Source organism: Motacilla alba, chromosome 4A (genome assembly GCF_015832195.1).
Source record: "Motacilla alba alba isolate MOTALB_02 chromosome 4A, Motacilla_alba_V1.0_pri, whole genome shotgun sequence".
In the NCBI taxonomy this organism is placed as follows: domain Eukaryota; kingdom Metazoa; phylum Chordata; class Aves; order Passeriformes; family Motacillidae; genus Motacilla; species Motacilla alba.
In genome coordinates, this window is record NC_052045.1 from 363,277 (window position 1) to 434,266 (window position 70,990).

General features: G+C 46.5%; 1 long non-coding RNA gene across 1 annotated transcript; it reads left to right on the forward strand.

The window, feature by feature from the left end:
* The first annotated feature begins 21,315 nt into the window (after positions 1 to 21,315).
* LOC119695105 lies at positions 21,316 to 48,218 on the forward strand. The gene is made up of 7 exons (XR_005255056.1): positions 21,316 to 22,070; positions 23,049 to 23,215; positions 24,472 to 24,558; positions 29,753 to 29,901; positions 42,710 to 42,856; positions 45,978 to 46,036; positions 47,341 to 48,218. It is a non-coding gene; the product is annotated as an uncharacterized LOC119695105 (long non-coding RNA).
* Positions 48,219 to 70,990: the final 22,772 nt, after the last annotated feature.

A 70,990-nucleotide genomic window follows, 5' to 3' on the forward strand; every position in this document is an offset into this window, starting at 1 on the left:
TGTTTTACCTGGACTGGTCCCATCCTAGCCGTGGGAGCCCCTGGTGCAGAAGTGCTGCAGTGCCTGAAATGCAGCTGGCCTTGGTGGATTTCCCAGTGCTCGAGCAGATGTGCCACCGTGTGCATCTGTGCTAAGGGCTCTCTCGGAGGAAAACGTCCCCTTGTTGAAGAGATGTTCAACATTAGAATTGAAAATATGTTACTTTTTGTGGTGAAAATGTTTTTCAATGACAGGAAAGCTTTTATTTATTATTAAAGCATTCCTGGTTTTGGTGAGATTTTTGCTGTCTCTCTGGAGTATAGGCTGCAGGCTGAAGCAGGGAAATACAGCAAGACTCCAGTCCTTTAAAGAGTTTTTCATATGTTCATGTTGTGAATTCTGACTTTCAGCCATAAAAAAAAGAACTTTTGTAAAACTATGACTTTAAAAACAAATTAATATTCAAACAAACCAAATAAAAAGCAAAGAGAATACATTTCTTTTTTAAAAAAGGCACCTCTCCTTTTTTTGTTGAGCCCATTATATCTGGAATTATTATGCTGAACACTTCATAGTTCATTTTGCAAAAATAACAGATTAGAAATGTCTTAACAAGGCCTCTCTTCTGGAAATAATCTCCTGAGAGTTAGATTTCTTTTTTCTTTTTTTTTCATTTTTTAATTTTTTTTTTCCTATCAGGACGCTAATAACTGTTTTTGCACCACTTTGTTGTTCTCATCTTGCCTGCAGTTAGACTTAAGGAATTAACTTTAGTTTTTGCAGGTGCAGATACTTCAGCATCTGAACATCTGGCCTTTACCAAAAGATGCTGGCAAAATCTGTCTTGCTTGTGGATTTTCTGCATGTATATTTCCACTTTCAAACTGTAAGACAGTGTGGAGTGGTTCAACAAAGTTCTTAAATTTAATAAGTTCCTAATCTGTTTAAAATAGGCTGGAATAAGACTTAGTTTAAACAAAACTGGTGTTAGTTTAGCATTTAGCTTTTTGTAGACTGAACCAATCAAGATGGCACATTGTGTTAAGCCAGAAAAACGTGTATAAACAAGATCTCTACACAGGGCATTGCATCAGTTTTTAGGTGATCAGGCTTTTTTCTCAGAGATCTACTTTTTTGCTCCAAGTATTTGCACCCAGATATTGCAGCTTTGTAGTAATCAAGGCTTCGGCTCCCTGGCAGGTTTGATGTGTGTTTCCTGTAGCTGCAGCAGGACAAGCAGAAAGACAGGTAAATGCCTTCGTGTGTGATGCGCCTTGAGGAGGCCTGAGCCCTTGGAGGACCACGATGGAGTGGCTGGTGGAGGAGCCTGGGTTGTGGCTGGTGGAGGAGCCTGGGTTGTGGCTGGTGGAGGAGCCTGGGTTTTGGCTGGTGGAGGAGCCTGGGTTTCCACGTCGGTCCCCGCAGCAGAGCGGTCTCCCTGCCCTCTCTGGGGCATGGCATGCTTCCCGGGGTCCGTGCAGGTTTTCCCGTGCCGTGCCCCCTCCCTGCCCGGGGTGCCAGCAGGGAGCCCTGTCCCTGTGCTCGGTGCCCCAGCCCTGGCAGGTCCCAGGGCTGCTCGGGCTCTGGCCCAGCCAGGGTGTCCCGAGGCAGGGCATGGAACGAGATCCTCTTCCAACTCAGCCCACTCTGGCAGCTCTGGGGACCTCGCCGTGCCGCGGCGCTCTGCCAGCCCCTGCCTGCCCTCTCTCGCGGGGTCCGTGCCCTGTCCTCTCCGGGGGATGCCCTGGCAGCAGCTCCCATCTACACTCAGCAGCTCCCAGCTTTTCCAGCTCACAGCTGCTCCCCGATTTGTTCTCCTCCAGGCCCAGTGCTCACTGTGCGTGTTTTCCGCAGCCTGCTCGCGTTGTGCTGGTACCAGAAGCAGCAGGATCTGGGGAGTGGTGGCGTCCCCAGCCTTGGCTCTCTGCCTGCTGCTTTAGGGAGCAGGGGAGGAGAGCATCCAGCTCGGCCCCTGGAGCCAGGCTGGAGTCTGCTCTGCAAGAGAACGGTGCTGACTCTCTCTTCCCCAAAGGTTTACAACCTGGCCAAGTGTGATTTTATTTTTCTTGTATATATAATTTTTTCTTTCTTTTAAATTAGTAAAAGGCACAGTGAAATCCCTGACACCAGCAAAATCCCTCTGCTAAATGTAAGGGACAGTTCTTTTGGGGAGCTGTCTGTGCCTTGAGGCAGTCAGCAAGAGTTTGTTATAATGCCTGTGGAATGATGTATGTTCCTCAGGTCGTTTTCTTGAAAGTACATTAATATTTCTCGTAGAACCTATCAAAAGAGAATGCAAAGATTGAATCCAAAATGTACCTGGCATGAAGCGTTGTCCAAACTTTTGCAAAGCTGTTAGTAACTGAAAACAGAGCTTGTAAAAGCTGTCATTGCTAGCTTTGTCTTGAATAACAGCTAATGCAAACAGAAACTGCTGCAGTGTTTTTGGAAAGATACTCAACTTCTGCTTCTGCTTTCAGGGATTAGGAAAACACCCATGGTGGGAGGCAGATTATCTCACATCTGCCTACTTCAAGGCTTCTTGTGTCTTTCTCTGAAACATCTGGTACAGGCTGTTGTCAGAAGAACATAAACTAATTTATACATGCATGTGGTTTTTATAGCTCATTAGCAGGGGCTGGTACTTTTTTTGTGTATTTTTGGTGAATTGGTAAATTTTTTAGGTGAATCAAAACTAATGGTTTGTTGCAGCCCAGAACACTTGAAATATGTTTGTAGCTTTAAAAAGATCTGCCCAAGTAACTGTTTTTATTTTTTTCATTTGGCAGTTATTTGGCATCTGAAACAGTAATATTTTTTTGAGATGAGCTAAACCAGAAAAGAGTTGTCACAGCAAGGAGTTGCTAGACATTTTGTTTTGAAAGAAATAGGTTTATTTTTTTTTTACTAAGACAAAAAGGTTTCATTTGGCTCTTAAATATATTTTAAGTATGAAAATTGTACTAGAAGGAAGCTTTAAGAAATGTAATGTATTGATGTTTGACTAAGGTCCTGAACTTTTTTTCTGCTGGCAAAGTTAATAGTGGGATAAAGTTGGTTGTGCCAGCATTTTGATTTTTCTGAAAGCCTCTCCAGTCTAATTTTTGAATGTTACCTGGCCTTAAGCAGCGACCATTAGCAGTGCACTTGGGCTGGATGGCCACAGACCTTTTGTTGTGCTGAATTTGATCTGCTGAACAAAGGGTCTGATCAGGAGGGGCAGCTCTGCAGGCCAGGGTGCAGCCCTGTGGGTCAGTGCTGGCAGCACCTGGAACTGAACCCGCCTGTGATGGAGGGCACTCTGGAACTGGAACTGAACCCGCCTGTGATGGAGGGCACCCTGTGATGGAGGGCACTCTGGAACTGGAACTGAACCCGCCTGTGATGGAGGGCACCCTGTGGGACCAGAGGGACCCGCGCTCCCGAGCCCCGCGGAGCCAGGCAGCAGCTCTGCAGGAGCGGGGCAAAACCGGCCAGGCTCAGCTGAAGGAAGGCTTTGCACCTGGAGAATCTTGCTGCCAAAAAGTGCAGTCAAGGGGGGTTTTGCAAAGCCAGGCCTTGATGCAGGTATCACCCTGATGTTGGAGCCTGCTGGCCCTTGGCACTGTTGCTCTGTTTCCCAAGCAGGGTAAAAACCTCCAAAAACTTTTGAATACCTTTAAATATCTTTACTCTTAAGCATCCCTCCATGACTAAGTGTACAAATCAAACGTGACAAATAGTGAAGTTAATTAGTCAGCTGCTTTCCTACTCTTCCTTTGTGCAGAGAAGTGATAAAAATAAATATAAAAGCACAATCTAAGGTCCACGAATTTAAGAGTAAGAGGTAATTTTTCAAAATAAAGATCTGCTCATAGTGGTTTTCTTTCTACAAGCTTTAGTCTCCTATCTGAAGGCTGACCTCTATTTGAATGAGGGAATCAAACTCTTTGGTTAGTGTAAAGGGATGAACTGAATATGAAAGCAATTGAGGGAAGGGATGGAACATCTAAAGGCTACATTGTCATTAGTTTTATTTTAGTGAAAATAATTGTACATGTTTAGTTTAAAATGTAGGGGGAACGTACTTTGAAATATAATTACATTTAGCAGTCTTGTAGCTTTGTACTTTGTGCTATAAATTGCATTCCCAGTTGTTTTTCATCTCCTGTAATTTAAATAAGTAAACCTTTTGTTCTTAAACTCTCTTAGTTCCTTCTAATTCTGTTGATGGACATCCATTTCTACTGCTTTATTTTATGTTAATATTTAACAATGGCATGCAGTTACCCCCCTGCTGGCAACGCTCCACCTCCTTTGTTTCTAGAAGGCCTCTTTTTGCCTTGGTCTTTAGTTTTATAGAAGAATCCAAACTTCCTGTCCCTGCACCTAGCAGGAGCAAGGTTTCTGCATAAACGGACACAAAATCCCTCGGGAAGGGCGCTGGCCCCCAAGCAGGGAAGGTGGTGCTGGGCTGTCAGTCTCTTTTGTTCCTTGCTCAGATGGAAGCATGGAGTGGAGGATGCTTTGTGGGCCAGAGCAAAGCTGTGCCAAGGGAATGCAAATCCACTAGGTGTGCCCAGGTAATTTAAAACGCTCATGCTGGCAGCTTTTCTGCATGAGTAAAGCTGTTTAATTAATGCGTTTTCTCCACTTTCTTTTCTTGACAAGTTGATTCGAATTGAAACGGTCTGTAATAAGCTTGTCACGGGTCTTGGGGACAAATAACCCCTCCCTGCAGGTGGAAAATAAAGAGCCCGTGTGTTTTGTATTTCTGTGTGCTCAGAAGGGCTGGTGGCAGGTATGGCAGACTGGTCCGGCTGCAGCACCCCTCACAGCCCAGCCCATGGCTTGGCCTCACAGCCCTTCTGGTGCCCAGAAAGGCTCCAGGCAGGGAGCTGGCCCTGCCGTGGCTTTTCTGCTCCCCTGGTTTTACACAGGGAACGTGAGAGTGGAGTGAACATAATGGGCACATGGGCTGAGGGGAGTGCTTGTCCTTGTCTCCCCCTCCTCCACCCCTCCAGAGAAAGCTTATGTTTAATTTGCTCAGCCTTGTGGTTTGACAGAAGTGAACATGGAGACCTGAGCCCAGGATCAACAAAGGCAGCACTGGGCATTTCAGCCACTGCCTTTGAAATAGGCCTTGACAATAATGGAGTTGGGAAGCCCCACTGTTCAGCCTTCTTTATAGTGTTAATAACTGTCCAGAAAGAAGAGAAGCAAGAAATTGCTCAGATTTCATCTCTCAGATTTCATCTTGCATCTAGAGTGCCGCAACAAATCAAACTGAAATGGGCCCCATCGTGGCTTCTGCACTGCCAGGCTGAGCTGCCCTGGGCCCCTTCTCCCCCTGCTTTGCTGGGGGTTATAATGCTGAGCAAGCGCTCAAAGCAGGCTGCTTGGGGCAAACACATGTGCTTCCCAGTTGGGCAGGTGTCCCCGTTAGGGCGCACTCAGAAGTGAATTGGTTTGGTGAGTGTGAAGTTGGAGGCTGAGGCAGTAGCATGTGCCCAGTGACAGACACAGCATGAGGCCAGAAGAGATGTCTTCTGTCCCTGTTCACCTGCCCTGGCTGTCCCCAGGACACATCTTCCTTCCCTGGAATGTGCAGGGGCAGTTCTTCCCCAAGGGATGAAGATGAAAATTGAGAGTTGAGCTGGGGTGAGGCAGAGCTCATGCCTGGCCATCTCCTCTGGCCCAAGCTCCAGGGGAAGATGGCTCTGCCAGTGACAGCCATGTTTGGGCCGTGGTTCTAACAAGAAATTATTGTTCATTGTTTAACAAATGCAAACTCTTTGATGCCATTAACAGGTAATGCTATTTTTTATACCTCAGAGCAGTCATGGAATTTGGAGTTGTATGCCTTGTCCTCAGGGATGCCTTTGGAGGAGTGCTGGAAGTCCAGGAGGACAAACACGGGTATCGTGTATTGAGTTACACTTTAAGAACTGAAAAGAGTTGTAAAAATATTTAACTCCTGGGGAAAAATAAACCAAACAATCCACCAAACAGTAAAATGTGTAAAAAGAGTTCCTAGTTTTAAAGCAGAACAATGATACTCAGAAGTTGCATCTTTTCATGTTCATCCATCTCAGGTCTATGTAGTAGAAAAAACTCTGTCACCTTCATTTAAAAGCTTTTTGGATCAATAATCTCCACCCTCTCCATACATGGAAGCAGCTGGAATGCATTCTGATGTTGCAATAGACAGTGCAAGGTCTTCAGCAGTTTCCTTATTATCTTTTGTAATTAGCAAATCAAATTTTTGTCTTTAATCCTTTTGCATCCAGGGATATTTTATGCTCAGAAGGCTGGGAAGTATGCGTGAGCAGATTGTCTTGCCAGTTGGAATTCCCCAGGGCACTGGGGGAATCGCTGAAGAAGAGGGGCAAGCGTTTTGTTGATTGTGTGAGCATTTGGAGCTGCAGCATTACAGCATCCTTTCCCAAGAAGTGCAGCAGGCAGACAGGGAACACATGCTATTGTGTTCACATCTGGCATTAACATATAAAATTTGAGGCATATAAAGTTTCTTCCCGTACAACTAAATTAAAAACCTGTGGCATAAGGTAAATTGACAAGTGCAAAACTTCTTGGGTGGGAAATTTAAGTGGTTGCAAATGTTTCCTTAAAGCTGCTTCTGGAAGCATGTTCCTGAGCACAGCTGTCTGCAGGCTCTCTGCCTAGCGGTGTCGGGGAGAGCTGTCCTGTTCCCATGATTGATTTCATTTTGGGGGGAAAATTCTGCTCTGGTCATGAAGACAGCACTGCCACGTGGGACAGAGTCCAGGCTGCAGAGCTGAGTTGTGCCATGTGAAATAAGCACATCTTGGCTCTCTTTGGAGGGGACAGGGAAGGCACTGTGGCTTGCCTGGGTAAAGCGGCACGTGCTGATAGCTATTGATGTACAGACACCTTACCTCTGGGTTGGACCACGTGCTTCTTATTTAAATCTGTAGCTCATAGAATGTCTCAGCTGGGGCAGGCATTAGAGTGTCCTTCCTGGAGACCTTGTACCTGACTGAATTAGATGTACCTATTGATCTGGACAGAACCTGGTCTAAAAACACGGTCTCCTTCTGCATGGCACTGAGGCAGCCCTGCTGGAGAGCTGCTGTGCTGTCTGGCTTCAGATCACTTGGGACTCTGGTGTTGGTGGCTCTGTGGAGGCAGCTCAGCGCCTCTGCAGCAGCTCTTGCCCACACAGTGTCCACGCCTTCCTTTCCAGATCTGTGTCCTGGGGTGCCCTGACCCTGACTGCTATTGCAGAAAAGCAGACGTTGTGCAGGATGCTGGGACCTGCAGGTAGACTGAAGTCAAGTGGAGCTGCTGTAGCAGAATGATCCGTCTGTGTGTCTCCAGCACTGATACTCTGCTGCTCAGGTAGGTAGTAGTCTGACCAGTCCGTGTCCAGGCTGGCATTCCTGTTAAACTAAAATCTGGGTGTGGCCTTTCTGGTGTTCAAAGAGAAATGAAACTTCTCTCATAATGACCATACTTGTTCCCTCTTGATGCTGGCCTCCGCTGGCCTCTTCCATGCTGTATCACATCTCTAATTATGTCTTTGCTGATTTTATTAGCAGCCCCTGCCATTTATAGTACTCGTGTTGCAAATAGTCCTACATGAAGGCACTTAGAAAGATATGTTATGGCTGTAGAGACCCAAGTGATCAATAACTGTTAGATTACTGTGTCACTAAACAGCAGGCTGAGACATGGAAAGCCACGGTTACTTTAGGGATGAGAGATTTTTATAAAATAAATCAATAGTGAATACAGGCTGATTGGTTTCCAGTTCAAATAATTCCAAGAAACATGGAGCCCAGGGGAAACCATGCCATTCATACTTGGAAATAAACAACATGTGCTTGCTTTCATTTATGTATTTGGGTCAGTACTCTTTAAAATGGACAGGGAGCTATTGGGCAGGGTATTAGTCTGGAAATGGGAAACCTGGGCTCTCCCTCGAGTGCTCCCAGAGACCTCTTCTCCCTCTGTTTCCAAGCTCCTTTTGGTACTGACAGCCTTCACCCTGGGGCATGGCTGTAAAGCCCAGCTGGAGCCCTTTTGGGGCTATCAGGAAGGTAAGTAATAACAAACGTTGAGGAGATGCTTTTGCTCTCTCAGTGTTTCCCTTTCCAGTGCTCAAGCAGCCATGGGCTGAGTGCTGGTAGGTGGCTGTCAGGTGCAGCCAAGGCTGCGTGGTTTGTAGGCAGGGGTGACCTGAAGCTGCCAGGGAGGGAGATGCTGCTGCCTCTCCAGGAGGCTGCTGTGACACCTCCCACGTGCAGGTGTGTTCACATGGCGTGGGCTGGCTTTGCTGGTGTGCAGGAGTCCCTGGAGCAAACAAGTTCCTGCAGTGCCAGTGCGCATCCCTGCTGGCTGGTGCTGCCCTGGAATGGATCCCGGGACACGGGGGAGACACTGACAGTGGGTGGTGGCTGCAGGAGCACACCTGTCCCTTGCCACTGGGGAAGGGATCTCTCTGAAAGTGTTCAGCGCTTCAGGGATTTTGCAGCATCCACCGCCAGGAAAGATTCCTGCGTGAGCCTGAGGTGTCTTCAGTTAATTCTTGTTCTAGGCCAAGACCTGCCTTCTACTCTGCACTGAATCCTCCCAAAAGCTCTTTTGTGGATGTGCTTCAAGGACAGTTTGGTGACAATGCAGTTACCTGCTACCTTTGGGACATAGTGGACTGAAGGTCCCAGGAATTTTGCTGGAGTGCTGGCATTATACCGACTGGTTTATTGGAGCACTGCTTTTGTCTTGGGATGGGTTGCTGAGTCCTGGAAAGCAGCCAGTGGAGATGTGTAAGTTGTGAAGGATATTTTCTAGAACTGCAGCATAGTGCAGCAGTCAAGGGCTGACTCCTGTTCATCCAGTAGTGACTGAGGAAGGTCAGTGGCAGAAGACAAGTTGGAAAAACTTTTTTGAAGAAAGAAGTGAGAGATACTTGAATGTTGTTTTCTCATGTGGCTTTGTTCCTCCTTGTCCAAACAAGAGAAGGAAACTGGCTGCTCTAATCTGACTTGTGTGTCTCCACTTGAGAAAGGTGTTTCATGGTGGTGACAAGGTGTGGAATAGTACTTAGGTCTAAGGTTTGGGATACTTGGAGTTAAGACCCTTTCCTGACCTGGATGTGCCTGTGACACATAACTGCATCACCTGGTGTGGCTGTGCTCTGTGTGCAAAGTGGAGAAAACAGAATTCCTCAGACTCAAAAGAGTGAAGGGTCATTATTTTGAGTCACTGAGATAAGGGAAGCTGAATAAGCATCTAAGACAAATAGATCTGCTCCCAGTGAATTCAGTGGCAGAACTTTTAATGGGAGCAGGATCCGGGCCCCATCTGATAAAGAGTTTCATCTGGATTGCATATGGGGGTAGGCATTAAAGGACCCATCTAAGGATCTCCCCTCTGGAGTACATCTATAAAAGACCCTCTGTAGTTGTGTTCAAAGCTCACAGTAATGCCAGTCTCCTCAGGACCATTCACTTAGATCATTCAGAAACTCTTTCTTGTCTAAGCCCTGATGCTCTCCCCCAGTGGAAGAATGTGGTTGAAACTCCCATGCCGGGAAGACTTGAGATTTGTTTTTTATTTGAACCCAAAACATTAACAAATTGGACACACGTGCTCTAAGACTGGAGCCCGCTCTCATTTAAGCCAATGCAAAACTCTCCTTGATCCCAGCAGGATCAAGGTCTTGAATATTGCTTGCACCTTTTTAGAATATCTGCCTCTAAACGAAACAGACAGTGACAAACTCATTCTGGATTTATCCCACTTGACTGATTTGCAGCCAGAGAGGTTTGCAGACCCTCCCTCTTGGAACAGAGGAATTCACAGTCTTAATTGCTGAATGAAAGACCAAGGGCAGGTATCAGAGTGCCTTCTCTTGTGGCACGTTCTTTAGCATGTGGAAGTCAGTGCTGTGATTTAGTCTTTTTTTAGCATTTAAACATCTTTAATGCTCTTGTCAGACTGTTGCTCCAGGTAGCGTAGTGCTTCTGTTCACTATCTGTGATTTTCTTCCTCTTCATGCCAAAGTACTGACAGGTGAGTATTATATGTGTAGGAAGCTCTTTGGCAGAAACATATGCCTTGAATATGTTTAAATTCCTTGTAAGTCACTTGATCAATGTGCAGTATTTGTGTCCCCTCTATCTTTGCTCTAAATTCATATTCATCAACAGAGGTTGCTTGGTACTTAATGGGACACTGGGGGCACCGAGTGAAGGGAAGGGACAATACACAAGCAGGGTGAAGAATGAGGACAAATGTAGATGAACTTCCTCCAACAGGCACAAGATGCTCATTCCTGAATAAAAAATGTGAAAAGGTCAAGTGCCCCCAGAGGTTTCTATTGTGACAGGCACTTAACCCCTTCACTCCTGGTTATCTGCTTCAGCTGCTGGGCCACTCAGTGCACAAGTGCCATTAGCATCAGTGAAACGCGGGGCTGGGAGCGTCGGGAGACCCACCTCCCTTGCAGGCAGCGGGCACTGGGTGAGCAGGAAATAATCCTTGTGGACACTGACCTTGTCAGTAGCTGTGTCTAGAGATAATTATTTCCTAACATGTAACCTTTTCATGGTCAATTGCTCCAGTATATTAGACAGAATTGTGATTTCCTGTATCTTCAGACACACACAAGGTCTTGTCCTTCCTGCTTTGAGGGCGTAACGTAGCAAGTGCACAGACAACCCAGTGCTGGCTGAAAAGTGTTGTTTCTATTTTGCTTAAAAGGAAAAGAGTTTTACTGCTCTTCCTTGCCACTGAGCAGAAGGGATCTGGGGTATATGCCCACTCGCATGTTTTTTGGATAGACAGACATTTCCCTTTAAGCATCTAATACTAACCAGGCAACTGTCAGTGTTCAGTAATCTTCTGCTCCACCAGATTTCTTGCTTGTTGACTGATTTTGGTTTACCTTTTCCTAGCCTGTGATGCCTCAGTGTGCCCCTTGACACATCACCAAGGCCTCTGCAGAGGCAGGATCAGCAGAGTATGTCAGTACAGCCGCTCGAAAGCGTCGGCTTTGATGCCTTGGTGCCTCAGGACCAGCATCAGCCTGAGCAGCCAGGGGTGAAGGCAGCTCTTGCACCACCCCGAGCCCAGTCTGCCCCTGCCTGGAGTGCACCCCACAAAGGCTCTTGGACGGCTGGGACTGAAGAACCTGAGGGGGACACTGTTCTTGCTCCTCCACCCCAAGTACTCCTCCTCGTGCACTCGTGTTGCAGCTTGTTTGGCAGAGACTTGGGCATGGGAGCCAGCACCTCTCTTTGGGACAGTCCCTTTGGGAGCCTACTCAGCTGAGCCCTTGGAGACACCTTGTGTGGACTGCACTGGTCCCAGCAATAACGGGAAGCCCGCTCCTGCAGCAGTGTGTGATTTGTAGGTGATATGTCTACAACCTGCTCCTTGTTTTGCAGCAGTATTTAATTGGCTTTAAAATAAAATTGCAAAACTAGGTCAATTTGCCATTGGGCCTTGTAAGACTCTTTAGCTAAATCTCCAGACTTTACCTAGAAGTTAATTTGAGCTAGACTTAGGAAAAATATATATTAATATACCCAAAGTCTCACGTGAGAAACTTGTAGGCAATGATTTGGGATTCAGAGCCATATTCATATTCCTAAGACTAAATTCAAAGCCACAGTTTAAAAGCAGCCTTGCACATGTGTATGTCCTGATCTTTAATTAGGCAAAACTCCCACTGACATCAATAGGAGTTTGACTTGAATAAGAACTGCAGGATCAGGTCCATAATTTGGTACCTGGGATTTGATTAAGCAGCTAAATTACTAGAACAGTTTCCCCATGTGAATAATTGCCTAATTAATTTTTAAAATAGCTAAGTTCAGCACTGGATATGGTGTACCTCTTGCCACAAGAAATGTATGCTATTTAATCCAAGTTGATGGAGCTATTTGGAAGAGCCTATAGAGTTTATTTTACCATTAAGTAGTACTGTATTTGAAGCTCAGAAATAGCCACCATTGTGTTAAAATGTCATGCTCCAGAGTAGTGCTCTGCTACATTTCAATTCTTGAGTTCTGACTACTGTGATTGATATTGCAGGTGAGAAAACACTCTGGAGGCTGGGGAAGAACTTACTCTCTAAGATGATTTTAAAATTCAATGCTTTGAAAAGTTTTTTTGTCTTTTTTTTTTTTTTTGCTTGTTTGTTTTTGGTTTTTTGTTTAGGGCCACAGCATACTGCCTGTGGTAGACTATGTATCAGAATAAGTGTGTATTATTTGCTTTTTGCTGAAATTTCAGTCTAATACTGTGGGCTGGAGTTGATATAGTTGCTGCAGAAGGACTTGCTCTCACAACTGAGAGACTTTGTTTGTTGGTTCTTTGTTTGAAACAGAGAACTTGTTCTGTGAGAAGAATAGGGAGATCATAAATGAGTTTCCTAAATGGAAGGATAATGTGGAAGGACTTGCAATGCAAAAAGTAAAATCGGTTCTCCCTAAATGTAAGTATGTATGTGTGGGTCCTGTGTACAGACATGATAACCACACTTGTAGCTGGCATAAAGCACGGCGCCGACTCACGCTGCTGCCTGTCACGTAATAATGCATGCTCTCCCATTCTCTCCAGCTGAATTCCTAAGGCATTACCAGGGGAGTTCTCCCTTTTTGGGGATTGCAGCAGAGCTCCAGGACTGGCTGTGTTTGTGATGTGCATCTTGCAGTAGCCCTTATTCAGGAACTCCAGCCAAGCCTCTCCTGCAGAGCATGAAACCCTCAGTTGTGCTCAGAGAAGAGCCCCACGCTGCAGCCACGGCCAGCCTTGTGCCTTTGGGTCTGTCAGGGTGAGGGGTGCTCGGATGCATGGCTGGGAGCTGGAATTCCAGCGGGATGCAGTCAAAGGTACAGCTCAGAGAGGTTGAAGCCTTTAGAAACCATTCTGCCCCTTTAAGGATCTAAGAATGCTCCATAGGTAAACAAGTCATGGCTCTGAAGCTGGCTGAGGTCTGCAGTGTTGCTGTCCTTTCAAATGATAGCTTTTTGTCTGTTCCATCAATGCCAGAAACTTGCCCACAAAATAAGCAGTCCTGTACCCCTGAAAATTAGCTATTGGGCCCACCCAAAATTTTGAGATGGTCTTGAAAATGAGAAGATTGCCATTTTCGGTTAAATTGGAGTCCTTTTGAAGGCTGTCTTGCTGTCTTGGTTTGTCAACTTTTATTCTGTATTCAGCTCATATTTTGAAGGCTTTCTATGGGGATTATAGAAATGAGTAGAAGGGATGGAAGCTTTCAGCTTTTGTTTAAAAAGAAAAATAGGTAACTCTGTCTTTCAGATGCTTGATTTCTGCAGCTGAAATTCTCTGAATCACCATGATTTAACATCGTTAGTGATAACTAGAAGTGATGTCTATGGGTTTGGGATCCCTTGGGTTTTAAATAAAAGTTGGAGGTATCTTGGGTGTGTGTGTCATGTCATTTCCCCAGCTCCTACTGAATCTCATTAATCCTGAGGGGACTCCTCGGTTTCAGAGATAAACGGTGAGAAGGGAGTGCAGTCTGTCGGCGCTGGCTCCGGCTGTGGTTTGTCCCCGAGCTGCGGGCAGCTCTGTCGCGGCGCTCTGCCCTCCTCTAGCGGCGGCGTCCGAGCCCGTCCCGCTCCGCTCAGCTGCTGCGGGACACTCTCGGTTCTCAGCGGTTCAGCTGCGTGCTCAGCCTGTGCCCCGATCTTTCCTTCGGACAATACCAGAAGTTCCTTGCCAGTGTGTCACTCGGAGGAGCCAGAGGCGTGCTGGTGGAAGTCTGATAGCTCCTGTTGCCCTCTTGTTTTCAGTCTAGGTTTCTAAAGTATGAAACCAGCAAGGAACTGAACAAACCCCAAAAGGTGGGGTTTTTCTCTCTTTCCCCTCTCTTTGTAAAATGCAAACATAGGGAAAAGAGCTAACTTTCAATTTCTTCTCAAATTTATAGTAATTTTCCTGTAACTGTGGATGCTTGAAAAATCCAGAGTACTGCTACAAAGGGGAAATCTCTGTTTGTCTCGTTCTCCTTATTGTCTTGGCTTGCTTGACCCTGTTGGGGATGTGCCCTGTCATTGTGTGCTGCTGTTTGGGCCTGGGAGGACAAACAAAGGAACGAGCTCTGTGTGAGCCCTGTGTGCACGGGCAGAGGAGCAGGAGCAGTGAGCTCTGTGAGCTCTGTGTGAGCTCTGTGTGAGCTCTGTGTGAGCCCTGTGTGCACGGGCAGAGGAGCAGGAGCAGTGAGCTCTGTGAGCTCTGTGTGAGCTCTGTGTGAGCTCTGTGTGAGCCCTGTGTGCACGGGCAGAGGAGCAGGAGCAGTGAGCTCTGTGAGCTCTGTGTGAGCCCTGTGTGCACGGGCAGAGGAGCAGGAGCAATGCTCTCTGTGTGAGCCTTGTGTGCACGGGCAGAGGAGCAGGAGCAGGAGCAGTGCTTGAGCTCTGTGTGAGCTCTGTGTGAGCTCTGTGTGAGCCCTGTGTGCACGGGCAGAGGAGCAGGAGCAGGAGCAGTGCTTGAGCTCTGTGTGAGCCCTGTGTGCACGGGCAGAGGAGCAGGAGCAGGAGCAGTGCTTGAGCTCTGTGTGAGCCCTGTGTGCACGGGCAGAGGAGCAGGAGCAGTGAGCCCTGTGTGAGCTCTGTGTGAGCTCTGTGTGAGCTCTGTGTGAGCCCTGTGTGCACGGGCAGAGGAGCAGGAGCAGTGCTTGAGCTCTGTGTGAGCCCTGTGTGCACGGGCAGAGGAGCAGGAGCAGTGCTTGGCTGGGCAAGCTACTGAATCACATCCCACTAAAACAAGAAGGCAAGAGATGTTTTCTTCAGTGGTCCCTTCCATGGGACAGAAAGCAAAAAGACTTAGTCCAGTGATCTGCACTACAGTCTCTGGTTTGCTGTGTTATTACTTTCAAGGGAGTGCAGGTGTAGTTAAGCAAAGTCCTGCAGAGCACAAATGGCAGGGTTAGGTCTGGGATGGGTTGGGGCTCTCCCTCCCAGCGCACTGGATTCTCGCTTTCAACAAAAAAAATGAAAGACCATCTCCAAAAGGGTGGAGTGTCCTTCTCTCTTAAACCCCCAACGCCCTTGCGGTTGCTGCTCTGGGCTGGTTTGTTTGTCACAGGGCTCCTGTCTAGCTGGCAGTCCTTTCTCTTTGCAGAAACTCAGAGCTTAGTGGCTTTAAGCTGAAAGGGTGTACTCAGGTTAGATATGAGGAGGAAACTCTTCCCTGGCAGGGTGGGCAGGCCCTGGATCCGTGGCAGCGCCCAAGGCCAGGCTGGACAGGGCTTGGAGCACCTGGGACAGTGGGAGGTGTCCTGCCGTGGCAGCGGGCTGGGACTGGATGATAGTTAAGGTACTTTCCAACCCAAACCCTCCCATGAATCTCTGGGCAGTGAAGGCATTGTTTTAACAGCATAAATGTCTCCTGAGGCTCAAGCAAATGTGTGTTTTTTTTTTTTCTTTTGGCGAAATCTTTTTTGGCTAAGTCTAGGTGAAATACTTGATTTATTATGTTTCAAAAAGTAGCATTTGCTGCTGATTTTGCTACTCTCTTTTCTTTTACCTCAGATGATTTTTACGTTGTAGAAATGCTGGAAGTAAGAGGAGTGCAACAGATTTTAGCTGCATTTATGACTGTATTTATGATACACAATTTAGTATGATGCATGAAAATAGGGTCCTCACTCTGCTTTTGTTTCTTTAGCATTGCAGCCCAGAAAAAAGATTTAATACAGGAATAGAAGTGAGGTAAAGACCCATGGTGTGTTTAAAACCTGCCCTAAAACTGATCAGTCATGATGTGGTCAGAGTGGTGGAAGTGCTTGGATAGTCCTGTGCCACCACCTGAAATTGTCCCAGGCACTTCAGCACATCCAGGTGGGTGTTAGGGTTACAGTTTTTGTAACGCACTGCTTTTTTTTTTCCTTCCCTAAAAGTTTCAGTTTTTAGAGGACTTCTGTGTGCTTTAGTGTTCTCCCAAAAGTTAAAAAGAAAATAAAAAACAAATATCAGCAGCCAAAAAAAAAAAAAAAAGGAAAAAAAATCAAAACAGACTGATAGTTTGGAGCCAGAGTACAGATAGATGTAGTTTTCAGGAAATTCATGTTGACTTTTGGGTATGTGAGATTTGGTCATACTGTCAAGTGTTTTAAAACCTCAGTTGTCCTAAACTTGCATGTTAATGGTTGTTTTGGTAGATTTTGGATAGAGCTGAGAGCTGATACCCTTGAGTCCCTGAAGGCAGCATCTGCAGGCAAAACCTCTGGGTTGTCTGGTTCCTGAACTACTCCATCATCCTGGGTGGATGTATGCAATTTTGGCTTTCTTGCATCAGTCTCTTTGAGATGAGCAAAAGGGAAGATTAATTCCCTTAGAAAAAGCTTTCTCTGCTTTGCATCCATATCAATTTCAGTGACTTAAGATCTCTTTCCTTTCCTTTTTTTTTTTTTTTTTTTTTTTTTTTTTTTGAGAAAGGAGGGAGTGTTTAAACTGAAGACTTATGGAGCATGGCAGTGCTGCAAACTTTTCTAAGCCCCAGGCAAAAACTAAACATCAGTATATTGCAGTCTGTTTGTATGGAATATTTGAAGAGCTTCATTTTTATCTTAGAGCAGTTTAAGGCTCTGGAGAGATATACAAATCTCTTCCTTCTCCCTGTGAAATAAACAGGAGCTAATATGTATTATTGCTGCATTCTAGTACTTTTTTGTGATCCTTTACCCCACTATTCGAAACTTTTCAATTTGATTAATCCTGTAGTGCAGGGAGAGCTGTGTTTAGTTCTGTTGTGATCACCTCTCCCAAACAAGCCACAGAATTTTCCTGAAATGAGTGAATTTGTTTGAATAAGGGTGCTTTTCCAAACCATCTGCTTTGTCTTCGTTAGAGAACGGTAGTGCTGGATCTGCAGCACTGTCACCTGTGGTGAGTTATTCCAGCCCAGTCAGGCTGTGTTTAACTGCTGTTTCTGTTAGGCCTTTGCTAGACTGGGAAACCGTTCTCACAGTTTGGTTCCCACAGAGGTGTGCGTGAACCTAGGCTTTGATAAGCTAATTAGACAGAGTTCTCTCACTGAAATGCATCTCCACGGCCTTTAATCAGCTCTGTGACTCTGCTCTTGGCTGCAAGAGGTATTTAAAGAGGTATTTTCTGTGCCTACCCTTCTGCCTGTTCCCTTTTCCTTGCTGTGCTCTGTGATTTGCCTTTAAATATCTTTGGGGAGTGGAACTACCTGTGTGTTTCGTACATTATTGAGGATGTGGGAGGGCCTCTGGGTACTGCCTTAATAAATGTTAAATAATAAAGCCCAGAGGAGGTGTTGCTTTGGCAGTGCATGGGTGTACCAGTGAAGAGATGAAGAGCTGGAGTCTTGGGAGATGCTTTGCAGACCCACTGTGGCAAAATCATCCTATTTCCTTTATGACTATATTGATGGTTAGGATCTGTGTCCCTTCAATGTTATGGGGTTTTTTCCCCCTGCAAAATGCTGCTGCCTTCTTCTTGAAAGCTGAGAGAGATCCCCAAAGCTTACCAGGCAGAAAAGCTCAGGGAGCTCTCAAAGGATATTGCTGCTTTTCCCTCTAACCTCTTACAGTCTCTACCTTTCCTCTGTTCTTTTTTCTTTCTTTGCCAGTAAGGCGCTGTGTGCAGTCTTTTGTGAACCTTTGTGGGCCAGATTTCTCCCAGGTGCCTTTTTTCCTCCTCAGTAGCTGCAGAAGAGGCAGTGGATCTGAGGGGGAGATGCGTTTTATGATTTATGACTTTATAAAGTGCATTTCGCAGAGGATTGACAGAGCTGGAGACTGAAGTCCACCGAGTTTTGGGGATGCAGAGGCAGGCAGGATCTGCTCCTGGGGACTGTCCGTGTGTCGTGGACCAAGTGGGGGCACCTCTGCTTGCTCAGTCCTTGCTTCCCCGCCTAAACTGTCTGCATCCAGAGCTGTGGCAGTGCCAGGAGAGCCCAGGAGCTGCCTGTGCTGGGACCAAAGCCATTTGACAGCTCTGGCACCTCTCCAGAAGCCATGGCAGGGCTCCTGCCTGTCACCGGGCTCCCTTATCAGCTGTTGCTCCAAAGCTGGGCTTATTTTGACAGGCCTTCCTCTTCCTCCTTGGGATGCCTCCTGATGGCAGGGGTGTCAGCCCAGCTCGCAGTGTGAGGAGCAGGGCTTTGCTCCGTGTTCCTTGGCACTCGGGAGCTCTGTCAGAGACTTCAAACGGGGCTCTTTCCCACGGTTTGTCTCTGCCTCTGCCCCTTTCTTGCCTGTAGCCTCAGGGCTGCAGCTCTCCAGCCATCTATTTATATGGCCCTCATTTGTCTTGGTCTCCTTGGCACTTATATGGCTCCCCTTGGCCCAGGGCCTGAATGCCTCCCAATCTTTAATATATTTATCTTCACACATGCGGACACACAGGCATACCTGTGAGGTCAGGAAGTACCAGTGCTGCCATTGTACAGATGGAGGACATTAAATGGTAATTGGTAAACTGGGAGCAGGTGGTGGTGGGGATGGAGGAAGGCTGCTCTCACATGGAACAGGAAATGGCATCACCAGAAATGGCTCCTAAGCCAGTGCAGCCCTGGGAAGATGGGTCTCCCCGCTCATACACGAGTCTTGCAGCCAGTGGAATATGAGGTCCTAGTCATGTCCTATCCCTGTTTTGGCCTCTTCATTCTTCAGTCTTGTTTTGAAATATTTTTGTCCCAATGATACAACTTCAGATGCAAAGGCTCTGTCAAATTGCCTAGCCAGGATGGGGGAGGGAGGTTGGAGTCCTCTTGGTCTGACCGTGGAAGCAAAGGATCTTTTAGTGGCAGGGTCCTTCCCTCTTGCTCAGTGGGTTTGCTGTTCTTGGAGGGGCTGGTCCCCTCTTTTCAGTGGCTGCGAGGAGGGGATGGGCCCAGCAGCACCATCGGCTCAGGGTTTGCTTTGTTCAGCTGGAGCACTGGAGCAGACTGTCTGCTGGGTGGAATTCCTGGCAGCTGACACACGGCCACGCTGTGCCTTGGCAGTGGCTTTCCCTTAGCCTTTCCCAAAGATGGCAATGCTGCCAAGCACAGCTCCGAGTGCTTTGCAAACGTGACCCGTTAGCAGTGCGACTGTGGCATCTAGGGAGCTCAGCCAGGACCTGCTGGGGTCAGAGGTGACCCCTTCGTCCCGGGTGCCTTCTCCTGTGCTGGGCTGAGCTGGAGCCAGGCCGTGCCCGGCTGCGGGCATGGCGAGGGCACAAGTCAGGCGGCTGTTGGCTGGGCCTGGCTGATGGAGCACGCTGCCTAATTAGTGTGGCAGCTGTTCCCCGTTAGCGAGGCTTTCCTGAGGCGCCTGCACTAATGCTCGTGATAGCAGCTAAGGAGAGAAAGGAGGAGGAAATTGCATCTATATTTAATTAATACTGCATCCATATTTTATTACAGAGAGCCCTTAGGTGCAGGAAGATTCTCAGTGAGAACAATTGCTTTGGAGGGCTGAAGCCATTGTATGGTGCTGAGGAGGTGAACTTTGGTTTTAACAACAACCCCAAATTCCTTGCAGGGTAACCTGGGAAAGCCCAGAAACCCTCTGCCACTCACCTCTCAGCCTTGGGCCAAAAAGCAAGTGGCAAATTTGCTGATAATTAATATTTGATTAGCTTTAATATCTTCTAATATTGCAAGCAAGAAAGGCTCAGTGGCTGCAGACAAACCCCACTGATTTATTTTTTCCTTTTGATAAGCTTCCAGGACTGGAGAGGTTTCCTTTCCCATTCTCTGAGCTTACTCCTCTCTTCAGCTGTGTGCTGTGCTCCTTCTCTTCTGACTCGGGATCCCAGCGAGGAGACAGAGCAGCTGCTGCCATGGCCATCCCGTTCCTGTGGCTGGCTGTGGCTGAGGTGGCCCGTGGGCTGCCAGGGCGGGGGCTGAGAGCCCCTCGGGGGGCTGGTGGCTGCAGTGGCCTCGGCAGCTTTGGGTGCCACCTTGAGGCACTGCTCACTGCGTGGCCAGTGGAACATGCTGTGGACCACGGGGGAACCTGGGGATGTTTAGGGGTCAGCCTGAGCGTGGCCGGAGCGGGGCTGTGGGTCAGCGTGGCTGGAGTGTGGCCATTGGTCAGCGTGGCCGGAGCAGGGCCGTGGGTCACTGTGGCCAGAGCAGAGCTGTGGGTCAGTGTGGCCTGAGTGGGGCCGTGGGTCAGCGTGGCCTGAGCGGGGCCGTGGGTCAGCGTGGCCTGAGCAGGGCCGTGGGTCAGCGTGGCCGGAGCAGGGCCGTGGGTCAGCGTGGCCTGAGCGGGGCCGTGGGTCAGTGTGGCCGGAGCAGAGCTGTGGGTCAGTGTGGCCTGAGCGGGGCCGTGGGTCAGCGTGGCCTGAGCGGGGCCGTGGGTCAGTGTGGCCGGAGCAGGGCCGTGGGTCAGCGTGGCCGGAGCGGAGCTGTGGGTCAGCGTGGCCTGAGCAGGGCCGTGGGTCAGCGTGGCCGGAGCAGAGCTGTGGGTCAGTGTGGCCTGAGTGGGGCCGTGGGTCAGCGTGGCCGGAGCAGAGCTGTGGGTCAGCGTGGCAGCACTGCCCCGTGGCCGGAGCCCCCAGCCCTGCACACGGGTGGTCAGTGCTGCTGTCCAGCTGTGGCAGCGAGGCACGGCCTGACCTGCCAGCACTCGGCCCCCTGCCCTCATTAGGGGCAGGCTTGGGCCAACAAGGGGGCATTTTAAAGTCCAGTCAGAGAAGTAAAAAATAAGCCTGTGTGTTGGAGTAGCCTGAGCCTCTTAAAATATTTTGTACACACCCTTCATGCCCCATTAGTACCATTGTTTTGTTCAGTCAGCATGTGGTACAGCCCTTCTTGTACTCTGCAAAACACGTCATTTTCCAAAATGCTGTTGTACTCTGTGGTTTCCGTTATAATAAAAATATGCAAACAATTGCTATCCAAACAAAACTGACTACCATTTAATTTTTAAATCCTCCTCCTTCTCCTTTCACTGATTCCACAGTTTTTCCTTGGTAGTATCCAAATTTTAGGGAGAAAGGAAAGCTGAAGACAGAAGTGTTTACAGAAAGGAGCATTTCTGCCTTTCCACAACTACAAAAGAAACATTTGTTGCCTCAGATAACTCCTAAACAAACTGCTGCCAAAACAATTAGTGTTATTTTTCTATTATCCTCCTATTTGAGAGTAAATAGCCATTTCATGAATATGTTAATTATCTGGCCGGTGCAGAAGATAAGTGGATGTCGTATCTTCACAAATGATGATAACTCTTCTATTGTATACAAAAACTTCCAACAATGATTTTTCCCAAGTATTTGGGGTCAGGTGGCTGTGGTTAAACTGCTCACAACTGGACCTTTTGCTTTGATAACCTAAAGATTTAGCAAAGGTGAACAATTGAGTAAATTAATTTTTTTCATTTTTTTAAAAGAAAAAGCAGGCAGCTGAGCAATAAGAACCAAGTCCCTACAACAGCTGAGCTTTTAAATCGTGTTGTATTTCTGTTTTAAGTTTTAAAGGCTAGCAGAGAGGTTCTGGGAGAAAAATCACTTGTGTAAGTAGTGCAGGGTCCTATGTCTGCTATTTTTAGAGGTAAAGTAATACAGTGTTATTCTATTTAAATTGGACTGTCTGCAAGACAGAAATTATTTGTGAATTTGTCAGTAAAAACTGCAGGTTACTAGATAGATATGTTTGTTAATGTTTTAAATCATCCAAATATTTATTTTAATGATACTATGCTTATCTGGGCTCCGGAGAAGCAGCAAAGTGCTGATTTTCCTTTTGGAGATGTGTACATGTGTACATTTAGGAAGAAAAATTCAATATTCTGCAAAGTTGAATGCACCATTGTGCCAGATAATTAAAATGTAAATTTAAGTATCTATGCCTGCTTTGTGATTTTTTTAATACTTTTAAGTTAGTTGTCTTTTAAAACATGTGGTCAGCTGTTGTATTCACATATGGTCAAATGATCAAAGTCTGAACTCCTCTCTAATTGTCCCCTGCTGCTTGTCTGCTCTGTCCATGATCAAGGCCTCAGCAGGTGATAAGAAAGGCATGAGAACAGGCTGGAAGGAGAATGAACTACTGAGGGGCCCAAGCTGAAAGAAATAAAGACTTCCAGTACATCACCCTGACAGTAAAGAACCAAGAAAAAGTGAAGTCTGGTTAGTTCTTATTTTTTCTTTCTTTCCTGCCCTTTTTCCCCCTTGCTCACAAATCTGCGTGTATTTTTTTAACAGCAGAATGCAAATAGAGTCGTCTCTGTGTATTCTCAGCTCATATAAAAGGCAGAACCAAACAGCCTTCTGCAGACATGTTTATTTACTTGTGAGGAGGAGGAAGCTGCTAAGTCACACAGTTTATAGTATTTCACATGTTTGTGGAAATCATTGCAATTCTTTTCACTTGTGCTTGTCATTGTTTGCCTGGAGTTCACTTTGCCAGATGGTGCTTTATTGTCACTGGTGTCCACACCTCACTCTTGCATCACTTCAAGACCAAATGGTGTGAAGAGCTTTAATACTTAGAGGATTTAGTAAAAGTAAATCCACACTTTGTGGAAGGTTCATTCTCAGCTATTCAAGCAGGTCTAGCACTGATTCAGAGAGGGAGTAGCTGACCCCAGGAGTGAAGAAAGGGTGAAATAAATGGATTGTCTTTGCCACTCCTGTTTGTCCCCTGCTCTCTTGCAGTCAAAACGCTGATAGAAAATTAGGGATCAATATTAGATTTAGAATAAAGAGTTAACAGTTAAAGGAAGGTGCATTGTCAGATTCTCCTCTCCTCCCCCCACTCAGTGTAGAAAACAGTTAGCTGCATTTCTAAAGCTAAATTTCTTAGGCTTGCAGTAATGTATTTGTATGCATCGTGTTTTGGGAACCACGTGAGGATTAATTTTTTTTACATGAATTTGCATGCAAATAGAGTACTGCCTTTGGCTTCTGCAGAGTCATGTCTTAATGTTTGCAAACACTGTCGCTCAGATGCAAGAAGTGCCATTGCCCCATTTTACAGATGAGGAGGCAGTGGCTGGCTGAGAAAGAAGTGAGCACTGTTCAGACTGTCGTTCAAACGGGGGGGTTTTGGGCAACCTATATTTCATTATTTAAAGCAGGACAGTGCCTGTTTCTCTATTTTTGCAGGTAACTGAAGTCCATGTGTCCAAATGACTGCAGCAGCAAGACTGGACAGAGGGAGTGTGTGTCTGCATGGACAGGGAGTATTTTATCAGGAGGCAGATGTGAGAGGATTTAGAGGATATTGAAGAAGAATCCTTGTGGTGGTCAGGCTGCTGTAGAACGGCAAGCAGGTTGGTGGCTGTAGCCACAAGGAAAGAGCACGCATCACAGCTGCAGCCCCTGCAAGGAGGCAGAGCTGTGCTCAGTGCCCCAAGCTTTTTCTGGGGTCAGCTCCAGAGGGTTCTCCTTGAGAGCCATGTGGGTTTTAGGAAGGACAATTCTTGGAGCAGGTTCGTGATGGAAGGGGAGACTGATGCACAGGGAGGGGGGTGGAGGAAGAGGATTATGATCATGTCTCTGCACGGGGTGGAGGGTGAGAGAGACTTGAAACAAAGCGTTTGGAACATTTTGACCGTGGAGATTTGTGGGAAGGAGGGCCCCAGTCCTGCTGGGGTCTGCTGAATGGTGTCTGCCTCAGCAGTGACCCACAGAAGGGAAGCTCCCCTTGGAAACGTCGGTGCTTTCCTTCCCTCCCTCTGTGCTCCCTTCTGGAGTGGAGCTGGTTCCACTTGGTCATGCTCGGTGTCTCCCTGAGCTGGGCTTGCTGGGCGTGCGGGGCTGGGGAGGCAGAGTGCCCGTGCAGGCTGTCTAGGGCAGAGCTGTGTGCTCCGAGGCCGGTCAGCACGGAGGCTGCCAGCCAGGGCACCGCAGCAGGGTGTACAAATGAGCTGAGAGACAGCCAGAGGTGTGGCTTACCTGAGTACCGGGAGCTCGCCCTTGCTCAGGGTATCTCGCACGTCCCGTGTACTGCCAGATCCATCCCCCTGAGCAGCCATGTACACCCTTCTGCCAGGATTTGCCATGCCCTAATGACCTTCCTGTAAATATTTATTGCCCAGAACATCCAGAAGTAGGAAATATCTACTGTGAAGGCAGATACACAGTGGGAACAGAGGCAGCCAAATTTAACCAGCTTACTCAGGGTATCTTCTGCCACTTTTGGTCCTCTGTTTCCTTCAGAGTGAAACTGACAGTGCTGAGAGAGCTGTTGAGAGTCACCTTTGCACCTGGAACACTCTAAGCTGGTGTGGCCTGTCCACCTTCAACACACTTGAGATGTTTATTTTTTTATAGAGAATTCCCAGCCTTGTCAGTGAATTCTGTTTCCTGAATGGTTTTTTTGTTGAACATGTGGATTTTTATGTATACAACAATAGCATTCAGTAATGCATTGAATTCCAGAATTGGGAATGTTGAGAAGCAGTGAATGGAAATGCTTTTTATGTAAAACTGCATTAACCTTGCAGACTTAAATGGTTCAGTGAGGAGTTACTGGTCACAGTAGCTGTGAATAAACTCATGTATTCTTGTTTTCATACTGGTTCAGGTCCCTTTCCTGGCACAAGCTGGCCTTTCTGCGAGCCCATGGAAAGTTCTTGAGCTGAGAGCTCTCCCTGCCTGCTGCTGATAGCAGGTAGTATCATGCTGTTTTCTTGGAAAATGCATTTGGATGCTATTTTCTAGAATAAACAAGTTTAAGTGGCCAAGAAATAAAATAGATTCCTCCCACTTTTCTCCTTCCCCCATATGCTCATAATAAGTGGGTGAAGTGAAAAAAAAGGTAAGTGGTTGATTCTCACTCCTGCAAATGGTCAAGAAAATTACAGAGCCAGCAAAATCAACTTTCAGGTTTAATAGTCCACCAGCCCCAGGAATTCTGACAGTACTCCCTGGGGTCTGGGTAGGTGTTTAATCTCTGAAGTTCTATACAGAGGAGGCATGTTGAAAACCATAAGTTTTTTGTGGGGTCACGTGCTCCAGGAGGTTTGGGATCAACAGGAGGTGCGTGGTTTGTTTGCTCTCAGTGGTTTTGGGCAGTAGCTCTGTGCAGTGGCTTTGGTGGGAGGGGGTGAGGTGCTCCTGAGGCTGGTTTTATATTGCTTTGTGAGGAGCTGAAGGGGACAGGTCCCTTCTCCTTCCATGGCATCCCTATGTAGGAAGCAGAATTTGGTTTATTACTTTGCCAGCTTGCTGTGAGAGCTCTCTGCAATAAGAGATTTTTGAGGAAGCACCCTTGGGCCAAGCAGGGCAGGCCCTGTGGGATTTATTTCCTGCAGGATGGATCCTGTACGAGGCTCCTCCTGGCTGGACTGGGGTGACAGTGTGAGCCCACCCTGTCCCTGCATGTGCCTCCAGCTGAGCACAGAGGAGGGGTCCCTGCTTTGGATGGGATTGTGAGGCAGAGGAGAGCAGGAGGCTTTAGCAGAGACTCCTGTGAGGATTTTGGCTGGTGGAGGGAGAAAGGACCTTTCTCTGCACTGTGGGTCAAGTGGTGGGATGATGAGGAGAAATGCTGCCTGTCAGAATGACTACTCTGCAAATCAACTTAAAAGTAATTTTCTGTGTGCCATCCTGAAATTCATCCGGCAATTAAATGATAAGGTTAATATGTTACATGCATGGAGGCCAGAAAATTTGGAGGTAGTGTTGCCATAGCAACTGTATCTCTGCCCTCCTGGGCATAGGCATCCCTGTGGGGTCAGCCAGGGCACGGTGCTGGGGGTGGGAAATGCCGCCAGCGTGGTAGCAAAGGGGTGGGAAAAGTCATAAAAATGTAAAAATAAACCCAACTCTTTGATCTCGCTGTGTGCTGTCGGTGGAAGAGCAGTAAAAGGTGAAGCTCCTCTCCATTGTGTGTGTCAGAGGGAGCACTGCAGCCCTGCCTCGGGGTGTGCCAGGGAGCCTGTGCCTTCAGAAGGGCAGGGCTCACCGCTGGCTTCAGCTGCTCTGTTCTCTGGGGCAGCTGGATTAACTGGGAAAAGGTCAATTCCAGAATCCTCCTTCGACTCCTACAGCTCAAATCCCAGTGCATAAAGACACCCACTCCAAAGAGCATAGACTCCAGCAGTCAAATGTACTCAAATAATACCGTGCCTTGAGGGGAACCCAGAAGGGTTCTCTTGCTCTTCCACAAATTTTGAAGCCATTTAATTTAAGTCTGGGAACTACAGAGCGCTTGCTTTTGTGCACAGGTGTGTTTGTGAGCACTTCCATTGGTGCCACGGGGCTGTGCATCCCTTTGGGGGTGGCAGCTGAAGCTCTGCTCTCTGTGACCAGGAGCAGTAGGGTGTGTCACCACTGGGACCGTGAGCCCTCCTTCCTCATGTCTGCAGTGTCACTGCCTGGCACTCCAGCGTGTCCAGGCTTTGTTAGTGCAGATGATTTTAGGCTGTTAGAAACCCCTGTGATGAATGGTGCAGCTTCTCATAACTACAAAACATAAAAGGATTTTTGTGGCGAAATCAGAAATGATGAGTTGGCTTTTCCTGCTTTAATGAACTAAGTGTTCAAGCCTCAGTAGCTCTGCAGAGATTGTGATTCCTGTTTCAGTCTCCAGGCCTCACTCCTGAGTGATCTCTGGGTTTGTTGTTTTGCCTTTGAGAAATGGTTTGGTTTTCTGTTGCTATCTTTTCAAAGTAGATCCGTGCTTAGGTATTACCACAAAAAAACAGGTAATCTTTTAAACTGAAAAAAATGTCAGCTGGTTGCTGGCAGATACCTCTCATCTGGGAAAGGCTCTTGGCTCATATGCTGGTTATCCCTGCTGAGATAAAGCGAGCAACTGGAGCAAATGAAGCATTTATGAAGTGTGTTAGAGCCTCTCCCTGTAGTATGCAAACGAACTGCAAATAGTCTGTGTTCCTGCAGGAAGTCCTTTATGAAAAGCAGTGGGATGGAAAAGGAAATGGAGGGCCTTGGCACTGGTGAGGTATTTACATGGAGGGACCGTGTGTTTGTTGTGTGGATGGGATAACAGAAGTCTGCTTTCCCTGGAATGTTGTGGCTCTCGGAGGCAGGAGGTGAAGGACCTAGAATGATAAAGTCTTACATCTCAGGGCATTTTATTTTATATTAAAGCTTTTTTTTTTTTTTCCTTCAGCAAATGCATACCAAATGCCAGAGGGAAAGCCTGTTGTGTTACCAGACTAATGTCAAAAGATACACAGAGATCATGCAACTGTGTTGTTGTACTGAGATCTCATCCTAATATCACTTTGGTTTATTTGAATAAATACATGTACTTGCCAATGGTCCATAAGAATCCTACATAAGAAACCTTGCAGAGGTGCATGATGACCATGCCCTGAAAGGCAGTGTTTATGGACAAAGTGCTTTTATGCACTGTTGTTCAATGTTGCACCATATTTCTTCAATTTACGTTCCTTTATTTTTAAGGGTATATTTTAAAGGTATTTTTAAGGGTGCATAATAACTGGGTGTAGCTTTGGAGACTCGGGGCAGATATAACTTAGGTAGATTTATCTAACTACACACAGTACTTTGCTGTTGGATGCAGCAGTAGTTGCCATAGCAACTGCAGGATCCCAAATTGTTATGATGCCTCCAAGAAACAGGTTGTCTTTTGGAAGAGCTGCAAGCAATTTAACTTTATTCTACCGTAGCCATATCTTTAGGGGATAAATGATATCTCCAAATGTATGCTTCTCTCCATGTGGGATCGTCATGGTTTATTTCAATGATGACATTTTTTCACTTTGCTGTAATTTTTTTGTTATAATTATTTTTTTTCTGAGCTGAAGGAACAGAATATGTTTTAAACTGCTCATCATTATTAGTTCTGTATACCATGATAGTGTCTAATGACTCTTGCAAACTTTGAGATCTTCCTGCCACCACTTAAAAAGAGGAAAAAAAACAGGGAGAAGGTCGGTGGCATTTTTTTCCCTCTGGTTGTTTTGTCATCAAATAATATATCCCAAATGGAGATGAATTTACCTTCCTGACAGCCATGACCAAGGTATTGTCCCTGCTTCACAGGTGGGTGAATTGTTCCACTGAGGAGTTAACAGAGTTCTGTAGGACTGAAGATGACTCTGTTGAGAGGTGGGACTAGGTCTCATGAGTGGTTAGGAGAATTGTGAACGAAGTCCCTGCAAGCAAAATTTTTCATGGGAGGTGACAAAATAAAGCATGGATTTTGTTGCAGCCATGTCCTGCTCCTGCAGACAAATGAATATAAATAAGCAGCTGTATCAGGAGCAGTTCATTTGTGTATAGTATTTGGCTCAGATGGTTTATTTTTGTGATTCCAGATTTATTTTCTTTCTTTTCTTTTAGGAAGGTCGTGGTAGAGTGTCCTAGCTCTTGAGAGAGTTGGGATTGTTGAGCCTGGAGAGGAGAAGGCTCCAGGAGACCTTAGAGCCTCTTCCAGGGGCTACGAAAGAGCTGGAGAGGGGCTTTTCAGAAGGCAAGGGACTGGGAAAGGGGAGGTGGCTTGCCAGAGGGCAGGGTAAGATGGAATTCTGGGAAGAAGGTTTTCCCTGCGAGGGACAGGCTGCCCAGAGAAGCTGGCTGCCCCTGCCCTGTGGGTATCCAAGGCCAGGCTGATGGAGCTATAAACAACTTGGGATAGTGGAAGGTGTCCCTGCCCATGGCAGGGGGTTGGAACGAGATGGTCTTTGAAGTTCCTTCCAACCTAAAGCATTCTGTGATTCTATGAAGAATGTTAGAGATCAGATGTGGAACTAAAATGTGACTGTGAAAATAGAAGATACCAAGAGAGTTTCTCAGTTCCTATTAACAACACATGCAGGGGATCTGCACACATTCAGGTTAACTCTTAATGGGTTCATTTTCTTAGAATTTGTTACTTGGTTTTGAGGCCAGAGAGTCTTAGCTGTGCTCTAGGATGTCAGGGAATGCATTGGAACAAAACAAAATGGTTTTGTCCTCAGACCACTTCCAAAGTGAGCCCGAGACAAGGGGTTGCAGACAGGGGTGTGTGAGGACTGATGAGCAGGCTGGTCTGTGGATGTCTCTCAGGAAAGATGCTGTGCAAGGGCTGGCAGGCTGCTTGTTTGCACGGTGGTTCAGGAGGCTTTGAAGGCTGGCTTGAAGACAAACAACGACGGCACTTTGGGGGTGGCTGTTGGGAGCTCTTCCTTGCAGGAGTGGCAGCGGGGGCAAAGCACAGAAGGGATTTTGTTGGAAAACAGAGTGGAGGCTAGGGACACGGTGGGGAGCAGAAACTCTGTGTAAGACAGACTTTATCAACTCTTACTCACCAAACTTGCTGTGAGGAGCAATCTGTGGGTCTCCCCCGGAGGTGGCTGCATTTTGAGACACTCAGAAAGGTGGTGTCACTGGCTGCAGTTGGGCTTTCCCAGTCTTGCTCCCTGATAAAGCCTGTCTTATGTGAGTGGCTGGCTCTTTTCCTTCTCCAGGGAAAGGGCTGGGATGCCATACCTGCTGGGAATAGCTCAGCCAGGGACCTGTACCAGGGCCTACCCTGCCAACAGCAGCACTTCACCAAAGTGGCAGTGACTTGTGGAAAGGTGGGTGCTGAAAGCAGACACTTTCTGGATATTTGAGTCCAAGTGGTATCTGTGACTTGGGAATTCTGAGACTTAGCTGTGCCTCATTACAAGGAGTTTGTATATCTTTGCCAGCCTTAAGTGCTCAAAATTCATGAGTTACACCTCAGAAAGTTCATGAGGATGGGTTTTTTTCTTTTTTTAAAAAAAAAAATTTGGGGCGTTGTCATGTTTATGAACTTTTTCATCCAGCTGTGTTGCCTATTTCAAGGTTTTATTTGCAACTGAGAATTGGAAACTTATTTTTATGGTACGTGTTCTTTTTTTGCACAGAGCCTAGATTTGGGTGAGTCACGTGCCTGCAGGTTCTGAGGCTTCCTGGAAGCACCAGCTGCTGCAAGACTTGGGATGAGACTGCAGGAGTGTGCAGTGCTGCTGGCACAAGGAGGCCTTTTCATCCAGCATCCTTTTGGGTCACGTGGGTATGAAATGGGGCTGAATTAGTCTTTTCTTCCCTCCTGACATTTGGCTGGGTGGGAGGCTGATTCCTGATAGGTTTTAATTCGGTGTTTGGAAACATAATTTTCTCTCAGTTTTACATGTAATTTGCCCATATTATTACTGTAATATGGGTTTTATTCCTCTTGAGGCTGTACAAGTCTTCAGGATACTCTTAATATGTATGGTGGGAAATGGGCTGTTTGCAAATTAGTAACAAACTATAATAATTACTTTGCTTTCCCCTTGAAATGCTAATCTGAAGCTTTGATGACCACAAAATTCCCTTGTAAAGCCACACAGATCTTCAGCTGCATTTGTTGGATCTATTTAGATCCCTGCTTGGTGTCTAAAAGAGGCACTAACTCTGCGAACATCTCTGGCCACTTCCTCCCACACACTGCTCGGTGTGGCTCCTGTCTGCTTGCATATCTATATACAGCACAACTGTAGGTGTGAGTTTTTGTGGTTTGACCTGTTTCCATAAGTTAAAGTTGCTAAGGATGGCCACAATGATAATTTAATAGGAAATGCTGAGCTAGTGGTAAATTTTCTAGAAATATCTGCAATGAAAATATTGAGCATTTGAAAATTCATGGGAAAAAATATACATTTTGAGGACTTGAAGACATGAGAGGAAAAAGAGTTTGTAAACTAGTGCTAATCTTGGTCAATGTTGTAGAAATTAGTGTTTAATAATGATAAAAAATTCTGTGGTAATATAAAAACTCTCAATGTACAATTCTTGAAGTGATTCCATCCTGTCCACTCTTAAGTCCAAGCCTCTGTTTGACTCTTCTTCCTCATGGATTACCCTGGTGTCATCTCTAGAAGGCATCATCTCTGTCTCACAGCATCTCCAAAGATGTTTTCCTGCTCTGCTCTGAATGCACAATTCCCATGCAGACAGGCGAAGCCCAAGGCATGCTCCTCAGCAGCCATCAGCCCTTTTCTGTGGGTGGAGGAAATGTCAGTGAAGTGCAATGTGTTGGCTTCTCCTGGAGCATGTAAGGCAAGCTGGTTATGCGAGTGGCCTCTGCTGTCCCAAACTTTTACAGCTGGTGGCTGGATTATCTTTGCCTTCTCCTAATCCCTTTGAAAAACTTGAGTAGATTCTCTTTTGACAGCTGCTGCTGTTTCTCTAGCAGAAAGCCATTTCAGTGTCCCCATTATTGTTTTTGGCTCTGCCACCTGGATGGACCTGGTGGGAAAGGTGTGACTGGGAGGAAGGAGGTCCAGCAGGGGAGCCAGGAGAGCGCTGCAGGGGAGAGCCGTGCCACTCACTGCTGAGGCAAGAGCTGCAAGAGCGACGTGGAGAGGGCAGCTGCCACACAAACATCGCTGTGCCGGGGTGTTCACCCCTTGCTCTGCAGTTAACATCTGCTGGGAGAGCAGGTGTGGATGGAGATGCTGATGTGTGAGCCAAAGCAGCCCTGGGGGCGGGATGCTCCGGGATCGGTCACAGCCCTCTCACCCTCGAGGAAAGCAAACAGGGAATAAAGGTCACACAAGAAAGTGAGGAGATCATCTCAAAGAGAGCCTCTGCTACACAGGATTTTCTCGTGCAGTGCTGCTGAGCATCTTGAAAAGCAAACCAATAGCATTAGGGTGGAGGAATTCCCACTGCATCCCCCTCCTGTAGCCCCCTCACCTCGGCCTCCAGATAAAAAAGGCAGCAGCAGTGCAGCCTTCTGTCTGCACGAGAGCAGAGCCTGTGGAGGAGAGCTGCCACAAGGGAAAGCTGCTCTCTGAAGATGCTTGAAAAATAAACAATGGCACATCAGCACCGTGTGAGGTGGTTACCTGGGTCTAGATTGAAACCATGTGTGCTTGGGGTAGTGAGAGCCTGCCTTCCCTTCCTCTTCAATGGCAAAGACTTCATTTCCATGTACTTAGCAGACCTGGGGCAGCGTTTCCAGGAAAGGCAGTTTGGTGGAGGGAGGTGCTGCATGCAGTGCAGTGCTTCAGGGATTGCTTTCTGTCTTCTGAAGGCTGAAATGCCCCAGCACAAGCCATCTTGCAGTGTGCCCTGGGGAGCAGGCTGTTAGTGGGGTGTGCCAGCAGTGTTTTCTCATCTTGTGATGGAAAGGAGAGCTCAAGGTTTTTCTGTCCCCAAATTCTTGGCATTAGCCTGACCTCTTTCTGCGCCTGACAAAATCTCTCTCAGTGGGCTGGTTTTATTGTAACAAGGTGATAGTTAAGGAGACCAAAGTGGTGAACAGTCCCTGAAAGACACGCTGATGTGTGCCAGGTGCCTGACAGGATGTGTACAGGGCTGTTTTCTCCTCTTGTTCTGTCTCGGTTTCCCAGGAAGCTGTTTTGCTGCACGTCTGGTGTTGCTGGCCCACCGCATGGGAAGCCTTGAGTAATCCCACACTGCTCTGAGCATGTTTGAGAAGCTTTTTATGACAAGATCGCTGAGTGTCCTGCCCTTTGCTCTGCCCCCTCTCGTGTTTGTCACATCTAATAATGGACAGAAATGTGGTGTGTGCCGCTGAACACGGGGAATTTGTTTGTATTCCATGTTTGCCACAGCCTTTTAATTTGAGGAGGGAGCGTGGGAGCAGGGAATGGCTAGGAACGCTTCTCTTTGGTAGCTCTCTGCTGTAGGCTAGATACAGTTCTTAGGGAATGATGTGAACTTGAGCTGAAGTGTTGGGCTTTAGAGTGGCAGTGGTGTCTGGAGGGGCAGTGCTAAGTGCTCTAAAAGCACTGTATCTGTTTCAGGGCTTGGTGAAGGGTGGTGAGATAAGCTCTGTCTGTGCTCTGTTATCTGTATCTCTGTTATTAGGCGTGTCAGGCACTGCAGTTTCCAAGGAGGATGTTGCCACGTTTTATTTTGCAAGGGAGTGCTTTGGAAACATCACTCAGGCTGTCTCCAGCCCTCAGCCTGGGCGGGTGCTCATGCACACTCTGAGCTGTGCTTGTGCTGCTGCCAGGTGCTGCTCTGCCCTGCTCAGCCAAAGTGGGCTTTTGTCCCTAACCTCGATGTTGGTACATCTTGGGCTTGTTCCTTGCACAGGTCCCATCTAGTTAGGTAACAATAGTAAGGTGTAAAAGTGCAGGAGAATCCTAAATTGTTAAATCCTGGTGACTTTTCCACGCTTACATATTTGGTTGTTGTACGTGTGTATCTGGCCCTAATTTCTGTGCACGTGCTCTCTGTTCCTCAATGTAGCAGATGTTGTTCCAACAACCACTTCCCATCTTTTCTCCCTCCTTTTTATTTCTTTCTTGCTTGTTCAAAACATGGTGAGTAAGTAAGGATGCTGTTGTTAGGTTGAAGACTTCAACTGTCATGATTGCCTGGTCCAAGGGAAAGTGGGACTGGTGTAGCTGGGATGTTGGCAGGAGAGGAAGGCATGCATAAGGCGTTATTTCTCATGAGGCCTCTTTTCCCTCCTTAGCCTGTATCAAAGGTGGATAAACTCTACTTTTGGATAGCTGTGAGTATTCAGCAGTCAGCAGGGAAACTTCCACAAGGCAGATGAAGTCCCTGACATATCAGAAAGGGCATCTGCCTTGCTCTGTAGACTTTGTAAGAAGTGTGAGATCTTACATGAGAGATGGAAATTATTGTGCCACTAGGATAACATTTTTGAGAAGCATCTGGTTCAGGATTGTACAATGTCCAGCATGCATGCTTCCTGGGACAACTCCCCATCCAAGGCTTGTTTCCATTTGCCTTATGTCACGCCCCTTCCAGGAGCACATTGCAGAGATTTCTGAGATGATGGCAATCAGACAGAGTGGGATTGTGGAGCATGAGAGCTTTGTCAGCGAGATGCTGCGCCGAGTGAAGGAGCCCTGCTGGCAGGGTAATTTCACTGCTGCTGGGACCTGGCCAGCATTTCCAAAGGAAGTTCTGTGTGCACAGGAGGAACGTCCTCTGGGATGGTTGAGGGCAGGATACATGCCAGGATGAGTGCTGCTCATGGGTAAAACCTGACGGTTACCTATTATCCAGAATATTTTAATAGTATCTTTAGGGTATTTTTTCTGAGAGACACATTTTTGGATGACTGCTCTTATCTTTATTTATGTTTTCATAAGCATTCCCAATATCCTTCTCACTTCCAGCTGGAAAATCTAAACACAACAAGCTTTTATTTATTTATTTATTTGTTTGTTTTTTATTTTGCCTCATGTGGTTGTTGTGGGCTTTGTTATCTCTGCTGCACTTTGTGTGCCAATAACTTCTGAAGTCAAGCAGTCTAATTGCAAAAATGAAGAAACAGAAAAACACCACCCAAGAGCACCAAAAATATATGGGAAAAGCCACCTGTTTTACAGTGTCCATGAACATCTGCTAATGCACCATTTGCCAAATGGGTGGGGAAATTTGTATGGAAAGGAATGTCATTCATGGTCCAAGCTAGGTTTGCAAGTAGCTTCTCCTTCAGATTTCTGCCTTTCATCATCAGAGATGCCAGGCTCCAGGCACAAGCTCTGCACTGGGCCAGCCTCAGTCAGGGATAATCTGCCTTCACTTCAAACTCAGATTCTTTTTTTTTTAAGGATTATGTAATTTTTTTTCTCTTTAAGAATTGGATCATTATTTTGGAATTTGAAGCCTTTCAATAAAGGGCAAGGGGAGGGAAAGTTTGAAGCTGTGAGGGTGCTGAGGCACTGGAACACACTGGCCTGAGAAGCTGTGGATCAGCCATCCCTGGGAGTGTTGGAGGCCAGGTGGCTGCAAGGTGGATATTTGTCATGGCCTGTGCAGAGCAGAGCCCTGTGCAACCTGGGAGGGGAGCAGAAAGCTGCTGCCAGGTCTGCTCTCTGGTTTGGGGTGCATGGGGCCCAGTTCTTACACTAATATATGATAACATTCCCTTTGTTGGCTTTGGGATTGCCAGCAAAGTGTGTCAGGCGTTTTGTGGTAAGATGGTCTTTGACAAAATCTGTGGGGGTTTTTCCAAACTGTGCTCTTTCTGCTCAGTGTTTCTGTGCCCTGTGGACGCACATGGATTATACCCTGTAAAATTATTCTAATGTTAACTAGAGTGTGGATGGGCTGAGCAAAGAAAGACTTTGAAGCAATGTGTTTGTAAGTTCTTCAAAAGCCTGATAAATTGTCCATTTAAAAATATAGGGTAAATTGTAGACATTTTATTTCAATTTGGGATGAAACTGTGTCAACATTTTAACATTTTCCATGGTGGCTGGAAAGTCTTGTTGACCAAGGAAAATGGTCTAAGTATGATGGCATTGTTACTTTGTTAGAAAGGGAAAGAAAATTAACATGAAATCAAAATTATTTATTGCTTCAAAGACCTGATGACCTAGTGCATCATCAAAAGGAACTTGGAGAAAGACCTCTTACATAAAATTAACTCTCTGAATCTGTCTCTTACCAGTAGTTTGGGGATGTAAAGACACTTAGTGAGGGTGGCTGTTAGCAGCCAGTTCCCATGTCCTGGCTTGATTGCATTGCTAATTGGGGTGCAAAAATGGGACGGCCTTTCCCAGTTGTGGGAGTTGTGTGAGACCTTTGTGCACCTTTTTCTTTATAACACACTTCACCCTTTTGAAAAGTGGGGGTTTTTTTTTTAATTTTTTTTTTTTTAGGAAATACGGGGTTTTGGTGTGCATTTTGAAACTTGTCTTCTCTTCCAAAGGAAAACTTGGCACTGTGAACCTGCTAACTCCAGCAGGCACCCGACACGTGCTTTGGAGAAGGTGATTATTCCCTGTCACTGGGGCAGGTGTCTTTTCCTGTGAAGATTTTGATGCCATTAAGGAGTGATGTCCTAAAGGGGTTTGTATTTTTAGCAGCTGTGATTTATGTCCTGCAGGCTCTGTCTTTAAATCATGCCTCAAAGAGGGACGGGTTATTTTACAGAGAAACCCATAAAGTAATATATGCTTCTGGTGTGACTTTCTTTAAAGCTGTGCATTAGTTCCTGAGAACTGAGGTCAGCCTGCCTGTGCTGAGATCTGCAGAATGACATTTCCATACTGGGGCTTATTTCATGCTGATGTGAGAAGCAGGAAGTAATATTTACCAGATGAAGCTACATAGTACTTTTAACAATAATGATAACAACCAATAATGCAGTGCATTTTAAAAATGATTTTTTCCTTTGTCTCAGAGTACTTAAGAAGACCTCCAATCTATAGAAAAATAATGGAAGTGTTAATGAGAATCCAGGTTTTGTAGGGATCAGTACCAGCCTCGGGCACGTGTACAAACCATGTACTTGCTGGAAAGCTGCTGGCTTTGGAGTTCTTGCCTTTGACCTGGAAATGTCCTTGCCCTGCTGCTCTGGAGACACCTCTGCAGGGTGGGGAGGCCTCTGAGTTTTCCTGTCCCTCCTCAGCTTCTGCAGGCAGCGATGCAGCTCACGCTGGGAGTGCAGAGAGGTGGCCGACCTGTGACTTCATTGAGGTATTTCCTCCACTCCCTTACCTCAGGCAATGTCGTCATTTCCAGCTCTGCACAGCCTGCCCGGGACAGAAGCTGCTGCTGTGGGGAAGGTCTGTAAGTTACAGACACTAAAGCTGAGTGATGTGCTCTTCTCAGCAGCGTCACCCGGGTGCTTCTGATTTGGCAAATAGAGCTGAGTTCACTGTGGGTTGAGGAAATGGTGATGTGTCTCTGATGGTAAGACACTTGTGGAGGAGTCTGAGAAAGCTGTAATTTTTTGCATGTGTAACTATGGAGGCATGCTTTGATATCAGAGAATTGCTTCATAAATGAAGTTGTAAGAAACATTTAAATGTCAAGTATCCTTCATCTCGTTCATTCAAGCGCAGAATATTTATGAGGATACTGTTAATAAAGCATCTTTGCCTCTCTGGCAGAGACTGGACTTAGGCAGGATATTTGACAGTGGAGAAGACTAAGAAAGTGAGAAAAGGATGTTTTCAATGAGTTTGAATTTCTCTAGCATGCCCTTTTCTTTTAAGGGTTTTGTGAATTGCTCTGGCAATTTGCTAAGTATTAAAGGGAACAATGAACAGGGCCCTCTTTTTACAAAGACAAAGAAACAAAGATTTGAAGATTTTTCAGTTTGCTTCAAAAATAGCTTGATGAAGATGGACATTATAGCAAATGAAATATTTAACTAGAGTGACCCTCAGTGAAGTGATGTCAAGGGTAGTAAGTAATACAATTGTCACATTGTATGTAATCACTCCTTTGTAAGCTACTGAGGCACAATTATTTTAAGTAAATTGAAATGTCTAATAGGGACAATGCTGTTTTTCTTTAGCTAAAAATAGTCATATGAAATACTTATTTAATCTTTAAAATGTTTCAGGCTTTTAACACCAAGACTGGATAATTTCACTCTTTTGGTTTTGGTTTTATTCTTTCTAGCTAGTGCCTTTGCTCTGAAGCTTTCTCAGAATACAAGTATTTACCAGTTTCCTCTAAAACAATGAAGTTATTAGCCACTTAAGTTGATTTTCTCCCTGATTAAAAAAAAAAGATTAAAGAGGTTTCATTTTTTGAATGGCACTCTTGAGATTTGGCTCAAGTGTTTGTGATTTGGAGTAGCTGCAAAATTGTTATAAGAAATACGGCTCAAGAAAAAGCTTCTAAAATACCCACACGTCCAGGAAGCAGCCTCAGGTCCTGAGTTTCTCTCACTGGTGCAGACAGCAGACCCTGCACTCCTTGTCCTGGAGTGGCAGCATGGTCTTCTGCACAGCCCTTGGGTTCTCCTTCCATCTCCAGGAATATGTCAGGAAAAATGTCAGGCAGGTGCCACACGTGTCAGCACAGCCAGGGTTTGCTGTGAGAGTCCCTGAGAAAATGCTTCTGGTGGAGTCTTCCCCTCCAGACCTGCTCTTTTTAGGCTGTGCTGTCTCTACCCCCTTTGGAGGAGATTTGCAGGACCTGAGCCTTAACACCTCCTCTCTCAGAACTCTGGGTTTTACTGCTATGTGTGACATCCCAAATCCTTTATCTTTAACCCTGATGTTCCACTGGATTATTGTGTTTCAGCCTTTGGAAGATTTTATTCTTTTCCTCAAACATGAACAAAAATATTGTTCAAAGCTCCACTCCTTGTCAAGGCTATTGGTGCTTCCAGTTTGCTGCCAGGGGTGCAGCACAGAACTGTTTTAGATGGATCAAGGAACATGCCCAATTACTAGTTAATTTTCTCCTTAGATGTTCAAAGACGAGTCCTCTTTTAGTACATCAGCATAATTTAAAAATATTTTTCTTAATTATTAATTATTCGAAACTTCTGTTTGCTTATGGAGCTGTTGCTACCCTTTTGAATCCAGTTATTTATAAGTCATAGTTCAGCACATGTACTTGAGGGAACCAAGCCCTGTAAGTCAGACACTGACTGGTGTTTTGGTGTTGGTCCATTGCCCCGTGTCAGTGCCTGTGAAATTGCCTGAAAACTCTTACAGTAAATTTCCTGAATATACCCAGAGAAGGCTGGAAAGCAATGTTGTGTCACAGATGGATTTACCAGGGTCTAACCCATCATGCTGCCCTCCTCCCTCTGGCAGCAGGAATCAGAACTTTGACCTGTGACTGCAAAAGAAAGAAACATCACTGCCTGAACTTAAAAAAAAAGAAAATCTTAGTGACAATCTTCATAGCATTTGATAGTTTCTTTCCTCAGGGCCCCGTCACCAGCGGAGAGGGGCAGTGCCAGTCCACAGAGCCAGTTCTGTCACCCCAGCAGAGTCCCTTGATGTCCTTCTGGGGCCTCCATCTGAAGGACAGGAGCTGCTGCATGTGCTCAGTAGAAGAGATTTCCCTGCAGGAATCTCGGGGAATGTGTGGCCCAGCAGCTCTCCCTGAACCCTTGCCCTTGCCTGGTGGCCCTTTTGTGGTTGCTGTTTTCAAGTGAGCGTGAGGCTTGCAGCTCAGGTGGAAATCTCTTCCCTGATGAGTACTGAGCTGGCAGCTTCTGAGCTTTCGGTGTCAGAAGGGAAGTTGATGCTGAGTGCCCAGACTGGCAGTGTCTGCTCTTTACCTGTGCACTGCCTGTGACAGCCCCACAGGAGGGGCTGGGGGCTTTGTGGGACTGGCTACAAAGGCCAGTGCCTGACCTTGATGAGCTTAACAAAGCCAGATCCTCTGGTATCTTAGTGTGACCCTGATTTAACAGGGCACTTCTAAGCCCTGCCATCCTGGTTCTGACAATGTCCTGACTAACCAGATTAACCCCAAATCTCAAGCTTGTTCTTTCTCCTCATAGGTAAAGAATACAATTTTTCCTGAGAGATTATTTTCCAATACCCATTTATGGGCATGAGTTGAATAACTAAAACCAGCTACAGTTTCATCAGAGAGATGAGCTGTTAAGGTGGAAATTGTTAGATGGCAGTATTGTTTGATTGAAGGGCAGTATATGCTGCTAGATTCTGAGCTTTTCCCTAAAGAAATCAAAAACTTGTCAGATTTCAACCTGGATCCTTATTTATCCAGATAGAAGTCTCAGTCTTATGCTGCCAAAGATTTTGAAAGCTTTTCTTACGAGCATATTAAAACCCTAGTGTTGCCATATTTCATTTGGCAATAATTATGTCCTTTGCCTCTCTTCTGGATAATATTTAGCTTTATCATCATCATTATTAGTTGCTACTGTTCTGCTGGGAGCACTAGTTTGCATTTAATTACAGACCACTTGCAAATAGCCTGTGTGGCCCTGATTCAGCAAACACTTCTGGCAGGTGTGTAATTTTAAAGCCAGTGAACGAGCCCATTGACGTTCCGTGTGGCTCTGATCCGCTCTGTGCCTGGCATGCACTGACTGCACGAGCCCCAGGTCTGAAGAGTGCCTCCATGCAGAGCTGCTGCTGCGTGCTGCTCTGGCCCCATGGTCTCCCAGGTGTGAGGCTGAGGCTGCAAATTGCCACAGTGCCATATCTTAGGTTATCACCTTAAATGGCTCTGAAACTGCACCTGGCAGCCCGTTAGCATCAGACAGAACTCGAGGACTTTTGGACTTCTTAGAAAGAGCAACAGCTTTTTGTCAGCTGAAGAAAAAGTAGAACCCTCTGTTTTGCATGCTTCCTTGGCTCAGTATAAATTTTAGTAAGATTCTCTATACTAGAAGTAAAACTTGGCTGAATGACCTGCCAGGCAGGAGGATATGCCAGGCACATTCACAATATTGTATAATTTAATTGGCTAGTTGGAAATGCATAATAAAATACAGGGTGTTTGAGTTATTACTTAGCTGCCTATGTAATTACTTCTGTTTAATATTTAATTGTGTTGATCTTTCTGTCTTGTCTTTGTTCCACACAGAAAATAGATCCCTCTTTTTGTCTATTCACGGGCACTGGGCTACTGGGTAGAGGGCTTTGCAGCTAATCTTCCTGATTGTTCAAATGTCACTGTAAAATATTTAGCATCTTGATAACTCCAAAGCTATCAAAACAGATTGGTTGGTAACAATTAAAATTATGCTAACATCACTAAAACAGATATAACGGAGTGATGCTTGTTAAGCACTTAATGATCCCTTTCTCCAAGGAATTCCATTTCAATTTCTTTATGCTGCCTGATTGCTTTACTGCATCCTGCAGGTTCTGTGCTCTGCTGCTCTGTGTAATACATATTCAAACCCTTCTCTGAGCTCTCGTCGTGCCAATCAAGGATGCAAATGGAGTCTGTATGTCTGTGTGATCAGAATTTCTTGCTTGTTTGCAAGCCCGTAAATAATGGAGTGAATAAGGATCTGATGTGTAACAGTATAAAAGTAATCAGACCTTGTATCTGGCTTCCAGTAAACATCGGTATGGCCCTGATCCAGCCACTGCTGTAATCAATGGGAGCCTTTTATTGACTTTAATGGGAGTTGAATTAGGCCTTGTCTGAGGCTTGAAAATTCAGCTGCAGCTCTTGGGGCTGATCCTCGGCTGGTGCAACCTGGCTTTGTGCCCCTGGAAATCAGGCAGCTGATCTGCCTTGCCCTGCCGAGGACGTGGCAGGCAGACCTGCCCTGAGCTGCTGTCACCCTCCCACCCTGCAGCCTTCTGTGCCAGGCCAGCTCTGGGCTCTGCTTCCTTCAGCTGTCCACTTAGGAGCTTACACTGCTCTCTGAACAGGGCTTGAAATGTGCAATTGTCTTTAGAAAAACCTTCTACTTGAAAGGAATTATAATAATCATTATTTTGAACTTTAGGTTTTTTTATATTTTCATTGTTTATAAAGGAATATATCTGTTCCTTTTGCTTTACTTTGGCTGCGAGGGAAAAATGAGCCTAATTAGCAAAACTAAAAATAAACTAAGTTGATCAGAAAAGCAGTTCTTGCAAATTTGACGACCTTCCCTTGCAAATGCTGATATGAAAAAGGATAAAGATTTTATGAAGGGTCCTTGCTTTGGAGTTTTGTGGGGATGAATGGGTAGAGAAGACAGTAGCCGTGTGTGGATGAAAGGCTTTTAGAATGTAACTTTGTGGATCATCTATGCTATGAACCACTCAGAGCTGTGATACCCTTCCTGTTTCTCAAGTACTACGAGTATAAAAGACTTTGTAAAATTCTTTGAGCTGATTCTTATTCTGGCCTCTCCGCTTTGAAAGGATGTGGAAAATACATCCTTTGGGAAGTCTTCTGGCCAGCTGAGCTCTCCAAGGATAAGCTTGCAAACATGCTAGATTGATGCTCTGGAGCAGCTCCAGGAAAGCTTGGCCAGTGTGTGATGGCAACTGCACCCACGCTGAAATTCAGGAGGGAAGAGCGTGCCTGCCTCTGGGTTGTGTGTGTTTCCAGGCTCGCTCCTCAGCAGGGACAATCAGCACAGTTGCTGTTTCCTCCAGCAGGGTGAGGGTGATTTATGCCAGCTGAAAGTCTGGCTCTCCACACCCTCGTGCATGCACAGGCACCGAGGTTGGCTTTTGCTGGGGTTTGTTCCCCTCAGGGCAGTGTTATTTCCAGCAAAGGCGGTGGAAGCAGCTTGGATGTCAGTTTTTCAGTGACAAATCTGTCTGTGTGTAGGGGGGTTCTTGGCTGTGCTGGAGGCAGGAGACAGCCCTGTCCCCCCTCAGCAGAGGGGTGGTGGCAGTGCCGTGACTCTCGTGCTCAGCCTGGGGTCAGCTGGGCCAGAGCTCGGCCAGGTGACAGAGAGCCTGCGGGACACCTGTGCCACACCTGTGCTGGTGTGCTCTGGGTCCCAGCTGCCCTGGACCCCACCAGCTTTTCCTTGTTCCTGACAGACCTGTGTGCTCCTTTGGGAGGCAGCACTTGGTGAGCTTAGGGTGCCTGTTTGGGTCCTGCTGGCAGTTCTGGTCCAGACTTGCGTAGGAAGAATCTCCTTCCAAAAGGTCTGAAAATGTCTCAAAGTTTGAAGATTAATTTGAGAAATCCCACTTCAATCTGGCCATTGAACGTTGCTATGAATAAATGCTCTCTGCTGCTCTGGTTTTCAACAGAAAGGCTCCTTTGCCTGGCACTACTAGGCTTGTTCTCCTTTTCAGACCTAAGCTGCAAAACAGGAGGTTCTGCTAGTCTTTACAGGGTTTAATGTCTCTTTTGTTTTATAAAATCCTGTCTTTGGAGATGAGTTCTGTAATAACCCCATTTTTTAAAAATGGTGTTTGCCACTTAGCTGTTTTCCATTTGGATGTGTTTTATTTACAGTAAATTAAAGCAAGAAGGCAAAGTGGGTTTTATTTCCTATTTTCCTGTGTTCTGTATTCATAGAACATCTGCCCTCCATCCCCTTCCTGTGATCATACAACATCAAACCATGCAGGAATAAGTCAGGGCTGATCTTTCTGCCATGCTATGCTCTTCTTGATCATTTGACTGAGAAGTATTTGTTTGTAGGTGAAAACTACCACTGCTTTTTCTTTTTTCTGTAGTGACTTTGGAGTTGCACCCTTTCTCTTATGTTTAAGAGTTCCAGTTCATGGTGATATTTAAGAAATAAAGCTGAACTCAGCCAAAACAGAAGAACTGAAGAAGGCCAGTCATCAGAGGGGAGGAATATAGCCTGACAAGTCTACAGAGTAAGTAAGGTTGTAGAGATATGTCACTTAATTAAACATCTGTGCATTCTCACCCATTTGTGTTCTGTGGCTTTGCTGGTGAGTAGAAAGGTTTCCTCAGTGATGCTGTTTACTTTTTGTTCATTCATATTTGAGCTTACAAATTGCTTGAAAGCAATTTAACTTTTTGCATAGAAATTTCACACAGGTGAAGGCTTTTCTGTGCTAGGGAAAAAGTGAACAGAATTTCCTTTGTTGATTTTAAAGTCCTAGAGTGTGGAAGCCTCCAGAACTGCCCATTGCCAATGTGTGGAGCAGTTCTTCTGCCTGTTTACCTTCTCATTTTCCACATTATTTTTTTTCCAGCCTCACATCTATTTCCTGAAGAGTTCGTTCTCTCTCCCCTCGGCCCCCAGTGTCTGCTTGTCTTTCAGCGCCCTGTGGGGTGTGCTGGCAGCTCTGGTGACCCAGTGAGTCTGGTGCTGCTCTGCTCAGAGTTCAGGCCCCAGGGACGTTGCCCTTGTCATGTCCATGTGCAATTAGCAGCGAGGGCAGACAGGGCTGGGGCTGCTCCTGCTGCTGTGCTGGCCTGGGGGGTTAGCCCTTGGGCACAGCACAGCCTTTAGTGCGGCCTCGCCTGCCCGTAATTCCGAATATTAGATGGACAAACATGTCATGATTAAGTCCTTAGGAGCCTGTAAGAAGCTGTTTTTTCACAGCCACTCCTGGTGTGTTGAGATTAAATGTCCTGTCACACTGGGCGTGTGTACACTGCCAGGCAGGAGCTGACCTCTCCAGTGGCTGTAATTAGAAACAATTTTCAGATTTATGTGATGAGTTCTGTTTCACAGTGTGTACATACAGTCCACCTAGAGAAGATTTTTTCAGAAATTGCTCTCATTCTCTCAAAAGCAACTACATCTCCAGATGTCTTCAGAATACCTCGCGTGTCTGTGAGAGCTGTAAAATAACTGCGAGCTTATAAATTCACCTTTTTGCAGTTATTAAATGTGGTTGACTCATTCCAGCCTGTTGCTTTGGAGATAGGTACAATATAGGAACCTTGGCACTATGACAGGCAATTAAAATCCCAAGATGTTTAGCCATGTATGAGTATTTTCACACAGTGAGACCTCTAAGCTTAGCCCGCTGCTGACATTGTTAGTTATTGCATCAGTTGCACGAGATGAGGTTGACAGGTGTAATTATGTATTTCTATGGTGATTATGTATGGCCTGTCATAGAGACCAACGTGCCTGTAACTGTGCACTCATTTAGTGGCCATTTATTGAGTGAAGTATTGGAGTTGGCACGCCGTTTACAAGGGAAGGAAATGTGAAACAAAACAGAAGTTCATTTTGAAATATAATTGATTCATTAAACCATTTACCAATGCTTCATTTTAGTGCATGGAAATATATCTTCCCGTATTTCCTACAGATGTCACAGTTATTTAAGGATATTCCTGCAGCCTGACTTTAACAAAAGAATAAAACTCATGTGATGGGTTCATGAGAAGCTGGGTCTCAGGTCTTTATCTGCCTCATCCTGGGAGAAGTTACAGAGCTCGCTGGAACTGTCTGAAAATGGGACCATTTAAAAATATTTGGCTTATTTGTTAAAAGAGCCCAAAATCTTTCAAAATAACTGTCTTTCTATGCAAACACATCTGTACAATCATCTTCTTTGTAGTAGCTGCTCTTCAAAATGTGTTAAAAATTATACAAATATTTTTGGGATTCTCTGAAGTGAACTTGGGCTGTTGCTGGAATTCCTCATTCACTTTTCCAGATAAAAATTTTTCTGTGTGGTGACATCACTCAAAACTTTGCTGCATTGTTTCCCATGTAGTTCTCCCTGGTGTTTGTGCCACCCTGATGATATCAGTGAAGAGCCTCTGCTTCTCAAACTGAGAAGAGGCTGAGAGAAATGAAATACTGCCCTCAGTTTAGGAGCTCCTTGGACCTGGGTGAAGTCAAGCAAACAATTTGACTTATTTTCCTTAGCCACGTCTCTCTGCAATACAACTATTACCTTATTCACAGAAGTTTCTGTGTCTAAGATAGTTATCTGAGATGGGGTGGGGTTGCTTGCTGGTGTTTTTGTTTAGTTTTTGGGGTTTTTTCCTTTGTTTGAAGTAAAAGAGTAGCAGCTTTTAGTGACTGCTTTAACAAAAAGAGCCCACTGTCTTTTGCAGAAAAACAGGATCCATGTGTTCTCTGGTCTTCTAGGATGGGCTGAAAAATGCAATAGGAATTTGTGGATATAAATAATAATAAAACCAATTCTCCCTCATTTTATAGGATACAGAAAGAGGCTTTACATAGAACTTCCATTATGTTCCTAATTAACCATCAGAATTTTTTATCTTTCTGTTTTTAACCAAAAGCTGTTTCTCACAGCTTTTGTGATAGATATGAGATGATATCTATGAGATAGAGAGAAAGAAAGAATAGAGATGGTGAGGATGTGGCCAAATGATGAATATTTAGAAAACTGTCCTTTGGAATCACTAATTAAACTAGGTTCAAATGCCAAAATGTGGATGCAAACCTAAACTTGGAAAGTTTCATCTCAAAGTTTGGAAGAACCTTTTTTCCCCAGTCTCATCTGCTTAGAACACATTGGTCATAAGTTTCCATTAGGAAGCATTTGGATTAATATCTGGCTTTCTAATCATGTGCTTGGAAAGACAGCTTTTGTTGCTTTTCCAGAGAACTTCCCAAGTGTGCAGTAAAATGTGTGCTTTTCCAAAAAAATATCCTGAATAGAGTGATGTCTGGTGAATTGCATTTTTGTTTTTCTATCACTAGAGTTTGAGGGCTTAGGTTTTTTGGTTTTTTTTTAATTTTCTGGTAATGAAGTTCCATTCAAGTGGAAGAATATTTGATGTTGGAAGAGGTCTCTGGAGATCATGCCATCCAACATCCCTGCTCAAAGGAGGGTAAATTGGAGCAGGTCGCCCAGGATCATGTCCAGTTGGGTTTGGAATATCTCCAAGGATGAGGAGAGTTCTCTTGTTTAGGTGTCCTGTTCCAGTGATCAATCACTCTTACATAAAGATTTCTTATGTTTAAATGATATCTGCTGTATTTTAGACATTGATGTATTTGAAAGACACTGCCTGTCTTTCTTTCACTAGACACCATGGAGAAGAGTCTGGCTCTGTCCTTTCCTCCTCCCTTCCATTTATAAAAACAGGTAAGATCCCAGTTCTCTCTGCTTTTTCAGTCAGGTGCTCCCTTGCAGTTTCTGGGACAATATAGAGGAAAAATACCCATTTTCTGTGTGCCTGAGAAATCTGTTTCTAAGGGGGCTGGGGAGAGGGGCAGGCGGGGGCCCTGTGCTGGAGCAGATGGTGCTGGGGGAGCTGCTGGTGCCCTTCAGTGGAGCCTTCGGAGCTGCCTGCACAGGCCGGGTGGGATCAGTCCCCTCTGCACAGAGAGGAGCTCCGGGGCCCTAAGGCAGACCTGAGCAATTGTAATAAGGAGCAGCCATGGGCATGAGGAGGAAAGGAAGGGCTGCAGTGGAGCTCCTGCTCCTGGCCTGTGCTCATCCCCTCAGCGCTGCTCCTGTCCCAGCCACGGGCATGAGGAGGAAAGGAGGGGCTGCAGTGGAGCTCCTGGCCTGTGCTCATCCCCTCAGCGCTGTGCCTGTCCCAGCCACGGGCATGGGGAGGAAAGGAGGGGCTGCAGTGCAGCTCCTGGCCTGTGCTCATCCCCTCAGCTCCAGCGCTGCTCCTGTCCCAGCCACGGGCATGAGGAGGAAAGGAGGGGCTGCAGTGCAGCTCCTGGTGCTGTGCTCATCCCCTCAGCGCTGCTCCTGTCCCAGCCACGGGCATGGGGAGGAATGGAGGGGCTGCAGTGGAGCTCCTGGCCTGTGCTCATCCCCTCAGCACTGCTCCTGTCCCAGCCACGGGCATGGGGAGGAAAGGAGGGGCTGCAGTGGAGCTCCCGGCCTGTGCTCATCCCCTCAGCGCTGCTCCTGTCCCAGCCACGGGCATGAGGAGGAAAGGAGGGGCTGCAGTGGAGCTCCTGGTGCTGTGCTCATCCCCTCAGCGCTGCTCCTGTCCCAGCCACGGGCATGGGGAGGAATGGAGGGGCTGCAGTGGAGCTCCTGGTGCTGTGCTCATCCCCTTGGCTCCAGTGCTGCTCCTGTCCTGCTGCTCCCTCCCAGCAGCTCGGCTGCCTCTGCCCACGGGGACTGCCCACCTCATCACAAGGAAGGGGTCACGTATTTGTCTAATCTGTAGCTTTAATGCCCTCCTGGATAGCCCTAAAAGCGATCAAGCTCTGAGGGGAGGACAGGAGATAGAGCACAAGCCTTCAGGGCCCGCCAGGACCCCTTGCCCCTCGCTGGCATCAGCGAGGCCGGCTCAGGAGCAGCAGTGACATTTTCTCAGGACAGGATATGAGCGAAGGGCAGAACTTGCTTTTCCCTTGTACTTTCTATTTTCATACACGATTTATTTCTGATTTAAAGTCATTCTCTGTTTTTTATTCCAGCCTTGACCACATGGCTCCAACTGTTCCCATAACTCCCGTTGCTGATGTTCTAACATGATACAGCCATAAACTGGATCTTTCTTTTCTTTTCATGTACTTTTTAATTATCTGAAGACTAAACTTTTGAATACCACTTCTCACGCTGGATTTGAGGCTAGAAAGCAAGTTTGCTTATTTAATATTTGCTTTGATTTGGTGATTAGTCTTTGCTCTTAATTATTTTCACCATTTCCACATGAGTGATCAGGAAATTAACAGCTGTCTCACACTTTCAGCGAGTTAAAAACAGCCTATGGTATTTCCTTATTGACGTTTTACTTGCCCCTGTGCAGAATGTTTTAAGATGTTGCTTCTCTTGAGTTTACCACCTCACAGCTTGAGTAATGTCACAGCTTTTAAAAAAGTTTCCCTTTTGACTTGCCAAGCTGATGAAGACAAGTAAAGTCATCCAGCATAAAAGGTATAAGTGAACAAAACATGAATGGAAGGTGTGGGTCAAGTTACAATCCAAACAAGGAGAATATTAGAAGCAGTTCTGGAGACTGAGGAGACCAGTCCTGTGGCACACATCTGCCGTGAGAAATACTGCCATCCTGGGATCCTGTGTGGTGTTTACACACTCGTAGCAAATCCTCTGAAAAAAGTGAAAATAGATGGGTTGCTGCTCCTTTTTCCACTGATGTTTTCCTTTTATCTTTTCATTCCTTTTCAGATGGGTAATGATTGTAAATCGCTGCTTGCCACAGAAAGTGATGTTTTCCAAGAGCAGTTATTTGATTCTTGTAATATCATTTATTAGTTACATTCAATAAGTGCCCAACCTATGCTCTAAATGCCTTTTAAAAACACACTAATAAACAGGTTTTGATTGCTTTTTGATTGAATTGCAGATGATGATGTTGGTACCATCAGCGAGTTAAGGGACTCGGCCTTCCCAGGGAGGCGTTTCCAGCGCAGAGCCCCTCTGCACTCTGGGCCTGCTCCAGACAGGAGATGAAGATGGGCATGGTGGTGGCTGTCCCTGTGCTCCTGCACTCTTGGGCTTTGGGGCTTTAACAGATTCGCTGCCGATATTTGACTGATCAGACTGTTGTGACAGAGATCTATTTGTACAGATAGTGAGTGTTGCAGAGCTGGGCCAGAAACTGCTGGGGCTGGTGTAGTTTGTGCTGCTGAGCAAAGGAAAATGGTGTGCAGCTCTTTTCACTTCATGTACATTTTGTGCATGCTTTGCGATGTGAATCCTGGCAGCTGCATTGGAGTCATCACTAGTTCAGCATGGCTGACTTTGCAGCATCTGTAGGTGTGCCTCATTTTTGGTGGGTTTGAAGAGAGATTGGTGAAGAACTGAGTGGAGCTCATCGTGATGCTCCTGTCAGGGCTGGGAAAATGCCCAACAATATCCTGCAAGACCTTTTGCTTAGCCAGCTGTAGAGGGACACAGCAAGAGGGAAAATACGGGAATTCCTCTGCTTTACAGGAGTGTGTTTGAAAAGGCTCCTGTGCCTTCTCTGAGGCACAAGGCAGCATTTTCTGCTTGGGTGACACAACAGCCCCAGGGTTCTCCAGAAACTGACATCTTTTGCCCCATGCTGGAGGTCAGAGGGACTCCAGCACAGGCAGAGCACATTCCACAGAGGTGATAATCGCTGGTGTTCTCGGCATGGGGCATGCTAATAGCAAAACACTGTGACGGCTGTGGCTCCCTAAACCTTGCAGCTCCTGGAAGGGTACATCAGTTCCAAAGGAGAAGAAATAAAGTACTTTGCGAATGTTACTGCAGACAGATTCTCTCTTAGCCAAACCAAGATGCTTTCTTGCGTTTATTTAGTCAGTGTATTAATGCCAGGATGTTGCTTATAAAATCTGTTCCTAGCCAGTTGCTTCAGCCTAATTGAAAACTGTAAGTAATTTAAAATCAAAGGGAATCTTTGTTTGACTGGCACGAAGCAGAAGGATGAACTGTTAACATCACCCTGTTACATCCCCAGCTGGGTGGGAAGGCAGCTTGCACGGGCTGGTGTCTGGGATGGGAGCAGGCTGGTGCTGTAGCTGGGTTGCACTGATAATGCCTCCTAATCCATCTTCTGAGCTGGGACGAGAGCATCACACCCTGTCACAGGCTCTAGGTGACACAATACTGTTGCAATTTGTGCTCTTCAGCGAAGGTGACCCTCAGGTAAGACCAAACTTTTGCTTTAAGGCTGAAGTTTTAGCTGCATCTCTGACTTGCTGAGAACTGGAAGTGCTGCCTCCCTTCTGATTTAAGGGCTGCTGACTTGCACTTCAGATGGTTTGGATGTGACAGCAGAAGGCTCGTACATTCTTACAGCTGCCTTGTCTGGCTGCCGAGCTGGGCTGTAATTGCACTCGTTTTTCAGTGGTTCAGATGTCAGCTGGGTGTGGGCTGAAGTTCACTGCCACGATTTATTTCAAAGGTTTTCAGAGCTGGGCTTATGGGCCTTATTTAGGTATTGAAGTCAGTGCAGGTTTTTTTTTTTTTTTTCAGTGTATTTGCAGTTGATTCAAAGATCTGGGGGAACTGTTGGGAGATGTGTGACCTCTGAAGCCTGATTCCGTGCACCTCATGCAGCAGGGCCAGAGGGATTTGCCCTAAAGGTTGGGAAGAGTCTTTCTCTGGGCCAATGCTTGATGCTCCTCGCAGCTTATTACAAGCTGCAGATTAGGAACTCTGAGCACTTTTATTTCTAATGTGTTTGGTTTTTTTTTTATTTGACTTGAAAACATTGCTGTGGATGTTCTGACCAGCCACACGACTATTTTAATTTTTTCCCCCTAAAAGGAAAGGGAGCTTTTAACATGCTCTCATGTGCTCTGATTTACACTAGAAGTTGCAAATCAAGGCTGGTGTGACTCTAATCTACTGCTGTGCTCCCCCGGGAGCATCTCTTCAGCAGATGTGGCACGGAAAGATCTGGTGACTCTGCTTGAGGACAGCAATGAATGGCAGCAGAGCTTGTGATCTGCTACCAGTCCTTTCTTATTTAGAAATAGTCTTTACAACCATCATAACTGCAAAACACTGTTTTTAAAGAGAGAAACAAATATTCAAAAGACAGACAAGATAGTCTAATATTAAACAAAAATGAAAGTTATGTTTTATATTTGTCTGTTGAAAATTGTACTCACAACTTTGAAATTCTTTTGAAACAGACAAATCAATATGCCAGGCTAAAGATGATCCTAGAGGTGAACAACTCTGGGGTTTCAGCTGCTGGTTGCATCCCTCACCTCTTCATTTAGGCCAGGAGCCATATACCACAGCACAACTGGACCTCCTCTGATCAGTACATAAGCATTTTGGTTGGGAAAAAACATCTAAAATTTCAGAGATTTCTAACCATGTTGTGGAAATAGAAGTGACAGACTTTTCACATTATTGCTTTTAACTGCTGTGGTGAGAAGTGCCTCCAGAATCAGAGGGCAGAATCTAACACACAACACAGGTTTTGTTTTGTCTTTCTCTCTTTAAAATTAGATAGTTGCAGGGAATGACTGAAGGAATGCAGATTAATGGAAACAAGCTATGCTGCATGTGGCTTAATGTGCCTGTAGGCTCCTTTTTGAGGAGCGGGAGCTAAATAAAGTTTGTGCAAACACCAGGTGGAGAAGCCCCCTGCTCCCTTTGGGTGCTGCTCAATGAGTGGCAGGGGTCCTGCAGCCTCAGTTCCCCTTGGGCTCACCCAGCAGCCCAGGAGCTGCTCAGGGCTCTGCTCTGGTGCTTCTGCCTTGCCCTGATGCTGCCCTACCCAAAGTGAGCTCAGCAGAGAAGCAGCAGGGTGAGAGCTGTGTGCTGCAGGAGCTGGGATGCTGGAGCAGTGGAGGCGACAGTGGGGGGCTTGGGTAAGGTCTGGGGCTGCTTTGATTTTTTTTCCTAAGGAGAAAGAGAACTCCCTTTGAAATGGTGTTTTTTTCTCAAAAGGATACTAAAATGCAGCACTATCTCTGTGTGATCAGCAGCCACAGTAGCTTTGGTACCAGGTTCTGATGAAAAACATATTCCAGTGCAACTGATCCACTACTAGAAATGGGAATCATATCTCTTCCTAACAGTGGTTTTTCATGCCATTTCTGGCTCTGCACAGTATTATCTTGTTTGACAAATACCCTGAGATTGTATGAAATGAATGTATTGTGGAATTTGTGGTGCAGCTCTTAGGAAATAAAAAGCATATTGATGCCGCCTCCTTTTGCACATGCAGTGTGCCCAGGATGGACAGAGGGCACAGAGCGTTGGCACGAGCTTCAGACATGCACGTGGAGCTCAGTCAATGGTCAGTGTTCTGCCTGGAGGGCTGTGTTCCCCTGCACGGTGGTGGGCTGGAAGGAGGGTGCTGTTAGGGAGGCCAGAGTTCCCTCTGCCCTGCCCAGTGCCCTGCAGGTGGGGTCTGCATTGCTGACAGTCCTCAGCACTCTGCTGGGGCCCCGTGCTGCCCATCCTCTGCTGCCTGGCCTGGCCTCTGGATGGACTGAATCTTCAAGTTTCAGTTTTCCCCGCTTGCACAGTAACTGTAAGAACATTTACAACAGAAAACTTACTGCTTAATTACTCGACTTGGGAGTTTTGGAAGAAAAGAACTCTTGCTGTGGTACAGGTCAGTGCCAGCATTCTCCACAGTAACTGTGAACAGATCACCTTGCTGTGTGCAATATCCCCGTGCTCTAAGTGCAGGTTGTACAAAACACAGATCACTGTGTCAGTCGAATGAGAGTCCAAGTTGGAGAATTTCATCCAGCTAATCGGTTGGTCTTACTCTACTACTTTTGTGACAAAAGATTATTTTGTATTATTTTATGTGTTTGAAGAACCTAAAAGTAGTTTTGTTACTACGATGTGTAGTGGATGCAAACTTTCCAATGTGAGTTAGCCTGCCTGGTTTTCAGTGTTTTCTAACAAAACAGAAGGAGGAGATCTTTGTGGATGACTAGAGCTTATCAAGGCTCCTTATAGCTGCCTGAAAGCAGAGGCAAAAATAGATGTGTTTTCAATCTCTATGTTTATTAATTTTATATTTAATATTTTATTTTTTATTTATCCTCCACATGTAGCTGACTTTGCATAGCTTGTTATAAAGAATCAGCATTTTGGGGGGTGTTTTTGTTTGTTTTTCTGTTATAAAAATGGTGGTAGTTTAAAGTATTTTCTGAGCCAAAGGTCTTATTTAACTTTGTGACCTAGGTGCAATTTAAAGTGAATTATGGTATTCTGTGACTTCTTAGATTTTGGCTCACAGTCTTTAGATGCTTTCATTCCCACACCTGCCATCCATTAGCAGACCTCCTTCTGTGATCTTTCATCATTCAGAATATATGATGATTTTCTTGAACACTTGAGCTAATTGGGAGTGACTCTGGCTTTTAAATATATGGCAGTATTTGTAAATAGCAGACGTTGGGCAGGCTTGAAATAAATACAAGCAGTTTGGCAGGAATTGTTAAAAAATGCAGAGCCACTTTCAAATGGCCTCCAAAAGGGGGCTGTTGTGCACAGGACAGGCCAGGCAGACCCTGTTCCCTGGAGAGCTTGCTGGGAATCCCAAATGCTCTTCAGTACGAGAGAGATCTGCTGATGTCAGTCCCTGTCCTTCAGCCGCCTCCAGGCTTTAATGCAAAGTACACTGGTTATAGTGTTTGAGGAGGGAGCATCATTTCTGTGTGATATAAATAAATCCCTCCTAATGTGAGGTCCCACTTACTGTGCATCCTGCTCTGCAGAGCAGCCTGAAGAGATGGAAATGGCTTTGGGCCCTGGTATCAAGGGAGAAGTGAGAGCTCACAAGTCCCACAAAGGTTTTTATGAATTGAAATGACTGCACATGTCCTCTCCTGGTCTTCCTTGTTGTAAGCCAAACCAGATATTCATTGTTTTTGTACTTCCTCATAACCTGACTAGAATTTCCACAGTCACAAGAGTGTTCTTTCAGAACCATGAGTAGATGACTTATGATGAGTAAGAAACCCCAAAATGAAAGCAAGGCATAGTTTTGGTTAGAGCAGTGGTATCAAACTCCGTGTGTTAAAAAATGCAGGAAGAGGTGAACCATAACATCTGTCATCCCTAGGCAGAAAATTCTGAGTTGAGCGTTGAATTGCATCTGTAACAGAAAAGGACTTTAAAGCTTGAGTGGGAAACAGTGATAAAGGTGTCGTTTTAGCAGTTGTATCTATTTGGCCCGTGTCTTCTTGGGGTGCTGGTTTGGGCAGCAGAGGTGGTTATGTGTGCACAAATGAGAGGGGAAGGCACCACCCCAGACCAACCCCAAATCCTGGAGGTTCCCCAGGGCAATCCCATCCTTCCAGCCTGGCTCAGCAAGTCCTGGCTGTCCTGTGAGGACAGATGGGACAGCCTGAGGCTGCTTCCTGTTCTCGAGGTTCTGCAGTCGGGGCAAGTGGAGGTGCCAAATCTGTAACCTTTTATGTCATTGGGATGAACTGTAATGAGTCAAGTCTCTTTCAGGGGAGGGCAAACTGAGCAGCTCTGTCTGGCTTCCAGCCACTTTTGGCCATGTCAGCTTTTAGGAGAGCAGCTGACAGATCATCCCAGGGCTGTGCTGGGGTAATAGGAGAGACTCACTGGGTTTGAAGCTTAAGTAACTCATGTATGAAACACTATCTGCATAGCTGAAACCTCAGAGTTGTGATATGATCACTTTGGGCTTGGGACTGTGCGAGGAAAACAGCTGTTCTCTGTTTTGTTGGGGGTACTTTGACACATATTTGGGGCAGATCTTAGCAAGTGCGGGACCTGGCGTGCTTTGCGCTGCTTCCCTTTGGTATTCCTGTCCTGTGCGCTCAGCAGACTTAAAACAAGGCATGCAGATGGGACATCTTCCCCTTTTGCTTGCACATTTCTTTTGCAGCAGGATGCTGACCAAATGTTATTCAATCTAAAGCACACTGAGAGCTGCATGAGATGATAAAACACTAAGGCTGGGGACACCAGGGGATGGGAGAGCTTGGGCTGTCTAGAAGATAATCAGCCTCCTTGAGAGGATGCTTCCCTCAGTAACTCTTGTGCTCTGAGTCTAAAGAAAACATGTGCTTCTCTTTCTCTCTCTGTCTTGCCCTCCCTCTTTGCATGCTTAAAAAAAAAAAAAAGTAATTGTTAATAGTTTAAAACAGGTTTTAAGCCAAAATTTTTAAGAGCTGCAAACAGACTTATTGGCAGGCTTTCAGATCTCTCATGGCAATCAAAAGCAGCTGATCCATGTTTTGCAATCTATTTTCAGACTGCCAGAACTTATGACTCAATTAATAAAACAAATGTGCCTATCAACTACAGCATAACCCTTTTGACCTTAATGAAGTCCTAAATCTTCAGTGAATTTGTTTCAGGATTTCAAATGTACACACAGCTAATATCTGCGCTTGTTGCATGATAGTTTATTGCCTTGCCATGCTGCTGGTGCAGGCCTCGCTAAACTCCTGACCCTTGCCTGCACACACCCTTTCCAGATGACCGGCAATTTGGAAAACCTCATCAGACAAAAGGTCACATTTCTGTGCCCTGTTACTTGATATAACTCTGACTAATTGGCACGCAGGACGGGACAAGCTGCTCCCACTCCCAGCGCAGCACAATCGCCGGTGGTGACACGGGAGGCTTTTCCTGGGTGCAGGACCTGTCCCCTCCTCACGGAGCAGGAGGGGGGCAGATCCCATCTCTGGCCTGGGCATGCTGGCAGGAGGTGTCCGGGGTCTTTGAAGGACAGTGTGCTTGATCCCCAGCTTTGCACAGCTCTCTGAGCACAGTGACCACAGTATTTTAAGTCACTGTGAGACTATTCCCTTCAGCTGTGATGTGTCTGGCTTTGCAGCCCAGGCTCCAAATTTCTTTGCCTAGTGGAGATGGGATCTAAGCTTGGAGACCAGTGCTGGCTTGTGATTATGTACGGAGACAGATGTAGGTCTTGTCATGGGCATTGCAGGCCTTCAGGAAAGGTTATTGACATTTTTAAAAGGTACAGAAATGGTGTTAAAAAGGTAGTGATTGGAACATCTTCAAGGTGTGGAGTCAGTAGTGAGTTTTTGTTACTTTCTAAAATAGGATTACAGATTGAGAGGAAGGTAGAGCTCTTGGGAGGGGTCCTGTCAGCCTCCTTTGCTCTTTAAAACCTAATTCTAGCTATGAGTGCCAGAGTGAAGGGTGAGGAGCATCACTGATGCTCTCTGCTGTGTCACCCGGGCCCCGAGGCCGCCAGTGCACAGTGCTGAGGAGCAGAGGCTGGAGCTGGTTCTTGAGATCCAGACAAACTTCCAGCAGGAGAGGGCACGGGGCTTGGTGCTTCCCCAGCTGCCCCTCAGCCCCTCTGTCCTGTGCCCTGGGGCAGAGCAGTGGCTGCAGGCTCCCTGGGGACAGTCCAGGAGCAGAGGACTCTGGAGGGGCCGTGCGAGTGTTTGCTCCACAGCTCCCCATGGGGAGGGTTCCTGTGAACTTCTGGAGGACAGCTTAATAACTGAGGAGTCAACATCAACACAGACTATCAAAATCTGAATTGTAGAGTATCCGTTCCCTCAAGGACTTTAATAAAGGGAAAGGCATTGATTCCCAGGAGAGCTGAGCAGGCTAGCACAGAAAATTAAGTGTAACAACTGCTCTCTGCACTTTCCTCAGTCTCTTTCTGCTTATGGCAAGTGTTCTCCTCACAAATCTTCCCCCCTAACTTTTATGCAAATACATGAAATGGTTCAGCTTGCCAGGGATGCTCACAGCCCACAGTCAGGTAACTCACTGAGCTTTAGTATACATGTATGTGTAGTTTTCTTGTTTAACCTGTCAGACTGCTTAAAATTACTTTTACAAATACGAATTAGCTTTGTTTTCAGATCATAAGAGCATTTTAATAGTCTGTTAGAGGGGGAGGAAGGTGATTTAGAGATCGAAGGGGAACCTAAATGAGTTTTAGAACTGAGTTGTTTCATTGTTTTGATTTAAATCTCATTCTTACCTTCATTTTCTGCATGGATTGAGTTGAGAGTACAGCTCTCATAGGTTTAAGCAGACCTGGGGAGGTTGGGTGAATTCCACTCTGGTTTAGTCTTCCAGGCTGGCTGAAACCAGCAGCTTTTGCTGAGGAAGAAGAGGCAGGGCCGTTTCCTGTGGAAATCCTTCTGCATTGCATTCTTCTGGATGATGACACAGGTCCAGCCAGGAGACCTCGTTGGTGCCCCAGGCAATGGCTCTGCCAGGCAGAAGAGACTCTTCTCCCTTGGTTATCCCTCACTCCCTTCTGGCCAGGCAGGGTGATCCCCTGGCTCAGTGTGGGGCTGGGAAGGGTGACAAAGCCCCCAGATATCCCCCTTCTGCAAGGGACTTCTCTGGGACTTCCCAGGGCAGAGAGGGGAAAGGCACTGAAGGGCAGATCCGCTCCTCATCCTCCTCAGCATCCATCCAGGGGTGTCGCAGGTTTGGGAGAGAGCCAGAGGTGTCCCAGCTGGCCAGAAATGCATCCAAGGACCTGGGGGAGTTTCTCTTTGGCTGGGCAGGATTTTTTTCATGTTGCTGTTTTGTCCTAAACTGTGAAAACAGCATAAGCAGCAGTGATGGCTCAGCACCCCACAAGGCCAGGAAACAGGTGGCCTACTCAGCCTGCAGAATTTGTTTCTTTCTGAGAAAAGGGGGGGGAAATGGCAAACTCTTAAATTTCAGAAACATCAAACTTTTAAGAATCATTATTATAATAATAATTATTATTATAATTTTACTGAAAGAACAGTCTGATATTGAGACAGGAAGAGAGGTTGTTTAGGAGGCAAAAGAAGGAGATGAACTTACTCTTTTACATTGTTTCCTATGAAAATGAGAACTATGGTTATCCAGTACACATGTGAGATCATACCAGGACTTACTCTTTGTACAAACCCCACTCCTCCCCTCTTCTCCTCCTCAGTATATTTTGAATGAGAGAACCAAACTGATATTCATTTTAATGAGCCTGGAGTAGTTTCCAAGATACCAGATTTCCATGTGATTTCTTAAAAAAAAATATGACGTACCGTGTAATTTGATTTGATTCTATATTTATGATGATGTGTATTACTTTTAAAATGCAATAATAAAAGAAAGTTGAGGCAAAGGTAATTTCTGTGCACATTGAGCACACTGTTTTCCTCGTGTCTCACTGGTTCCTCCCTGGTGAGGAGGGACACGGAGGGACATGGAGGGACACGCGGGTGGCAGCAGAGGTGGCTCGAGCAACGCCGCCCTTGTGCTGTCCCTGCCTGTCCCTGCCCTGCGGGGACAGCCCGGCTGCGCGTGCCTGTCCCTCTGTCCCTGCACTTCTGCCTTTGCACTGGTTCGGGTTGGTTTGGGTTGGTTCAGTTCAGGTTGGTTTGGTTCGGTTCAGGTTGGTTTGGGTTGGTTCAGTTCAGGTTGGTTTGGTTTGGTTGAGTTCAGGTTGGTTTGGTTTGGTTGAGTTCAGGTTGGTTTGGTTGAGTTCAGTTTGCTTTGGTGGGTTCTTTGGTTTGTTTTTGTTTGGGTTTGTCTGTTTGTTGGTTTGGGTTTTTCTTTGCTTTGCTTTTCCAGGCAGAGGGCCGAGCAGGGTGCAGAGCAGGGTCCAGGGCAGGGTGCAGGGCAGGGTCCAGGGCAGGGCGCAGAGCAGGGTGCAGAGCAGGGCGCAGAGCAGGGTCCAGAGCAGGGCGCAGGGCAGGGTGCAGGGCAGGGCGCAGAGCAGGGTGCAGGGCAGGGTGCAGGGCAGGGTCCAGAGCAGGGTGCAGGGCAGGGTGCAGGGCAGGGTGCAGGGCAGGGTCCAGAGCAGGGTGCAGGGCAGGGTGCAGGGCAGGGTGCAGAGCAGGGTGCAGGGCAGGGTGCAGAGCAGGGTGCAGGGCAGGGTCCAGGGCAGGGTGCAGAGCAGGGTCCAGAGCAGGGTGCAGGGCAGGGTGCAGGGCAGGGTCCAGAGCAGGGTGCAGGGCAGGGTGCAGGGCAGGGCGCAGAGCAGGGTCCAGAGCAGGGTCCAGAGCAGGGTGCAGGGCAGGGCGCAGGGCAGGGTCCAGAGCAGGGTGCAGGGCAGGGCGCAGGGCAGGGTCCAGAGCAGGGCGCAGGGCAGGTCCTGGCTCTCACTGAGAGGGGCTGCGCAGTCCAGCTTGCCCCAGTCCCATCCCCTCTTGCTGGCTCTGCAGTGGGAGCAGCACCCATCGTCTTTTCTCCTTTAGCTCCTTACAGCTCACACCGCAAGCCCTTTGGATCTCACAAATAGATGTGTGCTCCCCAGCACAGCGCCTGGCGCTTCCAGCTGGCGCCTCCCAACGGTCTGCTAATTAAAATATAAACCTTGTAGTGCCGTAGATTGATTGCATTGTCCTAAGCAGTGGAAACCTTGAGATAGCTTAGAGGGAAGGGCTGAAGTAGAAAATAAAGCCACTGCTTTTCACACACAGTAAGGCCAATTAGCCCTGCCTGTTGTGATGTTCTGTAGAGGTCTGTCCAAAAACTCCCCGAGCGAATCACTGCTTCACTTTTACAAGTTATGGTTTCCAGTGATCCTGAACTCTTCTTGAAAGCCGACTTGCAGTAATTTATGTATTGTAATAATAATGAGATTTGTAATAATTATCAGTCTGCAGGGCTGTTAATTATAAATTTAAAATGGTGTATCACAAACTAAACAACTACTTTAAGAAATCCCCATAGCTCTATATTTAAAACAAAAAATAGTCCCCTGCACGCTGTATTAAAAAAAAAAAAAGTAAAAAGTCAAGCTTGATCCATAAGCTGACAATAGTGAGGAAATTCAGACATGAGCAGGGAAGTGTTCCATATGTTCTCCACTACCTAGGCACAACTGGGTGCCTCTTTAATGATGAGCTGAATGCTCCCTGTTGTGCCTAGGTACTGCAGAACATATGGCGTGTTTTCCCCCTTAACTGTGAATTTCCTTGCTTTTGTCAGTAGGTGTCTTAAGTCTGTTGTGTTTTAATATAGTGTTTGTGCCTCTGAGCACAGGCCAAATTTGGTCTTAGGCAAATAGGAGGGTGGACACAGCTGTTGATTATCTCATATTCTTCTTGAAACTATATTTCAGTACATAATCTGTATCTATATAAACACACCTTGTAATTGTTAATCAGGACCCTCAGAGTTTAAAAATCATTCCACTGTGCTCCAAACTTAGCATGGATGATAAATGACTGTTTAGTTGCCAATATAGCACAATATTTCAATTTCCTGCCTTCACAGAGGTATTTCAAAGGTTGAATGGAGTTCATACTCACAGTATGTGTTGCCTAGAACTCTGTGATCTCTTGCTGGCAAACTTTAACCAAAACCTTTTCAATTAACTAAACGCATTCCTTGTGGAAGTCAGCCAACCCAAAGCTGGACAAACAGAGTTTCTGTGCTACTTTGCAATAACCTTTCCCTGCTCCTGGCTCTGGATAAGCATAGCCAGAGTGAGTTTATTAGTTGATAGCAAGTTATGTGATTGATAAAAAGATTAATGTAACTTTGCACTAAATTTTGCTCTCTGACAGTGATATAATTCCAGTGAAGTTTCCTTTAGTTCTGCTGGAATCCTCATTTACATGGTGTAAAGATGAGTAAAGTTTAGAGCAGAGCAGAAATCCCCCTGACAAAAGCCCAGGACACTGAGGTGTGAGCCTAACCAGCCTGGGTCAGTCTGAGGCTTGGTTCTGCTGCTGTTTGCTGAGGCCCTGGGGGTTGGGGCTGTGCTGCTGACTGCTGGAACTACAGGCACTGAGGAATACCTGTCTTCTTGGGCAAAGCTGGGAGAAAAACCCTCCCACAGCTCAAAACTCGCCACTGGAATTCCCCAAGAACGGTCCTGGAGGAGTATTCTGCATGAAAACCACCGCGTGCTCTCTGTGTGTCTGTACTCCTGTGGAGCACATCTGTTGTTGGCCCCTCTGGGGACAGGTGGCTGGGCTGGAGGGACCTTTTGCCTGAGCTGGTGCATTTTTGTGCCCAACATGTGCTGCAGTGGTAGCCAGGAACATTTGTAAAAGACAGCTTGTTCTAGCCACACCGAGCTCCAGATTTTCTTTGGGTAAGTCCTTATTAAACTCATTTGCTTTGATATGAAAATGCCAGCCCAAACAGTTCCCTGTTCAGAGCAGCGTCTGAATATTTATCAGTGGAAGATGACATGAGGGGAGATGAGGTTGCATGCACTGGTGGAGGACATGCCTTGTCTCCCAGATAAACTGTTTGTCATTTCTGCCCTCCTTTAGTGTCACAGCCTGGATCTACCACAGCTTATGAAGTCAGAGTCAGGCTGATCTCGTTTACCTGGGGCTGGACAGGTGACCTGCAGCTCTCTCTGGAGGGTCACCAGGCAGTCAGGTTTGCTGTCCTCAACGCCAGCTGCTCTCTGTGCCTTTGCACTCAGGCTTTGTCACTGTCCATGAATGCCAGTGTGCTTCCTTGTTCGTGGGCCCACGTGCACAAGGGTAGGAATGGTTTTCATGAAAAGCCACTGCTTGGGCCATGAAACAGCAACTGCTTTAATGTGTGTATCAACAACATGCAGCCCCTGCGCAGTTATCCCATCCCATCCCATCCCATCCCATCCCATCCCATCCCATCCCATCCCATCCCATCCCATCCCATCCCATCCCATCCCATCTCTGTCCTGACTGGCAGTTGGCTCAAAGGGAACCTTCTCCAGCTGCAGAGCAGCCAATTCCAAAGCGCTGGAGGGGGCTATTTTCCATCTCTTTTCCACTTACATTCCTGCTTCATTCTCTGTCTTTACTCGGTGCCTCTGGGTGCTCTGGCTTATCCCACCCAAGCACAAGGGCTCTCCTGGCCAGAGGATGTCACCTGTGCGGGTGCCCAGGACTCTGCAGGGTGAGCTGCCATCGTCCCCCTGCCCGCAGGCTCCGTGGGGCCTCTCAGCAGTGGCCACGCTGTACTCCACTCCCTTCTTTTTCTGTTTCTTTGAGGGCATGTGCCTTTTGAACAGCAGAAACCACACAGAATTTTGCCATGTGCTGCAGCTGGACACACCATGAGTCAGTCCTTTAGTATGTGCAGAAATCAATATTTGACCACAAACACCCCCAGGCCCCAAATGGCCCTTGTTTTGCCTATGGAAAGATAATTTGCCTATTTCAGCTGGAGTCTGGATAAGGCACCCTAATGAGCCATGGCCACCTCTGGTTTTGTGACTGGGTCACCAAATATATTGCATAAAAGATATAAAATATATTGCATTTTTATTGTCGCACCACCATTTCTGTTTTCTTTTAAAGAACCTTCTTGTGGAGCTCAAAAAGGGAGGAGAAAAGAGAAATATTTGCTTGTTGCTTTGCAGCTGGCTCCCAAAGCACTGAGCTGTGTCTTTAAGGCAGTACAGACCCAGTAATCCAGTAAATACTGTGTTGAATAATGCAAAGGATAATTACTTATCAGACCACACAAACGACTGACGCTCCAGCAGAGGGTTCTGTGCTGCAGGCTGGGTGCAGCTGGGCCAGGGCTGTGCTGGAGCCCAGCTCCGTGGCAGTGAGGAGGGCTCTGCTGCTCTCTGGAGCTCCGTGGCAGTTTGGGGGGCTCTGCTGGAGCCCAGCTCCGTGGCAGTTTGGGGGGCTCTGCTGCTCCCTGGAGCTCCGTGGCAGTTTGGGGGGCTCTGCTGCTCTCTGGAGCTCCGTGGCAGTTTGGGGGGCTCTGCTGCTCTCTGGAGCTCCGTGGCAGTTTGGGGGGCTCTGCTGGAGCCCAGCTCCGTGGCAGTTTGGGGGGCTCTGCTGCTCTCTGGCACTGATGCCCCGTGCTGCCCTGGCCTGGGGCTCTCCAGGCGTTCCCAGAGACTGCAGGGCTCCTCAGATTCTCACCGGGCACTCTGGCTGCATGAGACATCAGGAGGCTTTTGGTGCAGCATGTAAGAGATAGAAAGAGTGTCTCAGTGCAGGAATTTCTCCATTTTCCATGTGGGCTCACTGCAAAATCATACTTTGTGATTAGCGCCCAGCTACACCACCCTAGGGAGCAGTTGCCTGTTCCAGCTGGCTCCAGGGATCTCTTGGGTTCCAATTCATTTATATTTTCCACTCCTTTATTTTTTAACCCTTCTATTTGTCTTAGACTCCACCACCCTGGGCAGTTTGTGTCACAGTGGCCTACATGCTGATGAAAAATAACTAATTTTTCTTTGCAATCCCCTTATTCACTGTTATTATCCATTGAAGTACCCTGGAAATCCATTTTTCCAGTTACTAATTTTTACTTTCATTAATTATTTTCTCCTTCACACACCCCCACAGTCACTCACCCCTCCCCTCAGCCCAGACCATTTCTCAGTCACCACAGTTTTGAACTATGTTTTCACGATGGGGAGAACCTTCCATGGGTTGTGTTCCTTCCCTTCAGATAGGTTTTCACTTCTTTTTGAATTCTACCTGTTTGGCTTAAATAACCTCTTGAACCTTGCTGTTTTCCCATGCTAATTTTATTTTTCTTGCCTTCCGTGTTTCTTTGAAAAGCTGTGCATTCCTTCTGGGACTCTATTATGGTTGCTTAAGTAGCCTCCATGCTGAGTTGAAGGATTTTAATTTCCTCACTTCTGACTTCAGGGCCTTTTTGACTGGCTTCCTCTTTTTTTTTTTTTTTTTTTTTTTTAAATCCCCTTTCTAAAGCTTAATGTCACAGTGCTAGGTTTTGTTGCATTCCCTCCCACAAGGACACTGAACTTAATTACACTATGCCCCTTTGTACTTAGTGATTCAGCTAGAGTGAGTTCTTCAACTCTGCATGTCATTTGCACTGCTAAAGGGGCACTTTGTTGGTATTTTTTTAAGCAAGAAAGGTAAGTTTCAACAGTTATCTTGATTTATAACCCAAAGGGAGCAGCTCCTCAAAGAGCTCTACAGCCCAATGAATGTTGCCCTCATCCAGTGCACTTCTCTGAATTTGCATTTCCTCATCATGGCCAGGGTTGATTAGGAGAGCTGATTCTGCAGGAGAGTTTGGGGATTTGGTTGGGTAGAGAAGACCAAGGACTGGACTTACTGAGCAGAGTGACCAAGGAGAAGCCTGTCTTCCACGGGTGTCTTGGTACCTGGAGACAGGGTGTCTCTGTGTCCTGTGGGAGCTCCGGGGTTTCCAGCTGTCCCAGGGCTGCAGGACCGTGTCTGACATCATGGGAATGCCTCCCCATCACAGCCTGGCCATGAGACTGCAGCTCCTGCCACCCTGGCCTCTGAGAGTCCCTGTGCCAGAATCAGAGCTGGGCGCAGTCCCCAGGGCAGTGGTCCCTAAAGACTTGGCTGCTCGTCTCAGAGGTGTGGGAGAAATCCCTTCTTGCTCCGCAGACTGGTACACGACTCACTGCTTCTGTTCTTCCCTCCTGCTTCAGCAGTGTGTCTGCAGGAAGCCTCTTGACTGCTGCTCAAGCTTTTGTGATTTATCTGCCCTTCCTCCTGTGCCCCAGCAAAGTGCCCCCCATTCTTTTTTGGGATGCCAGGATCCCCTGGGGCTCAGCTAAGAGGCAGGGTAAGGAAGGGTGGTTGCTGGTCGGTTTGAGCACTGCTCTCTGCTTCACTGACCACCTCTTGTGCTGCTGAGCTGTGTCCCTGGGTGTCCCCCAGAGGGACGCCTGCCTGTGCAGGGCTCAACTGGAATTTTTCCCTTCTCCTTCACAGTCAGAGACCTTGTTACTGACACGTAGCTGACAGCATGCCTCTCCCTGCCTTGTATGCTCGGTTTGCCCGTTTCCTACTTTAAATAACACCCTTGTGCCTTGTCAGGTTTTTTAAACGCCCTGCTCTGATTCAGCATCCTCTGTGGAGTAGCCCTGCTTCATCCTTGCTTTCCCAAACAAGGAAGAATATTTTGGGCTGTGGTTGTACAGTTTTCACCACCTTCTCTGCACCCAGAGCCGGGGCCTTGGCCGCTGGCACGGGCAGGAGTTTGGTTTCTTTATCTTCAAGGCAAGGAACTGCAAGAATAAAAGTTCAGCAAACACTCCTGATGGTGTTTCATGGTGAAGTGCAGGAGGAAGCATTTTCTGTTTCTTTGTGATTAACAGGGAATTTTAACTCCCTGGATCCCCGTATGAGCTGACCACAGTGGCTTCTTCAGCGTGCTGGAATCTCCTTGGTGTGGGGAAGACTGGAGTCTGTGCAGCTGAGCACCAGGGCGAGGACCCACGGCTGAACCTCGTGGGGAGGGAATTGCAGAAGAGAACTCGGGTAATCTGGGGTTTTGTGAACATTCCTGAGGATGGTTGGCACCCATTCGATCGCAATGCAGTGAGATCCCATTCTGGGTCTAAGCTAGACTGGAAAACATAATATGCCTGCTTCATATCAATGCTCCAATTAATTTAATGGAAATTTGTGCTTGTTCAGGTTGGAAACCATATGGAGTTGTCTCATACGTCAGACAGAAGAATGAAAGCCAGCAGCAGAAATTTCAGTGCATAAACCCACTTGGAGATCCCACCATAGGTACTTTGGAAGCAGTCTCAGGCTGCTGAATTACTTCTCTACAACAATATTCTGCAACTAATAATTAGCATGAAGGAAATTACTTTAGCATGTCTTCATGACATTTTAAAGATTTGCTGTCTGGGATGTGAAATATGGTCAAAGTAGCCAGCTTGTAATTTCATTTCAAGGAATCTGCTGCCAAAAAGATAATTTTTCTAGAATTTCAAGTGGGAAAAATGCAAATTTAAGGCATGAATAGTAGGAACAAAAATTTTGTATGTGAATTTTGAAAAAAACACATTATTTTGGTAATGCCTTACATTTGCCAGGTAATTATTGTAATAATTTGATATGTAGAAGTGAAGAAGGTTTGAAACTGGAAGACAAATGTTGCTTAAAATCACATTCTGCCCCCATTTTCATGCCAAAATTGTCTTCCCAAATTTTCAAGATAATTGCAAATGCTTCCAAAATAGTTCAACACACGAGACATTACTTGCTTTTGGAAGGGAAAAAAATGCACTTAGCAGAGGCAAACCTTTATTTAATTAGGCACAGTGTAAAGGTTTCTTGTATTCCTTTGCAGTTACACGGCCGTGAGAGACTGGGGAGTACCTGAAGGGTAACTCCTACTGGGACTAATTCAGTCCAGACAGCTCCAAGTATGTTCATTAAGCTCTGGCTGGGTTTCACAGGTGGGGAAGGTTAGAAAGCAACAGATAGAGAATGGTCCTGATTGTGTTGAGCATAAAACACCATTTGTTTCACAAGTAAGAAGGGAACTAAATCGGCACGTCCTGAGGAGTACTATCCCGCTGCTAGAAGTCAGCTCTCTTTTTTATTTATTTTTTATTTTCTTGCTACATTTTCAAGCCTCAGTGTAAAGCAGCTAGGATGCAGAAACCCTAAGCTCATAAATCAGGGGGCTGCTGAAAAGATGCCAAGGTTTAAACTGCCATGGGGCTTTCAGACTTGTAATACGTCAGGAAAAGAGGGAATTTTAAATAAGTGTTATGGTTGGCAAGAGAGAGAGAGGGAGAGAATAGAACTGGGTTTAATTCCAAAGTTTTAAAACAGAGCCAAATAGGCTTGAAAGTCAACTGGTGTAGCAGTTAAAATGCTACTCTACATTGACTACTGCTTTCTCTTCACTTTTGAAGAATTGACAATAAGAGGGGCAAAGTGTGTTGGAATGCACAGTAACTATGTCAAAATATTGAGTACTCCATTGTTGAATTAGACAATCTTTAGAGGGTTGCTAGTTAAGAAGAAACATTACAAGGGCTGAGTGCAGATGTGTCTGAGGGCTGCAGAGCTCTGTGGACACTGCGGGCCATGACAGTGGCCATGTGGGGAAAGAAGAGATGTTCCTCCATTGCCTGTAGCAACTTCTGCTTGGAAAAACCATGGGTGGGACCTGGTGTCTGCGGGGCTGCCAACATCTGGTGCCCTGGAAGGTCAGAAAGCAAGAGCAAGATTTCTGCAGATCCCGAAGGTGAGGGAGCCTCACCCTTCAGAAATCACCTGTCCGAGGGAAGGGCTTTGCTGTGAATCAGGGACTCAGCCTGTAAGGCCCATTTTTTATAATCTTGGGTTATTGTATATAATCCCCAAGCTCTGCATTAGGGAGACTAAAAGGGCAAGAAGTCAAGTAAACTGTAAATCTCCACTGTCACAGATGTATCAAAACTTTAGTGGTATTTGATATTTTTGTTAAAATCTCAGGTCCTGAAATCACACAGAACTGGAAATTCCCCTTTTTCTTTTGTGGCCTCTCTCTCACTCCCCCTTTATCCTTTTTATTTTGTTTTCTGTGTTTTTAATATAGTTCCATTACTTGAACAGGACTAATTTCCTGACCCATTAGACCAATAATGGTTTTGCCATTCTTTAGCTGTTAAATGCTGACCTAGCCTTGACTTGCGCCAACAAATTGTTCACATTAGGAACAGGATTTTGGGATGTGAGCCAAAGCTTTTACAGGAGAGAGTAGAGATGAGTGTGGGCCCACCAGAGCATTGGTGGAGGTGGAAACAGTTGCCATCTGGGCTGGCATGAGTCCCTCTGACACACGGGCGATGCAGCGTGGCAAAGTCCTGTGACAAATGTTTGTTGGCTGCTCCATCTTCACTTCCCTGAGGAGAAGCATCGTAGATATTCAGTTCATAACCTTTGAAAAGCCTGTGCTCACCTTTCAATATTTGTCTTGCAACACCAGCATATTCAAAGGCTTGGTTTTTATGTTTGGAATAGAATTTTCTAGGCAGCTTAGCTCCCATCCAGTGCAGACCCTGGGACTGCCCCAGATGATAAGAGCACAATGCTAAAAACCACCAGGGTGGCAGGTTTGATTCCCATGTGGGTCATTCACTAAAGAGTTGGACTTGAGGTTTTTTGTGGGTCCTTTCCAACTCAGAATATTCTGCTGTAAGAACCTGTGGTAAGGTGACCCCCAGAGATGCTTTGGATGGTGTCAGCCTACCTAGAATTTGATTTTTGCTTGGCTCTCTTTAAAACAAGGGCTTTTGTTACTGTTTTAAAACTCAGGATATTTGGTTTACTGAACATTCTGACCATACGTGATGCCCTTCACTGGTGTGCACCTGGGCATCCTCCACCATTTAAAGAATCTGCTGAAGTACTCCCAAACCAGGCACTAAGGTGAGCCCACGAATCCTTCTCTGCAGAGAGGGCGTCTGCCCAGGGTGACTGGAGATGGAGCTGCTGAGAGCAGGACTGCTGAGGCAGGACCTGTCAGGGACGTTCGGGTTTGGGTTGTCACGAGGTGAAGGAATGACACAGCTCAGCAGCTCGGCAGGCACTGAAGAGGGATCCCAGGGAGAAGGCCTGCGCTTACTTTTCCAAAAATTCCCATCTTGGTTGAAACCAAGGTCCAGATCTCCTTGCCTCCTTCTTCTGCCTGTCCTGGGTGATTTTATCTTGGGCTAAAAGCACGTGAGGCTGGACTGAGAGCTGCTGGTGCTTTTGGACCTCCTGACCTTCCTGTTCAGCCTCATTACTGTGAACTTCCCTACACTCCCCATCACCTCCCATTTTCCAGCCGGGATCCTTGGAGCAGAGGTGGCTCAAGGGTCCCTGCTGTCGTGACACGAAGCTTTGGTCACAGGTGGGGTGCAGTCAGGCACCACCTTTGCAGAGCCCTCGTCTGCAGTCCCCCTTGCTGCAGCGTTCTCAGCCGTGCCGGGGCTGCAGGGGCTGCGGGGCATGGCCCCGGGCTGTTGGCACAGCGACTGAGACACGGCTGGAGAAATGTCAGCCCCTCCAAAAAGCCTGGGCCATGCCACAGAAAGTTCCAGTCAGCTTTGCAGCAGCTTTGGCTTGTAAAACTCCCATTTCATCTCCCAGACAAGCGATCGTTTTGTGACCTCCAGAGTTTATCACAGAAAGTACAAGACTTTGGGTTCATTACCGACTGTACGGCATTTCAGCAAACAATAATTAGCAGCACTTAAAAGATATTCTGTACCCTGAAACACTAAAGCTGAGGGTATATAACAGCCAGCCGTGGCGCACATGTGTGTGTAACAGTATCAATATTGAAAGCCCCCACTGTGATGAGCCATAGCAAAGCATTTTTAGTCGACATACTTTTGGGATCGCTAATGATTAATTAGTGTGGATCATAATGTAAAGCAAATGTCACCTCTGCTACCTGGGGCTGCTGTCATTCGAGAGGAGAGCTCCTGGCGGCGGCAGAGGCTGAGCAGATCCCAGCCTGCCATCTCGTGGGCACAGCCCCGCACTCCGCAGAGCCCCGCAGAGCCCCGTACCACAGAGCCCCGCACAGCCCTGCGCCCCGCAACGCCCCGCACAGCCCCGCAACGCCCCGCGTTCCGCAGAGCCCTGCACAGCCCTGCACTCCGCACAGCCCCGCACTCCGCACAGCCCCGCACAGCTCCGCACTGCACCTCGCTCTGCTCCGCTCCGCACCGCTCCGCACAGACCCGCGCACCTCCCCGCAGCCCCCTGCACAGCCCCGCTCTGCTCCGCACAACCCCGCACAACCCCGCACTGCTCCGCGCTCCGCTCCGCATCGTACCCCGCTCCGCACCTCCCCGCACCGCGCTGCTCCCCGCGCTCCGCACAGCCCCGCACAGCTCCGCAGCGTGCGGGCAGCGGCCGCGGCTCCCCCGCCGCAGCGCGGCCCCGAGCAGCCGCGGCCCCCGCGCAGAAACGCTCCGAGCTCCCCAGGGCGAGGCTGCAGACCGGAGCTGCTCCGCGGCCAGCCGGACTCGGTGCCCGAGAGCCGCGCTGGTAGCCGCGATTCCTCCCCTCCCCGGCCCCGTCCCTGCAGGGGCTGCGGCTGAAGCAGCGGGCGAGACAGCCGCAGGGCAAAGGCGCTTTTCACTGGGGGAGTCCGCGAGTTTCCTCTCCGTGCATGGAAACCACATTGCACATACCCCTGTGTTTATTCACAGCACTTTTTATCCCATCCCACTCTTTTCATTCCAAGAGCTGCAAGTTTTTAGTATGAAGTATGCTATTTTATAAATATTTGTTGCTCATTTTTAAAAACAGCTCTCTGGGAGATTGTTACTAACCAAGAGGAAACACTACAGATGTAGTCCCACATTAAGGTCTAGAAAAGCAGATTTTCCTGTTTGCAGTGAGAGTGCCAAGGTACATTTCTTTGCAGGCTCAGCCTAAAAGTGTTGGTTTACTGATTTTTACAAAAACCAGGGGTGTCACAGCTGAACTAATAAACATTTTTCTATTCACCCCCATTTAATGCAAGTGGCTGAACTGATGATTTCAGCTTATGAATTTATCCTCTAAAACTGCAGCATTAAATTATGTAATCCTACTGTCAAAAACCAAAAAAAAAGTCAATAAGACATTACAGCTGTGGATCCCTAAATACTGTAATCAGATATCACTAATCTGGACAATTTGTGTGAACTCAATACAGTTGCACTTCAGCTTCAATTTGAAAAGGGGAAGGTTTGTTTGATTTATCACATTTTTTTGTGCGCGCAAGTTGAAAAGCGTGCTTGATTTCCGCTATAAATTGTACCCATGCCTCATCACTCCATATTTTTAGAGGTATGCTGACATCCTAAGCACAGTAGGATCTATACTTGACATTTTAAAGGGGCTTTTATAATTTATGTGGATGTTTGATGCAACATATTTTTTCAATCTGTAGTGTGGGAGGGTCACGAATTTGAGCTTTCATTTCCCATGCATTCTAGGAACAGCTAATTTTAAAATGTAAACTGTATAGCTTGCATATATTTTCCAATTCTCTGTCTAAACCATATAATGGTAACTTACTGTGCAATTGATAAATTTCTTAGCTAAATAATAGCAGCTGTAGTGGACAGAATTGTCAGACTTTCATCTACCTAATTGTCAGCATGGGTTTGATTAGTTTTCATCTTTTGCTATCTATTGTAGCAGATTAAAAAAGTTACATTTCATGTTGCTATTTTTTAGCAAATAAAATTCATGGAAATATGAATTACATGTCAGACAATACAGTGGTTGTCTGGTAAATAAATAATACTTAAAATGACACTCTTGTTACTGAGAGATACACAGAGAATAGCAAGGGATGGGAATTGATGCAGCCAAATTCTAACCATCTCTTCTCCGATAATCGTGACCATAAACAGGGAAATTTCACTTAAATACCTATTTCAATTTATTAATCTGTCTGGAAAAGCAACTACTGAAATATTGCTCATTTTCCGTGTGTTTTTAGTATTTTATATGATTTTATTCAAAATTCTGTTGGTGTTCTGCTTTTATGTTTATTTCAGCAAGAACTTGGCAACCTAGAAATGGCAAAGTCCAAGGGATACTTCCTTTTCCATCCTATCTCTTTATCCCTTTATGGAAGGAGGACGTGTGTCTTGTCTAATGTGTTAGGGTAGGTTTGAATGTGTTCACAGGGTAGATTTTTCTCCTTTAAATACCTTAAAATTCTGAGATTTGTCTTACACTGAAATCTTTAAGAAATAATGCAAAGGAAAGCTCAGAGAATTTCGTAACAGTTACGGACGTTCTAGTTATTCTAGTTAGTTATTCTAACTGCACCCTCTTGACCCTGTTTGCCGTGTCACTTGGGAGGTTTTCAGGGTGAGTTTCAAGGGTCCAGGAGTGCTTTGGAAATCTCAGCCCCGGGCCCTGGAGCCGTTCCCTGGCTCTCCTCTGGATGGACAGGGCTGGGCAAGGTTTTGTTCCATCTCCGGGTGGGGGTCCCGGGGGCCGCTGGGCACGGCGG